The sequence below is a fragment of the Ceratotherium simum genome, chromosome 9 (genome assembly GCF_057802395.1).
Source record: "Ceratotherium simum simum isolate JZ-2026a chromosome 9, ASM5780239v1, whole genome shotgun sequence".
Lineage (NCBI taxonomy): Eukaryota > Metazoa > Chordata > Mammalia > Perissodactyla > Rhinocerotidae > Ceratotherium > Ceratotherium simum.
Window position 1 is genome coordinate 64,257,073 of NC_141908.1, and position 60,948 is coordinate 64,318,020.

Here is a 60,948-nt window from a genome sequence, read left to right on the forward strand (position 1 = left end):
AGGTGCCCCCGCTTTAGTATGTGCTAAGTAGGGTGACCCACCATTGCTTTTGCACTATCAGTGCAAATGTTAACACATGTAAAAAGCCAGTAAAGTTTCAACTTTATTATGAAAATAATTTTGACCTCGTGGACCCCTGAAAAGGTATTGGAGACTCTCCCCTCCCTAGTGTCTACGTGCCTCAATTTAAGAACCTCTGATCTACAACACTGGAGTGTCGAGAACCAAGGAATTGGCACAGTTCTCCCCTTATCTCCCGGCAGAAATGGGCAACTCAGTACTAAATAGCTGTAATTTTATGTATTAGTCCCAAACTAGAAACAGACTTCCAGACTAAGCAGGATGCAAAGATCAAGTTGTCATAGAAGAGATTAGAAGATGAAAACCAGTGGGAGGGCATTTGCAATCATTTAAAAATAAAGTAAAAAGAACTTGAACCTAGGGTGACAAAAACCTAGGGTAGAAACAAGGAAAGATATCAACCAATTTAAGAGGCTTTGGAAAAGTAAATATGTCAATAATGCCCTAGCTTTGGGGAAACATGGCAAAGGTGGAGTAAAAGATGATTTCTCAAGCCTGAGATTGGTGCTGCTAATAGGAGAAAAATAGAATCAGGAGGAATCATTGGAAAAGAAGAATAGAAATAATAATGATAACAATAATAATATCTAACATCTACTGAACTTTTGCTACTGTACTAAGCAGTATTCTAAGCACTTTGGTTTTAGACACTTTTTTGATTTTAGATTTGGGCTTTGTTTTAAAATGAGAGAGGATGCTAATAAACCAAGAAATTATAGAATTTCTGTCCCACCTCTTTGCTAGTGTCTTTTTCTTCTTTCTCTATTACCTTATTACCCCCTCAGTATCTGGCAACTGTGTTATAAAGAATACCAGGAACAAGTCAAAGGATAACACTAAAATCTTAGCATTTTTAATCTTGGTTAATGTGTAAAAACAAAAGTACATGCTGATTTAGTAGAGAGGAATGTCAGTCAGTCCACAATTAGTCTGTGAAATTATTGCTGTTAAATTAATCAGTGCAGATTGTGTGGTAGGTACTTTCTAAAATGACCTTCAATGACCCTAGGATCCCTGTCCTGATAATCCTGCCCTTATGTAATCCCCTCTCCTTAAGTGTGGGTTAAAGCAAAAACTTAGTGATTTGCTTTACAAATAGAACACAACAAAAACGGCAGGCTGTCACTTCCAAAATTAGGTTACAACAAGACTCTGGCATCCAACTTGCTCGCCCTTTCTTCCCCTCTCACTTGCTCACTCTGATAGAATCCAGCCTGCATGTTATGACTGTCCAACGGAGAGGCCCACCTTGTAAGGATACGAGGGAGATCTCCAGCTCACCGTCTGCGAGAAACTTAGGCACTGAGTTGAACAACCCAAAAGGATATGAATCCTGTCAACCACTTGAGTGAGCCTGGAAGTAGATCCTTCTCTATTCCAGCCTTTGGACAAGATCACAGCCCTGGCTAGAGCTTGATTGCAGCGAGAGGACCCAGATTTCTGATAAACAGAAAGTCTGAGATGATAGATATTTGTTGTGTGAAGCCACAAAGTTTTGGGGTGCAGTAGTCCCCCCTTATTCTTGAGGATGCATTTCGAGACCCCCAGTGGATGCCTGAAACCACAGACAGTACCGAACCCTATATACACTATGTTTTTTCCTATATATACATACCAATGATAAAGCTTAATTTATAAATTAGGCACAATAACAGACTAACAACAATAACCAATAATAAAATAGAACAATTATAACAATATATTGTAATAAAAGTCACCATAGATCTTAGCAACCTGAGCATACAATTTTTTTCTTTCCTCATTAAATCGAGAACTTTCACCTTTTCACTTACAGGAAGCACTTTACAGCTTCTCTTTGGTGTATCCAAATTGCCAGCATCACTGCTCTTGCGCTTTGGGGCCATTATTAAGTAAAATAAGGGTTACTTGAACACAAGCACTGCCATACTGCAACAGTTGATCTGATAACTGAGATGGTTACTAAGTGACTAACGAGCGAGAGTGTATATAGTGTGGATACACTGGACAAAAGGATGATTCAGGACCCAGGCAGGATGGGGTGGGACAGAGCAGAACAGCCAGAGATTTCATCACACTACTCAGTACGGCACACAACTTAAAACTTATGAATTGTTTATTTCTGGAATTTTCCATTTAATATTTTCGGGCCACAATTGACCATGGATAACTGAAACTGTGGAAAGTGAAACCATGATAAGGGGGGACTTCTGTAATTCATTGCACTGCCATTGAGAACTAATACAGTTGGGAAAAGTTGTTCAACATTCATTTATTTATTCAGTGACTATATATTGGATATATTTGTGCCAGTCACTGTGCCAAGGAGAGGAGAAGCAGATGTGACTATGAAATGTGCCCTGCCCTTGAGAACACCAGTCTGGTGAGGGAGAAACATAGGTAAATAGATAGTATACAATATCTATAGTGGAGATACAAGAAAAAATTATATGGGAATTTAAAAAAGAAAATAGCTAACACTATTTGAGTGGCTTCACTGAGTAACTGCCATTTGAGCTAGAGCATAAAGTTTGTGCACATTAAGACTCTGGCACATGGCACTGATTCAGTTAAAGCTGCTACTTCCAGAAACCAAACCAAGGAGTCTGCATGTGATCATTTTCAAGCCACCTACATGCACTTATTAGATAAAGCCATGAGAGAGAATAAGATCTCTTCAGAGAAAAAAAGCATATGGAGAAAAGCAAAGATTTAAGACACATGTAGGTAAAATAAGGGAAGACAGTGTTTGATTGATAGGATGAATAAATACGAGGTCATAAGGTGCTTATCAGAGACGACTTTGGACAACAAACAGTCCCATAATTAGAAAAAGCTTGCTGAGGGAAGCAATAATTTTAGGAACTGTTTAAATCATGTAATAAAGATTTGGGGCCATACAAATAAGAAGGAAAAATACTCCTCAACCCCTTTGGTAAAATGGTGAATCACAGTTTCCACATAGTAAAAGTGATCATTTTTTCAATATTAAGAAGTTTAATACCTGAAATCAGAAAAATTGACGACCAATTTAATAGTACAAAAACAAGAGTTTTTGTAAAAAACTAAACTATGAACAGAGAGACACATAATTCCCTAAGTTAGTTTCAAACTACAAAATGAAAATTTGAGCAGTTATAATTTAATCACATTTTAAAAAACCAATTTCACCAAGATAAATAAAAGCACAGTACCAAGAAGACAATAAATACTGATTGAACTGAAAACAGAACAGTAGTAAAGTCTGCGCTACCTAATTACTTAAAAGCCTGGACTTTGAAGTAAGAGGCTTCTGGGATCTTCTACTTAATAAGTGACTCTAGACAATTAATGTGTTTTATATAAGCCTAAGTTTTCTTATTTGAAAACTGGAGATTATCATAACCATATCTTTAAAAGGAGATTTTTTAGTGAGCTCATATTAAGTAACATACGTGAAAGGACCGTGCAAATGTTTAAGCCATTATACAATTCTTGTAGCTGGTCAAGCAAGGCTTTCAGACCACAATCACTAAGACTCACTTTCAGATTACAGCAATTTAAAAACTTACTTTCTATTTAACTGACAAAAAAAGTGAATTTTGATTTTTAGCCTTGACATATGGCAATGCAACATGAATTACACATTGGATTCACACATAAATGTCAGAAAAAAATCCTTGATGTTTTTATATGAAATTTATTCCATTTGGAGGATCTGTTGCATTTCCATAGGAAATTAATAACTTGATCAGGGGTTGGCCCGGTGGCACAAGTGGTTAAGTGTGCGCGCTCCGCTGTGGCGGCCTGGGGTTCACTGGTTCGGATTCCAGGCGCGCACTGACGCACCGCATGTCAAGCCATGCTGTGGTGGCGTCCCATATAAAGTAGAGGAAGAGGGGCATGGATGTTAGCCCAGGACCAGTTTTCCTCAGCAAAAAAAGAGGAGGATTGGCAGATGTTAGCTCAGGGCCGATCTTCCTCACAAAAATAAATAAATAAATAAATAACTTGATCAAAGCCATGAAATAAGGTTTGCTACATTTACTTTGCCTTGTTTTACACAATGGCTTTTTCGAACCTGTGTGTGCTACTTTTGTCTCCCAATATGAAAAGGGGACCATTTACTGAAGGATACCATTTACTTTGTATATCTTTGAGTTTTGTTTGCACTTGCCATTTGAATTAATATATCCCAATTCTCCCTCCAATTTACTTGTGAGTTTATTCTGGTTGGTTAAAAAAAAAAAAACCTACCGGTGAGTCAGATAATAAACAGTGATTTACTAGGCCATTAATCTTCTGTAATAAGTAGGAGTCAGAAAGCTATATAGACAATTGAGCTATAGCATTCAATAAGACAACTAATAGTGAATCAACATGTCATTTCCTCCACCCTATTCTGTAGGTCTCAGTGAAGCAACTGATATTTTCTTCCTCTAATAGAAGTTAGCATATTCCTTTAAAGAAAAAAAATTCTTTCCCCACAAGAACACATATGAAAGAATATATTTTAAATACATTAAAAACACCAATTAGCATAACTTTCTCCAGCAGTAGTCAAGAGCAGATGAACTGGAGAGAAAAGGTGGATTGTGGAAAGACAGCCATATCAAGGGGAGATCTCTCTACCTCCAAATACCTATATTTGTGTCCAATCACACTCCATTTCCTCTTATTTCATAAAGACTGATGCTTTCTCCACCTTTCCAAGGAAAGCATCTCTTCCTATTTTCTCTAACTGTATTCAGCCTCCTTGAGTTTGCTTCATCAATTCACCTATAATTTCTGCATCTAGGATGTCTTTGGCCTCTCATTCTATAAGCATGTTCAAGCTTCCCCACTATCTGGAACATACCTTATTTTTGTCATTGCCTCAATCGACTTTCCTTTCTTTTACTGCCAATATCCTTAAGAGTCATTTATATTTACCGTTCCCACTTTCTCATTTTTCTACACATTATAATGTGGCTTGCATCACTATCAATTCTAATAAAATTGATCTCATTTAGATCCCTAATGCCCTCCTAACCATAAGCAACAGCCTTTTCAATTGTGGTACTACTATCTTCTACCTATAGCATTTGACACAACTCCTCCTAAATACTCTCCTCTCTTGGTTTTTCCAACACTACTTTTTCCTTGTTTCCTGTCTACCTCTCTGATAACTCTTTGTCTTTTTTTCTTCAATGTCTTTGTGTTAGTTATCCATTACTATGTAACAAATTACCCTAAATCTTAGTGGCTCGAAACAACAAACATTAATTGTCTCAAAGTGTCTGTTGGCCAGGAACTCAGGAGCAGCTTGGGGTGGAAGGATGGGGGCATTCTGGCTCAGGGTCTCTGATAAAGTTGCAGTCAAGACATTGCCTGGAGCTACAGTCATTTAAAGGCTTGAACGGGGCTGGAGGATCCACTTCCATGATGGTTCACCCACATGGCTTTTAGCAGAAGGCCTCAGTTCCTCTCTAGCTTTTTACAGATGTCTCAGTTCCTCACTGGCTGTTTGCTAGGAGCCTCAGTTCCTAACCATAAGGGTCTCTCCATAGGCTGCCCGAGTGTCTTCATGACGTGGCAGGTTAACTTCCCCCAGATCAAGCAAAGAGAGACAGAGACTGACAGATAGACAGATAGAAAACTGCAGTACTTTTTATGCCCTAGTCACTGCCACTTCTACTTTAATTCTATTTGTTGGAAGTAAGGCACTAAGTTCAGCCCAAGACTCAAGAAGAGAGGAACTTGGGCCGGCCCCGTGGCTTAGCAGTTAAGTGCACGCGTTCCGCTGCTGGCGGCCTAGGGTTCGGATCCTCGGCATGCACCGACGCACCGCTTCTCTGGCCATGCTGAGGCCGCGTCCCACATACAGCAACTGGAAGGATGTGCAGCTATGACATACAACTATCTACTGGGGCTTTGGGGGAAAAATAAATAAATAAAATTAAAAAAAAAGAAGAGAGGAACTGGCTCTACCTCTTGAAGAGTATCAATTAACTTGTGGACATATTTTTATATACCGCAGACTTCTACATTCATTCCTTGAATGTTACTGTTGCTTAGGGGTCTTACCTCAGTCCTCTTACCATCTGACTTTATTCACTATCCCTGGTGATCTCAACTACTCTCATGGTTTCAAGTGCCATCTATATTGTTGAAAATATTCGTCCATAGTGAATCTTAAATCACTATTGGAGATTCGTTATTCTAGTCCTGACCCCTCTTCCAAAACCCATATTTGCATTTTCAACTGCCTATCATACATCATCTAGAAAGCCAGCTCAGCCTAACCAAAACCAAAATCCTGTTTTACTCGCCTTGCTCCCAATCTGGCTCTTTCTTCTATATCTTACACCCAGTCACCCAAGATAGAAAATATGAAATTATCCTCAATTCCTACCTATCCTCCCCTCTCATATTCTTTGATATAGATTTACCCTTATTGTTTATACCTCCTAAATAATTCTCAATTTATTTACTCTCTCCATCATCTATCTTTGTACAGGTTGTCATCTTTTCTCTCTAAGACTACTGCAGGAGCTTAATAAATGATCTCTATGTCTAGTCTCTCCTCTTTCTAATTTATCTTTTGTCAGATTTATCTTGGCTAAAATATATATCTGAGATCATATATCTCTATAAAAACCTTGAATGGCTCACTAATAACTTTAGTTTAAAGCCCCCGTCCTTTAAAATGATATATAAGGCCCTTTAAAATCTGATCCTACTATGTATTTAGCTTCATCTCTTATCACTGTCTCAACACATCTTCACCAAATCGTCATTCTCCTAAAATGTCATGTACTTTCACACATTCATATATTTGCACTTGCTACTTTCTCTGCCTGGAATACCCACTACTCTTCACTCTGCTAGGTAAACTCCTATAGTATTCAGAGTTCAAAGAGCACCTCCTCTAAGCTCCTCTCCCTGACTTCCCTAGATGAGAAGTTATTTTTATCTACTCTGGTTCTACATCACTTTGCATACACTGATGACATACCTTTGTCACCTATACATCGTGGATGTTTTTAGGACTATTTCAATTTCAAATGTCCTGTCTCTAGGTCCTTATAAGAACATGAATAAATTTGTCAGACTATGTTTCCCATTTTTTAATTCAGAAAATATTCTTGCTAGTGATGCTACTTGTCCCCTCCAGGAATTCCAGAATAACCTATTGCAGGAAGAGACTTATCTGTCTCTTCAGAATTTTTGGAATCTTTTCTGATTTTATGTTGCAAACATGCATCATTGAAGAAAGTAAAGTGTCGTTTCAAGCCCAGAGCACAAGTAAATATTTTACCAATGTTTATACCCTTTTCCACATTGCCCATTCCCCATTCCCTACAACCCTCAACACACCATCACAAACCCACATTCCATAATACACAGCTGAGGTGTCATCTGGCGAACCGGAAGAAAGGAAGCCTATAAATGTACACCTAGTTAAAGATGTTTCTCCTCAGAAGTCTCATCTATTAATTTTGTCATCTTCTTGTGGAATCTTGACATTTAGAGACACATAACACATCCCAATTATTACTGGAAAATTCCCCAGATGGATCTGGGTGCTCATAACATCCTGGCACAAAAGCTTTTATTAAATTCATCTTCAATAGATAAGATAAATACCAAAAATAAATACACACTGACAGAGCAAATGGGAAAGAACTCGCAGCGCTCACCTTAGTTGTCGGTCATTATTCATTGTTTAAACACATTTGTTGAGTTCCTTCTGAGAGACAGGTTGTGTTACATGTTACTAACGCAGTGGTAAACACGAGAGTCAGGATCCCTACTCCCATGAAGCTTACATGCTGGGGCAAGAGACACTCAATTAAGAAATAAAGAAATAGAAACACAAAATAATTACAAATTGTGATAAATGCTATTAAAGAAACAAAGAGAGGGCCAGCCTGGTGGCGCAGTGGTTAAATGCGTGCACTCCACTGCGGCGGCCCAGGGTTCGGATCCCAGGAGTGCACTGATGCCCCGCTTGTCCAGCCATGCTGTGGCTGCATCTCATATAAAGTGGAGGAAGATGGGCACAGATGTCAGCCCAGGGCCAGTCTTCCTCAGCAAAAAGAGGAGGATTGGCAGATGTTAGCTCAGGGCTGATCTTCCTCACAAAAAAAAAAAAAAAAGAAATGAAGAGAGTGATGAGATAGAGATTAACTGGGAGTGGATATAATGGTCAGGGATAACCATTTGGAGGAAGAGACATTTCAGCTGAGACCTCTGGGATGAAAATGAGCTGGCCATGTGGACATCCAGGAGAAGAATATATCCCAAAGAGGGAACAAGGGTAACCATACCCTAAATACAGTACCTTAATCACAAAAAAAAGACCCCACAAAAATGCAGGTTACCAGCAGATGGCGGTATCCATACATACACACAAGAAAAGAAATACTGTGCCAAGACCGTTTGAAATATCTACTTATTTCAGACTTCTAGGTCTTGAATTGCATGCCCAGAATGATTTATCTTAATTCTGAATGAGTAGCCACATTTTTAAGCCAACTCCAGAGTCAAAATTACCCTGACAACCTCCTACCTGAAAGATTCTTCTCCCTAAGCATCCCTCTCATGGTTGCCTCTTCTCACCTTCCTCCCTAAGCTGCTTTTTCTATAACTGTCTTTTAAATGTTGTCCCCCCACATTTCTATTCTTTTTTTGCTTTGTGTAATCCCCTTCAAAGTTGTCCATTCCCATTGACATCCATATGTTCCAAAGTCTCTTCTAAGTTTCCAAGTCCAAATCCATATGCCATTGGATTTCTCCACATGGATGTCCTGCTAATGCCCTAAATTCAACAGAGCCCAAACTGGATACATTACTCCCTGCCCTGCCCACACACTCTGTACATTGCCAGTATATAACCTACCTAGCACCATCATTTGCCCATGTTTGACACCTGGAAGTCCTCTCCTACTTTCTGACTTCTTCCCCCTCAGCTCCCACATCTAGTCAATCTCCCAATTTTACATTCTTTTCTTTTCTTTTCTTTCCTTTTTTTTTTGTTGTTGCTGAGGAAGAATCACCCTGAGCTAACATCCGTTGCCAATCTTCCTTTTTTTTCCCTTTTCATGTGAGCAATCACTACAGAATGGCTGCTAACAGATGAGTGGTGTAGGTCCACGCCCAGGAACTGAACCCGGGCCACTAAAGTGGAGCACATTGAACTTAACCACTAGGTCACCAGGGCTGGCCCCCAATTTTATATTCTTAATATTTCTTGGAGTTCCCTTAGAAATTAATAAGTCTACACTGAATTCTTTACTTCTTTACACTATGAACTGGATTATATAGTAATATAAACTAATTATGCACTTACCTTGTGCCAGGCACTCTGAGTGATTCACATGCATTATATTATGTTATCCTCCCAATAGCCCCATGAGCTACGAACAGTATAATTATTTCTCTTTTATATATAAGGAAACTGAAGCTTAGAGGTGTTCAGCAATTTGCCTAAAGTCACTTATAGAAGTGGAAGGAATGAGATTTAACCCATATATTTCTGACTCTAAAATCTGATCTTTTAAACACTATATCATAGAAAAGTAGAAAATTAGCTTTCATAACAGAAAAATTAATCATTTAACTTCATAGTTCTTTCTAGGAACAAACTTACCACTTCAAATATTTTAAGATTCTGGGATAAGTGGCACTAAATCCAGCTACATAGGCAACATGGTGTGTTCAACTAATTAAATCAGTTATTCTGTCAGGTAGCAGACATCTGAAAGTTGTAGTGTTATTTGGGTAATAAAAAAATTGATACACTTAACTTCACCAGAAACCTGGATATAATGTTTCTAAAAGAAAATAAGACTATGTTTTACATAAATATCCCACACTATTTGGAATGAATATAAAACATTTTTTAGTCACAGGAAATGTTTTATTCATTACTGCTTGTTTCTTCTTTGTTCATTTGTTTGATGATCTGCTAGCTAAAAAGTGCTAGAAACCTACAAAGTTTTTAAGAACAAATGTGAGCTGGAAAGCTTGAAATGGAGAATAAGAGGTTCTTGCAATAGCCCAAGCAAGAGATGTGTCCCTGAAATAAGGTAGTGAGGTAGGAAAGGCATAATTTGAAAGATACTTAGGAGGTAGAGTCATTAGGACTTGACTGGATTCGGAGGTTGAAGAAAGAATCAAAGATGACTCACCAAAGTTTCTATTTATGTTACCTAGATGGAAGGTAGACAGTAGTTTTTGTCTGGGGTTATATACATAAGACTATGAAAAACTCTAAGGCAATAGAGAGTAGTAGGTGGGGTGTGGAAGCGGGGTACAGGAAAAATTGGCCTAAAATGGGGAGTATATACTGAAATCACAGAAGATAAAAAGCAGACATTATTTGGCTGATGAAAGCATAAAATCCCCTGTACTGAATTCAAAGGGACATGGGAAACCATCAGAAAGCTATCAGTAGGGAAATTATATGATTGATGGGAATCATGGGAAATGGTTTTAGCTGCAATGAAGCAAAAAATCTTTGGAAATTGTACATCTTAATTTCTTGACAAATGCCACAATAACTATTATCATAACGGCACAAAGAAATATTTCAAATAGCAACAGATAAGTCCTCCATGTAAGCCATCCTTTTAAGAAAACTTTATGTCAGTGTACGTTGAAGTAAAGGTTTACGGAATTGAAACTCAAACTGACAAGCTAAAAGAGATTTTACATGCTTTACTGAAACACTAGCAAATCTTTTAAGAAAACTTTATGTCAGTGTACGTTGAAGTAAAGGTTTACGGAATTGAAACTCAAACTGACAAGCTAAAAGAGATTTTACATGCTCTATTGAAACACTGGCAAATAGCTTCTTATTCTGGAGAGAAAAAAAATTTTTTTTTTTTTTTGTGAGGAAGATCAGCCTTGAGCTAACATCCACGCTAATCCTCATCTTTTTTGCTGAGGAAGACGGGCTCTGAGCTAACATCTATTGCCAATCCTCCTCTTTTTCCCCAAAGCCCCAGTAGATAGTTACACGTCACAGTTGCACATCTGTCTAGTTGCTGTATGTGGGACGTGGCCTCAGCGTGGCCCGAGAAGCGGTGCGTTGGTGCACGGCCGGGATCCGAACCCGGGCCGCCAGTAGCGGAGCATGTGCACTTAACCACTAAGCCACAGGGCCAGCCCAAAAAAATTTTCTTAAAAGAAACTACCTACATGTCAGGAGCATTTTGAAGCATTCAATATTTAAATCAAAGCACTTTCTATTATGTACTGCCTCAACCCATAAAATGGATCAGCAACTTACATGGCCAAATTAGTCTTATCTTTATGACAAGAATTTATTTAGATAAATTAGTAGCCTTTCCTCTGCTCACCAGAATAGCAACACCCACAGCCTAGTTTGTCCTTTATTAGTCAGGGTCTATATTAGTTTGCTAGGGCTGCTGTAACAAAATATCACACCTGGTGGCTTAAACAACAGAAATTTATATTCTTATAGTTCTGGAGGCTAGAGGTCCAAGTGAAGGTGTCGGCAGGGCTGGTTTCTTCTGATGCCTCTCTCCTTGGCTTGCAGATGGCTGTTTTCTTGCTGTGTCCTCATGTGGCAGGCACTTCTACTGTCTCTTTGTGTGTCCAAATTTCTTCTTATAAGGTCACCAGCTGGATTGGATTATAGCCAACTCTGACAGCCTAATTTTAACTTAATCACATTCTGAGGTACCAGAGATTAGTGCTTCCACATATGAATTTGGGGGAAGAAGGGACAAAATTTATCCCATAACAGAGCCCTCAGTTGCGAACAATTAATATCAAGCCTAACTTAAGTAAAAAAGGAATTTATTAGAAATATTGCTCACAGTATCTAAGGCATCCTGGAAATCTTAGGAAATTCAGAATCTTGGAAGCCTGGAAAACCAGGCTAGAAAAACAAAAGCAGCAAAAGATAACGGTAAAGAACGTAATTGAAGTCTAGTGCAGACGCTGCCACTATTCTACCACTGCTGCACTTGTAATCCGTGTATTCTTCTAATGCCCAGAAGAACTCCTGAAGTCTTCCTAAATCTTTGTCTCATTGCCTTGAGATTAAAAACTTTAGACATAGGGAGGAGATGGCAGGAAGAATCTGCCTGCCAAACCCTAAGTTATGTACCTAGGATCTGGTTCTGTGGGATAAAGGAAAGGGAGAAACTCCCTCCTTTAATTCTAAAGTGGGGATTTTAACATAATGGGTAAACTCTCCCACACACACAGTAAGGGCCTTTGTTTTTTTGTTTTGTTTTGGATCTTCGATCTCCATTGTTTTTTCCCCCCAGCTTTATTGACACACAATTAACATATAACATTCTGTAACTTTAAAGTGTGCAATGTGATGATTTGATTACATATATACAGCAAAATGATTACAATAAAGTTAACACGTCCATCATCTCACATAATTACGTGTGTGTGTGAACTTTAAAGATCTACTGTCTTAGCAACTTTCAAGTATACAATTCAGTGCTGTTAAATATAGTCAGGAAGGACTTTCTGATGCTGGGTAGCAAACAAATAATTGCTACCTTAGTACCAAATCTCCTACTGCCTAGAGACTCAGGTCTAAGAAATATGTTCTGATGTCTTCTAAAGATGTACAGCTATGGTAACGGACTTTCAAGGTAGTAAATCCACAGTCTGTCTACCAAATTAACCAGGCAGGTTTGGCAGTTTTTTTTTTTTTTGAGCTCTTTTATGGTGGGCATTTACCTCAGATTTGACTCTCGTCCTTAATGTATTTCAGGATGAGCCTGATGCCCACGTTTATACTCCTGCTTCCTGGGTCATTTGAATTTGTAAACCCTGGACTACACCTTTAAACTCTGTTTTGTGGAAGCTTAGTTTGAATCATAAAGCAGTAGAGTAGAAGGTATAGAATTCCTAATACTGCTTCTATTTATACTGGAGACCACAAACAAGCAATTACCTTATTTTAGACAACAGTGAATTCAATGAGTTAAACATTTACAATCTACAAAAAAAAATGACTATGAGGGGAGAGGGCTATCAGAGCAGGCACTACATTTAGAAAAGTAGGGGCCCGCCCAGTGGTGCAAGCGGTTAAGTGCTCATGCTCCGATGCGGCGGCCTGGGGTTCACTGGTTCGGATCCTGGGTGCGCGCTGACACACTGCTTGTCAAGCCATGCTGTGGCAGCGTCCCATATAAAGTAGAGGAAGATGGGCACAGATGTTAGCCCAGGGCCAGTCTTCCTCAGCAAAAAAAAGAGGAGGATTGGCAGATGTTAGCTCAGGGCTGATCTTCCTCACACACACACAAAAAAAAGTATATTTTTCACGTGAGGCAAGGAAAAGATCTTTTTTCTCTACCAACATCACAACTTCAGAGCAGAAACAAAAGCAAAGGTCAGAGGTAGTGTTACCAAGCCCTAAGGGACTGGTGACCGACAAGTGAGTCCTTTTCCCCAGAGGGCCCCCCACACGATAGAAGGAGAGGGATTTGGAATAGCACAGCAGAACACTATTCATTGATCAAGAATGGAGGACACGCAGAGCTCGTGCTCTAGAACACCTTCTCCCCAAAGGGAAGGTGAGCAGGGTTCTTATGTGACGTGAAGAGGGAGGGGTCTCCACATCATCACTCTGGGCAGGGGCATTTGGGGCACAAGCAGATCTTCCCTTCTTGCACAGGGCACCTCTTGCACACATTTCCTTTTGCGCATGGCACCCCATCGCCATCTTGGACCTTTCTGGTTTGGACTGGTTCTGCCACCTGGCCACCGGTCATTGTTCTGCCTTGATTCCTATAAGTAAGCACAACTTAAAGACAAAGCATTAGAGGGACCAGCCCAGGGGTAGAGCGGTTAAGTTCTCAAGCTCCGCTTCAGCAGCCCAAGGTTCACAGCTTCAGATTCTGGGCGCAGACCTACTCACCACTCGTTAAGCCATGCTGAGGCAGCATCCCACATGGAAGGACTAGAAGGACCTACAACTAAGATATACAACTGGGACTTTGGGGAGATAAAGAATAAAAAAATAAATAAAACAAAACAACAACAAGAAAAATAAAACAAAGCATTAGACATGGAAAATTTTTAGGGACTTCCCTGGGTGATAGTAGAAGGGTGCTAAGAACTACAAACCTTTGGGCACTATTATAACTTATGAGATTCTAGATTCCTTATAATTTCCCCATATTTGTTACTTATAATTCATTGGTTTCATAAGAATGATTACCAATAAAATTCTTCAAAAAAACAAACCACCTTGCTGCTGGCCTGGTGGCACAGCAATTAAGTCCATGCACTCTGCTTTGGCGGCTAGGGGTTCACAGGTTCAGCTCCTAAGCACAGCCTACACACTGCTCATTAAGCCATGCTGTGGCAGGCACCCCACATACAAAAAATAGAGCTGTGCCTGGTGGCACAGCAGTTAAGTCCATGCACTCTGCTTTGGCGGCTAGGGGTTCACAGGTTCAGCTCCTAAGCACAGCCTACACACTGCTCATTAAGCCATGCTGTGGCAGGCACCCCACATACAAAAAATAGAGCAAGACTGGCACAGATGTTAGCTCAGGGACAATCTTCCTCACCAAAAAAAAAAAAAAAGGCCCAAAGCCCCCCTCTGGGTGCACTATAAAGAAGAAGTTAAGGCAACTACGTTCCACCCCCACAGTAAAGGAGAGGATCCTCAAAGAATCAAACAGACTTAACACTGAGTAAGGAGGGAAGCAGGCTGGGTCCCTCAGTTCTCTGACAAGAACAACTACAAAATAACAAAAGATAGGGCCAGCCCCGGTGGCCTACTGGTTAAGTTCTGCGCCCTCTGCTTCGGTGGCCGAGGTTCAGTTCCCAGGCGTGGACCTACACCACTCAACTGTCAGTGGCCATGCTATGGCAGTGGCTCACATACAAAAAGAGGAAGACTGGCAGCAGACGTTAGCTTAGGGCAAATCTTCCACAGCAAAAAAATAAATAAATAAAATAACAAAAGATAAACAAGGAAGTAAATAAGTAAGCAAAAGACAGGGGAGTCCATCAACCTGGGATAGGAGCCCAGATGAAGCATATACATACACACATACATACTTGGGATTCTTTGGCATTATCATATGTAGAAAGTTACCAAGCAAATAATCAATTGCACTAATTAAGGTGACTTGCAGTTTTCTCCTTATGCAAATTAATGAAAAAGATTTAAAACTCATCTAGAAAGATGCTTCTTGGCTCCACAATCCTTCCTAACAGAAACAGTTTAAACAATAATCATGGAACAAAAGTAACAGCCAAGCATTGTACATTTTTACATTTGGTTTGTACAAACATTAATGGGCCCCATTCATTCCTTCATCAAGTACCTTCTCAAACAAGATCTACTTTTGTAAGGTTAGTGATGGGCATTTAGACTTGAAAGTCAGACTGCCAAAGCTGGAAGCCCTGGCTCAGCCTTTAACATAACCTTGGGCACATTTCTTCCTTTCTGTGTTTCATTCATAAAATGTTAACAGTAACAACTCCTACCTCCATGTCCCATCTTAGTTGTGTAACTAAATGAAATAATGTGTGCAATGTGCCAAGTCGTTTCTGGACTTATTAAGCACTTAACAAAAGCTGTGGAGATGTGCTCTCCACCCTCAAACTAGGTTTGGTTCATTTCACATCACAAAACAGTTTCTAGGAATCACCTAGACACTTTCCTAAAATTTGAAAATGACTTGATAAATACAGTACGCCAAAGGAGTTCCAGTGCCTTCTTCTCTGGGACGCCATCCCTGGCGCTCCTCAAACGAAATTTTTTCCGTTTCTTCATATACCCTCGCAGGAACCTAAAGCACACTGCACTCGCCGGCCGGCCAAGCCCTGCCCTACCAGGGCACGGGAAGAAGGTACCTGGATACCCTGCCCTCCAAGCAGCCTTGAGTTGCTGCGGCTGCTCAGCTGTCACTCAGGATGGGGATGGGACAGGAAGGACGGGAAGGACAAGCCTCCACCCGAGACGAAAACAGACAAAAGGACCCGCCCATCCTCCGCGAAAGAGGACGCGTAGGAAAGACACGAGCGCAGTAGGCTCCCAGCCGCTCCCCCACGTTCATCCTCTGGCCTGCCGCGACCTACAAAACGCCAGGTGAACATCACGTGTGACGCACACTCACTTTCCCACGTCCCGTCCCTGCCCCCTCCTGGCCGGCCGCGGCAGACGCGCACACGCAGCTCCGCTTCCGGGCGCCGCTCCTCGCTACCCACAATGCTCTGCGGCAGCGACCTGTCGCAAAGGCCGCGTTTGGGCGGCGAGTGAGCGACTAGCTTTCCGTGCGGTGCGGGGTGACGGCGGCCCGCGTCTTCCTCCTCCTGCCGCGGGGTCGGATCGCCTGACGGTGTCCAGCTGCGCTTAAGTCTGGCAGGTGCCACCTGTCTCCGCAATGCCCCCGAAGAAACAGGCTCAGGCCGGGGGCAGCAAAAAGGCGGAGCAGAAAAAGAAGGAAAAGATTATCGAAGTGAGTAGCCGCCCCCTCCCCCACTCACGCCGCGAGCCCTTAGGGGAGCAGCCTCCCGGTTCCGCGGTTCCTGCTCGCGTTTTCCGGGGCCACGTGTCTCTCCCTTTGGCTCTGGGTGGCCCACTGCCCCTTCTCCAGTCCCCTGATGATGCTCGCTGCCACTCATCGCTACAGTGACGCTGCTGGCGCCCCCGCACCCAGCCTTTGCTTCTCCGCCCGCACGCCCGCTTTCACCGACCACCCGGTGCCCGCCACAGGGTTCTGTCCTCCGTTAGTCCTCAAAATTGAAGACGTTTCTAGGCTTGTGTTTAAGAAAACGCTGCACGGGCTCAGGCCAGACTCTCTGGAAGGCCTGCTTATGACGAACCTTTGTGTTGCTTTTTTTTTTTTTTTTTACCCCATCACCTGGGAGTAGTAGTTACTTCTTTCAAGCCAACATATTACTGCTTCTTGGCTTTTTCGATCCATCTCTAAACTGTTTCAAGTTCCGTAAAGAGTGCAGGTTTCTTGCAGGTTGCAGCCCACCGTCTTGTACAAAGCGCTTGATACGTATATTCTGAATTAATAACGCTTTAAGAGAGATTAGATTTCGGTGCCGCTACCTGTGTTAATTGCCGTGTCCGAATCTGTTATATATATATGTGTTTCTGTGTGTCTTTATACGTATGTACATACGTTTAGTGTTTGAGCCTGTAACCCTTTAATGGCCGAGAAACGCTATTGACGTTCTTAAATGTTTTATATTTGTCTTCCAACGAGTGTCAATGAGTTTCTTTAAGAGAGTGATCCATATCTGAGAATACATAAATGTATCGTATAGCCCCCAATGATATATTTCTTCCCTCGATTCCTGCTATTAATCCTTCTCATAATTAAATAGTTTTTCGTGTGCTCTGGATGTAATTGGAAAAAGCCATGACCATTTTCCTGCAAAAGGTATATCTGAATAATGGACAGTCTTTTGCGGAATAGTTACTTTTCATTAGAACGGGACCAGAATGCCTGTTGGGTGTTTTGAAATGAGATGTATGTTTATAAATTATTATTGTTTTTAATATTTGGTATTTATAGCCTTGAAAAATAGCAATGAAAGCCCTCAGGGCTTCGTTGTATAAAGCTAATCCGATCTTGTCTTTGTCAGTTTTCACGTAATTTTTAAAGTTGCTGATTTGACTTAACTAACATGCTTATGAAGAATTCTAGTAGCCTTGGCCAAGTTCCAACTCTGAAGCAGAACCTGTATTCTTTTTTTTTTTTATAATTTTTTTAATAATTTTATTTATTTATTTTTTCCCCCAAAGCCCCAGTAGATAGTTGTATGTCATAGCTGCACATCCTTCTAGTTGCTGCATGTGGGACGTGGCCTCAGCATGGCTGGAGAAGCGGTGCGTCGGCGCGTGCCCAGGATCGAACCGGGGCCGCCAGCATCGGAGCGCACGCACTTAACCACTAAGCCACGGGGCCGGCCAGAACCTGTATTCTTAGTGCCAATTTGCACTGGTTAGAACTGTCATGAAGTAGCATAGCTAGAAATTTAAAAACAGAATGATTGTTGTCTTCACACTTGTGTCTGCTGTCACCTTTTTGAACAGTCTGGACTCTTGGCACTTGGGTAGATCCCTGGGGATGGTAATCTGATGGCATTCAGTGCTGTGTAAACCAAGGGCATTTTAGGGATGACATTTTACTTGTCAGTTTCCTTTACTGACAGTGAATTAATGTGGTAGACCTGATGCAAAGTAAAACTCTGATATATATGTGAAATTAAATGTTATATGACAATTTAAAGTACAGTTTATGCATTATTGAGCTTTAACTGTATGCAATTGTTTTATTTTTAATTAGTAGGACTGATATTTTAGTTTTAGTGAATTGTACTTGCAAGTTATTTATGACTTGGTATATAATGATAGGTATATTATGGCTCCATTCATCTTGTTACAAGGTAATTTTTAAGATAAAAAGAAAGCAATTTTAGTTTCTTTAATGAAGACTTTGCCAAAGAAAAATGCAAAATAAGACAACTGCATTCTTTAACTGAGAAAAAATGTCCTAACAGAGTGGTGAAATTAAGCCTGTTTTTTCCCCTCACATTTAACATATATGGTGTGTGCTTTTTTTTTTAATGGTGGTAAGGTTTTGCAGCCTCAAGTGTGCTGCATGGATACTTGGTACCACTGGAGAGGTACAACAATATTGTGAATTACGGTGTTATATCGTTTCTTCTGAAACTAGATTTATAGAGAATATTCTGTTATCCAGCCTGGTTAGGAAACAGTGTATTCCACTTTATTCAATACTATAGGTGACTTTTTGTTTTTTTAATCCTCCTAAAGCCATAGCATGTCTCAGTGGCTATTGCAAGGAGTTAAGGAGAGGTACAGCAGGCTTAGCTCCCAGCTCCTGAGTCAAGTTTGATCCAGAACAGCACTTTCATCAATTTTTGTATAAATTTGTACAATTTCAGTTACTAGAAAGGATTTTTTTACCAAAGCATTTAAAAGCCATAGTTAAATATATTTTATGACAAACTCACAATGAATGTAATTGAATCATGGTTCATACTGGTTACTGATCTCTATGACACACAATTTTTGTAGGAAAATATTTCTTTATAATCTATTTTTACATGTAAAGACTAATATTTATTTCAGAGTCTGGTTAATTTTGGAAGGTTTAATAGAAATATGACCTGAAATTGCAAGTTGGTCAAAAATTGATAGTTAAGTAGAATATATACTTTTAAGCAGCACTTTTGGACAAGCTAAAATAAGGGATTGCCCTACCTACCTGTCCCCTCTTCTGTACCTCTGTTGCTCACACTGCCACCACCATAGGCACTTACTATAGGAAAACAACAGTAACATGTAGCTTTTGAGAACTCTAAGGAAAGGGAGTAAAAAGAGGCATGAGAGGCTGTCTAATTTAATGAAAGAAGCACCAGCTTTGGGGTCAGATGGACCTGAGTTTGCATCCCATGTTTCAAATTAAAATTTCGAAATGTAGTTTTAGGCAAGTTACAGAACCTACCTGAACCACAGTTTCTCATCAGCAAAATGGAGCCAATTCCTATATTACAGAGCTGTGGGTTAAATGAGATAACATATAAAATTCTTGACACATATATTCAATAAATGGTAGCTGTTATTAATATTCTAAGTAAGAACTAGTTAGGAAAAATAATCTAACTGAACTGCACTGTCTATACAGTGCTTACTTTCTACTTGAAATAATTTCATTATATTGCCTGCATTTTTTTCTTTCCCTCTTTGAACTCCCCAAAATGTCATGAATTCATTTGCATTAAGTATTTTCTTTCTAAAGTGAGTATATCAAAAAGGGTTATAATTCTATTAGACACAAATGTCCCAAATGGCATATACTATTTGCTTTCTTATAGCTAAAATTTAATAAACTGAAATCAGTTTTGAGAAATAGAAAGTTTGATTATGGAAAGGGGGAAATAATCTTTGGGTTTAGGGCAAGCAAATAAAGGATGTCTTGCTAAGACTTGTAGCAGCAAGGAAGTAGTAATAGAGACGGGATCTGGGTGTGTAAAGGATGGAGCCAGAGAAATGATTGATTGCCAATGAAAAACTTCAGCCAAGGTCAGGTGTTGATTACTTGAAGCTGCATTAACCAGCTGAAGAATATCCATTGCATGGATGGACAACAAAAATATATTAGACAGTGCATGTGAGGGGAAAGTGATGAGGTACAACAGTGCCAACCTCTGTTTACCCTAGTGTCCCAAAAGATAGACCCTGGTTATCTTGGAGCACTATTGATTATTGACCTGTCCCCTCTCCTCCTTCCTTTTTTCAGACATCTTATTTAAGGAGTGGAGGCTGGCCTATAAAAAAAGCATGATTTCTTAAGGGTGGCAGGGGGAGAAAGGATCTCTTAAGGGTGGCAGGGGGAGAAAGGATCAGTTTTAAGTGATGTCTGGAATTCACTGAGTGCACGGCACTTGGAGCCTCAGGGAGCCATCCTTTTCTTAGAGTTACTGCCTGTTTTCTAAACTCCTTTGGTATTCAGTTTCCCAAGTCTGAAACACACACACACACACAGTTCCTTTCTTATAACCTAACCTTATTAATCCAATTAGGGTCAGTATTTCCCTAGTTTTATTTTTAACCACGATTTGGGGTTGATTATAGCCTCCAGTCTTCCTGCCTCATAACCCCCCCACCCCGAAATCCAGGTCAATTTTTAGGTAAGGGTCTATCTTAAATTCCAGAAAAAGGGAAGAAGACCTTTTTGAAGTATTCCAAATTGCAAACCATCCTATTTTCAAGAGGCACTGTTGGTATCCCAGATCCACAATGTGGTATTCAGAAAGCTTTTTGTGTACCAGCTGGCCCAATAACCTGACTAGATTTCTCTCGGAAGTAGTTTTTCATGGTGGAAAGAATAAGGACTTTCCTTGGAGTCAAATATACTTGGTACAAGTATTATCTCTGTCACTTAATAGTTAGCACTTACTGGGCCAGACACAGTTCTCAGTGTTTGGGGAAATGATAAATTTACACAGCTCCTTTAATTCTCTCAGTGAGATAACTATTATTACCCTTTTGACAATTGAGGAAAGAGGCACAGTGGTTAAATAACTTGCTCAAGATTACTAAACTGGCAAGTGGCAGAGCCAGAATTCAAACCCAGAAAGCCTGGCTCCAAAGTCTTTGCTATTAACCACTGTCTTTCTGTAGTAAATCTTTTAACTTTCACAACAACCCTAAGAGGTTAGAGTGAATCCCAGTTTACAAATAAGAAAACTGTGGCAAAGAAGGTAATTTTCCCAGTTCTGTTGGGGATTACAATTTGAGCAGTCTGACTCCAGAGCTTATATTCTTAAATTTTTACACTTTATTAGCAATGTTACTTCAAAAGAATTGTTGAACATTTCTTGGTTTCTATATCCACATTTACAGAGTGAGATAATAGTATATTATAGGATTGTTAAGAGGATTCAATAAAGTATATAGTTAGAAGTTTGTGTTTAGTGAATGCTAGATAAATAAGTATCCCCATCTCTGTGGAAAAAATAATTTCTGAGCTTTAACCTAATTAGAGACTTGCAAAACATAACTCATTCATTATCTCTTTAGACTGGGTAGTTATGTGCTAAAGCAGTGTAATTAAACCTGAAAAACTGTTTTTCTTCTGGGATCTGGAGCTTATACACCTTTATCAGAAGCTGTTGTCATGAGTACTTTTTTTCTAGCTGGCCAGGTTCTCTTAGAGGACCTTTCTCTTTCCTGAGTCTTCATATATCAGTATCTACCTTGCTATTTGGCCTTGTTTATTCATAGGTTGCTTCTTCTCTATGGTTCCATAGGGGGCATACTCGTCTCTGGCGAGGCATATGTAGATGCTGTTGCACTTTGATCCTAATAATATTTTTTGTCTAGAGTTTTCCATCCCTCCCGTGAAAGCTCACATTTTGTAAAAGGAAAGTACAGTTGGCCCTCCATGTCCGCAGGTCGAAAGGCCTGTAAAGGCCTGTGATGGTTGCATCTGCACTGAACCTGTACATTTTTTTCTTCTCATTATTCCCTAAACAATACAGTATAACAACTATTTACATATCATTTACATTGTATTAGGTGTTATAAGTAATCTAGAGATGATTTAAAGTATACGGGAGGATGTCTGTAGGTTATATGCAAATAGTATGCCATTTTATGTAAGGGACTTGAGCATTCATGGATTTTGATTTTGGTGTCTGCAGGAGTCCTGGAACCATCCCCTGAGGATACCAAGGGACGACTGTATAGCATTTCACACCTGGTTGCTACATATGATCATTTCTCTCCATATGTCACATTTCCCTTGACCCTCTTTTTTCCTAATTGGATTGAGTGTTAGACTCTCTTCTCTTTAAAAACGAGGGAAGCCAACCATAAAAAAACTCAGTGCAGAGAATTTCAGCTTGTATGTGCCTCTTACTACCTTTTTTTAATATGCATAAGCTATAGAAACTTCATGTAGAATTTTTTAATATGATGGGATATTAAAATGTGAGATAGGCATTTAAGTAGGAGAAAGTGAAGTTTTGGTATATGGATGGATATAGATGCAGTGAATAAAGAGATAGTTCCCAATGAGAAATAATCTTTTAGAACTAAACTTTCTTGAACCTTGCAATCTTAAGAACATTGAAAGTTCTATTTTATTGGTTTGAGATACTGTAAAATTATGTTGTGTTAGATGTTTTCGAATACACATCCTATCAATACTGTTTTCCATTTCCACATAGGTATATAAGTATTCTGTACCTATAATATTCTTCCCATTACTTTGTCCCTTCCCTTAGAAATAGTACCAAAACAAAGACTTTAAAATGGCCACTTATTTCAGACTAAATGCCTCTCAGAGGGTCTCAGGCGACTTTAGAAAGTTGTGTAAATTAGGAGACATCTATAATGTTGAACTTCAATAAATGAAGATTGATAGTGGCTGGATGACTTGGTAACTGGCTTAGTAGAGCAAAGCAGTCAGGCCTGAGTTGCCCCAAGGAGTCTGCTATTAAGAAGCAAGTCGATTTGCTCTGCAAAATTCTGGAAAAGCTCAAATATGGGAGGCACTAGTGCAGAAGGAGAGGTAGTGCAGAAGGAGAGAGGCTGAAAACTGGGGGCTTAACAGTGTAGAAGTAGCTGATAGTTCTTATCTACTACCACTCAGCCAGATGATTACCCCTGCAAAAAACAGGAGGGGGGAAGAATAAATCAAGAGGCGTCTCTACTTTTGGAACTCTATGCACAAAGGAGGTGGGAAGGCGGTTAAAATGCGTGCCTGAAAATGGCCATTAAGGAGCCTGTGCAGTAACTAAGGAGCACCCTCTTCCAACTGCTCTCTTCTCGAGTCCTTTAGCCAGGCTTATTGCTCTCCCAGCTAAAGGATCCTTCTCCAGAGAAACAGAAAAGACAGAAAGAAAAACTTCATACACCAGTATTTGGTGCTTTCCTGACAGCTTTCCCACCCATTCACCTTAGGGTGAAGCCCACTAGTCAAGCCTCCTGTATTAATATTCTAGGGATGCCGTAGCAAATTACGACAAACTGGGTGACTTAAAACAACAGACATTTATTCTCTCACAGGTGTGGAGGCTAGAAGTCTGAAATCAAGGTATTTAGGTGGGGCCATGCTCCCTCTAAAGGCTCTAGGGAAGAATCCTTCCGTGCCTCTTCCTGCTTTCTGGTGGCTTCCAGCAGTCTTTGGCATTCCTTGGCTTCGTAGCTGCATCACTCTAATCTCTGCCTGTTTCTTCACGTTGCCTTCTCTGTGTCTGTGTGTCCTTTCGTCTCTTCTTATAAAGATACCAGTCATTGGATTTAGGGCCTACCCTAATCCGACGTGACCTCATCATAACTTATTACATCTGCAAAGATCTGTTTCCAAATAAAGTCACATTCTGAGTTTCCAAGTAGACATGAATTTTGGGGGCATGCTAGTCAACCCACTACGGACCCCCCTCACACATACACACACACGTGCAAAAAACCAGTCCAGAACTTAATGTATCTTCTTACGCAGTATTCCCCAGAATGTGTTCAATAGTACGTAATCCCTCAGGATACCCCAAGGAAAATGTGTTCTGAGGTAAGATAAGATTTGGAATTGTTGCATACTGTATCCCCTCTGGTCAAGGCTCTAGGATATCTGGAGCTTAAGAATAAAAAGCCCTGTTAACCAAGCGTTTTCCCAAACTTATTTAGCTATGGGACTTCTTATCCTAGTATAACAACTCTGCATATCCTGTAGAACTGATGTTTCAAAATACACTTTGGAAAAAAGCATCATAGAGTAACAGGTTTAATGATGATAGTTGTATGTATTGAATTGTAAAGAGTCCTGAGTGATGTTTTGGGGTTATTTGTTGCCTTGACTTGATGTTTAGTGTATAGATGGCTAGATGCATGCTGTATAGCATAAGAAAGAATGATTTTTAGATATTTTAAAAAAAATAGGTGAGAAATTAAGTTAGTAATATATTTCTATACTCTTTCTCCTTTAGGACAAAACTTTTGGTCTAAAGAATAAGAAAGGAGCAAAGCAACAGAAGTTTATCAAGGCTGTCACTCATCAAGTCAAATTTGGTCAACAAAATCCACGTCAGGTAAGTAACTTAAATTTCTGCATTTTCTTCATATGGATGTAATACAGCATCTGTTAACAGATAAAAATATTTGGTATTATAATTGTATTTCAAAATGGAATCCTACTCTGTAACTTTTCTGCATCTTGCCATGGTTACTCAGCAGTACCTCTTAGATATTCCTCCAAGCCATTTTATATAGCTCTAGTTTATTCTAATGGCTGCATACTGTTCTATAATGTCGAGGTACTGTATACCTCCATTTCACTATTTGTAAATGATTACTTTGTTTCCAGCTTTCTAACACTAAGAACATTTCTACAAAAAATATCCTTGTACATATGTTCTTACATGTGTTTGTGCTTTTATTTCTGTGGCATAAATTATCTGGTGTCACATTTCTAGATCAAGGGAAATGGATTTCTGATTTTAATAAATTTGCCCAGTCATTTTCCCAAGAGATTGTAATACTTCACATTTTCATTTGCAGTGCATGAGTTATAGATACTAAAGTTCTGTTTAATGTTCTTCCATCTGATAAGTATTAAGTAATACCTCATTTTTATTTTGTTTCCCTTACTACTAGTGACTTTGAGTATCTTTTCATATGCTTGTTGGCTGTTTGGGTTTGTTCTTCTCTGACTTGCCTATTCAAATCCTTTGCTTTTTTGGTTATTTGTCTTTTTATTGTCAGCTTGTGAAAGACACCTTTTGTCTGCATTACAGATAATTTGTGATGTTTCTGTTATACTTTGCTGTACAACAATATTTAGTTTTTGTCGTGTCAGATATATCTGGCTTTTCTTTTATGTGGTTAACAGGTATCCCCTGCCACTAGACTATGCATGTTTTTCCTAGATTTTTTTTCTAATTATTTCATTTTCAGTCATTAATTTGTCATATAAATTTATTTTATATGTCACTAAGTTTATTTTCTTGCAAGTGAATAACCACTTATACCAGCATTGTTTTATCCTACTGAATTGAAATACCACTATTGACATATATTAAAGTCCCAAATATGTTAAGATCTATTTCTGGATTCTCTTTTCTATTCTATTTATTGTCCGTCCCTAGACCAGTATCACATTGATCTTGGTTATAGTGGCCTAGTAACATGTTCTGTTAGCTACTAAGGCAAGTCCTTTCCCTGAAATGTTACTCTTTTGCTGTTTTTCTTGGCTGTTCTTAGGCATTTATTCTTCCATATGAATTTTGAAATTATTTTATCCATTGGCAAGTCATCCCAAAAAAATCAGCCCCATTTTCTTCAGGTTCTATAGATCTTTCACTTTCTTAAGTTTAAGATTTTATAGACATGGATAAAAGTACTTTAAAAAGTACTTTTTTCACCACCTTATCTGCTTTTCCTTAACTTTTGGAAACTTTTTTTCCATCTGATATTATCAGAAATATTATATATTCGTGAGATAGTTAACCCCTATCTGAAAGAAATTTCTCTCACTCATGCTGTCTGCAAATTAGAGCTTCCAGCACTTTCTTTTTCTTAGACGCAGCTTGATTCTAGAGCCAAAAACTATTCATCTTCCATGCTGCTAACTTAGTAGCCTGGTTTAATAAAAATGCACGCTCAGGCCTTGCAGTCAGATCAACTTAGGTATGAGTCCCCCTATCTTATTTGTTGCATGATCCTAAATTATTTAGCAACACTGGTCTTTATCTGTATAGTGGAAGGGCAGTTAACCCTTGTGGGGTTCCTATGGTGATTAAATGAGAAGATAATGTAATCTTCTGGGGTAATACAAGGTGTGTAAGAAGAATTCACGTTCTTCCATTATCTCCTTTTCCAATCCTCTACCTCCTCCCTTTACTTTTTCTTCTAGTGGGAAGTATATTGACTGGTAGTTTCAGATTTTATAGACTTAAGAAAGCCATAAGATTTGTGGTGGTAGTTAGGTTTGACAGTATATTCAGTATTATATTTTTGATAATTCCTTGGGTACCTGGGCTTTTATCTGCGAACATGAGGTGCCTAACCACCATACTTAACATTGGAAATGAGCAGCAGTCCTACTGTTAGATCTGGGCAAGAGGTGCCCCACCCTAGGCCTTGTGCTGTGGAGGGCGACCCTACTCTGTTTTCTCCTCCAGACATAGCTCTCCCCACAGGCAAGGAGTCAGTGAGGCCAAGGGGATGTGCCCACCCAGAGTGTGCACCACCCCGCCACTCAACAGCTCAGGCCCTGCAAAAGTCATGTTTCCCCATGTCCATGTTAGGGTATACTGCGCTGCCAATATGCCTGAAGTAGTCAAAGGGAGGATGTATGCTAGGAGTGTGGACAGAGCCTGGATCCATATTGTGTCCTCCCCCGCACCTTCCACTTCCTTGCACACACATGGTGGGATGAAACTCAGGGTGGGAAGAGGAGGAGTCAGGATTGACTCTTGCTTTACTGCCTTGCTCCAGAGTGGAACTCCATGGAACTTGAGCATTTTAAATTTGAACCTGTCCTTCCAGATCATAAGGTGTATTTGTCAAGTAGAGATACAAGCCATATTTTATTTAACATTAATTTGATTTCTAACTTATAAACATTTATAAAAATGATTTGTGGGCCTCCATTGTACTCTTGCTCTGGGCCCCACACATGTATGAGTCAGGCCTAATGAGCAAAGAATACTTTTATTAAAAATAAAGTGACTTAAGTTTTTTCTTTTTAAAAATTTTTTCTCATTTTTCTGTTTAAACATATCCACCACATGATCAGAGCCAGGATTTGGAATGTCTTTAACCTTAACATAGCATTGGGCTATTCCCTTCCTAAAATTGCCTCTTCCTTGAATACTTTTTTGTCCTAGATTTCTATCTATTTGTTTGATGTTTCTTGGTCCCTTTAGTGGGCTTTTTAGATTCTGTTGGCTCCTTTCATTTTGGTATTCTTCAGAGGACTGTGCTCTGCTCTTGTCACAACCTTTTTTTGCTGTTCTTGAGTAATCACATATATACCCGAAGTTTTAATCAATTATAATCTGTAAGCTGCTATTTCTAAAATCTTTATCTCCAAACAGACCCTCTCGGGCCGGCCTGGTGGTATAGCGGTTAAGTTCGTGTTCTCCGCTTTGGCGGCCTGGGGTTTGCAGGTTTGGATCCCGGGCGCAGACCTACGTACTGATTATCAAGCCATGCTGTGGCGGTGTCCCATATAAAGTAGAGGAAGATGGGCACGGATGTTAACCCAGGGCTAATCTTCTTCAGCAAAAAAGAGGAGGATTGGCAACAGATGTTAGCTCAGGGATAACCTTCCTCAAAAAAGAGAAACAGACTCTCTCTCTAGGAATCAAGATCCATGTCCAGCTGCCTTCTAAGTAGCTCCACCCAGATGCTCTGTAAAGCATCTTGTACTCAGTACAGTCGTGCACCACATAACGATGTTTCAGTCATTGACAGACCGCATATACAATGGTGATCCCACAAGATTAGTACCATATAGCCCAAGTGTGTAGTAGGCTGTACCATCTAGGTTTGTGTAAGTACACTCTATGATGTTTGCACAACGATGAAATCTTCTAGCAGCACATTTCTCAGAACATATTCCCATCGCTAAGCAACACATGACTGTATGTCTAAAATTGAGCTCATCTCCACCTCCTACCCTGAAACCTGTTCCTCCTGTATTCCCTGTCTTGTTTAACAGCACTAACCATACATATGATAGTCCTAGATTGTTCCCTCTCCCTTATACTTCATGCCCAGTCAGTCACAATTCTATCTCCTTAACAGCTCTCTCTCCCCTTTTCTCCATCCTTGCTACTAATACGTCTTTTAAGCTTTTGTATTTTCTTGCCTGCAGCAATGGCATTAGCCTCCTAATTTTCCTTGCCTTCATTCTTGGGCTCCTACTAGTCCACCCTTTACAAAGTTGCCGTCGTGATCTTTGTAGAGTACAATCTGATTGTGTCCCAGGCTTATTTTAAACCCTTGAGTCTTATCCTGTCACCTACTGATACATACCAAACTTCTCGTTGGTGTTTTTCATACCTTTTTCCTTTTGGTCCCTGTATCTTTGCGGTGGCTGGCTCTCTCTGCATTCCTTTTCTTGCCCGTCAGAAGGATTCATCCATAAAGTATTAATTAGCTCAGTCAAATTTTCTTAGGCATATAGGCATTCCTTGTTCCCAGAGCACCATGTATTATATTATAGTTGTTGACATGTCTGTCTTCCCACTAGATTCTGAGTTTCTTTAAATAAGCATCTTTGTCTTTTCATCTTTGTATTCCCTGTCATCTAACATAGGACCTGACATATAAATGTTTGGATGAATCCTCTAATCATATTAGGTATGTAAATCATATGCTTGGAACTATGTCATATGTCATGTTTGTTTTGTTTTGTTGTATTGCTTAATCTCCCACATTCACCTAGCCCAGTGTTTTTCCACAAGGGTACTGTAGGTATTTTGGGTGGTACAGTTCTTTATTGTGTGGGACTGCACATTTCAGGATGTTTGCATCTCTGACCTTCAGAACACACCCACGTGTTTCTGGGGAGTAGGTTGTTGTCACAAGAAGAAAATCCCAGGTGAGAACCATTTGCTAAAAACGCTGGGCATGTAGCAAGTGCTTGATAAATGCTTCTCACTGTATGCTTTTGAATATACTTTTAACTTGGCGTGGTACCATTTATAGATTTTTTTAAAAAATCAGCTGCTACAAGATTTAGCAATTCTGTTTAATAGTTTAACCACACCATTTATTATATACTGATAGGCGATTGTACCACTGATATTAAGAGGTAAGGACTATATACATGTAAATATGCAGATATCTTTGTTATGTTAGTGATATTATATATATTACTATATAGTGAAAACTATTATGTGACATCAAATTTACGTATTATACCTGGGAATATTATAGGTAGCACAAAGTGAAGCTGAAAAGAAATTGAAGAAAGATGATAAGAAGAAAGAATTGCAAGAGCTAAATGAACTGTTCAAACCTGTAGTTGCTGCTCAAAAAATAAGTAAAGGTAAACTTTAAATTTCAAAAGTGTTGTTTTTATCAAATGTTATTCATGTTTAAAAACTCTTAATTTGTTTCAATGTATATCTTCTTCAGATTATAAGCCAACTGTGTCTGCTATGAAAATGATACTCCCTTTGTCAAAATTATCTATATTAACGACTTTTCTTATGGTCCCTCTGTATATGTGCACAGCTATGTCATTGTACACCTGTAACTCCAGCCATTAGCCCCCCACTTAAGGTAAAATTAAGAATTTAGCCTACTAGTTGATTATAATAACCAATCTTTGGTGGTAGCCAAGGCAGACCTATGGTTGTATAAACTGTATGTATGAAACTCTTGGCACTGTACCTCTGTTTGTGTTTCTCTTTTGCCTCCTGCCTCATTTACTCCAGCTAGACAAGAAACTGTGGAATAACCTATGTGTTTGTTTGATTTCCCACCCCCGCCCCCTTTTTGGGTAAGAATAAAAGAAACAAAAATAGATATAAAGTGCTATAGAAAGAACTTAAAGAAATGTCTTACTAATCACCTATAAGTGGTATTTTCCTCTCATGTTAGTGAATGGAAAATAACAAATTAACCAAAAGTGATTACATCTCAGATAGAAGCTATACTTTATGATCTGGCAGATTGTAATATGAATACCAAATGCCATTTAACATAGGTGCAGATCCCAAATCTGTGGTATGTGCATTCTTCAAGCAAGGACAGTGTACTAAAGGAGACAAGTGTAAGTTCTCTCATGACTTGACTCTGGAGAGAAAGTGTGAAAAGCGAAGCGTTTACATTGATGCAAGAGATGAGGAACTTGAAAAAGGTATCTTTTTAAAAGTAAATATCTACTACTTTTGGTGTGTGGTTATGAAGATATTTAGTAGCTTGAAGAATATTTCAATCTTAGTAGGACAAACCTTAGTAGTTTGTAAAGAATAATTGTTATTTTTCATAAAATGTGAACTTAACCACGTTATGCCCTTTAATTCAGTAAATGAAGATGTTTTAAAACCAGTGACTTATTTCAGATTTCTCTCTCATCCATTCTTCCAGTATTACCCTTCTTTTTTTTGTTTGTTTTTGTTTTGTTTTTTGTTTTTTGTTTTTTGTGGCTGTTTTTTGGTGAGGAAGATTAGCCCTGAGCTAACATCGGTTGCCAGTCCTCCTCTTTTAGCTGAGGAAGATTGGCCCTGGACTAACATCTGTGACCATCTTCCTCTATTTTATATGTGGGATGCCTGCCACAGCATGGCTTGTTAAGCAGTGCATAGGTCCACACCCAGGATCCAAACCTGAGAACCCTGGGCCGCTGAAGCAGAGCATGTGAACTTAACCACTACACCACTGGGCCAGCTCCCAGTAGTGTTACCTTCTTATTTGCCTAAACTACTGAGGAATTTAGTGAATAATCTTATAACAATGTTTATCTCTACCTTTGATATATTAAAGAAAATGTGTTAGGTCATAAGTCTTATAATACAGCTTTCTTGTCTAAGGAGATATGCAATTTGTTTTGGGAACCGTAGAAAAAAATTACAGTATCTAGTCTTCATATCTCTTTTTATTTAGATACTATGGATAATTGGGATGAAAAAAAACTGGAGGAAGTAGTGAACAAGAAGCACGGTGAGGCGGAAAAGAAAAAACCAAAAACTCAAATAGTATGTCCTTTTCTTGAATTGAGTTGCTGTGATATTTATCATTAGGGAGAATTATGTGGCAAGGTATTTGCTGGTATTTTCTACTGGATTATTCTTTAAGTTATTGGATCTTTTTATAAAGATAAGGAGCATCGAGCTTTGTTTTTGGAATTTAGGAGTGTAAGTGGTACAAAATTAGATTCTTGTTCAGAAGTAGCCTTTGAAAACCTGAAGTCCTTCAGACGCTGTTTTCTGAAATGATCTTACTTTCTCAAATATGAACACAATCACATATTCAAATAAGAATTCTTTCCTTATTTTTTGTGCAAAATGAATCGAAGGAGAAGTGTGAAACTAACCCTCTTAATTTAAGAACTTATTCTATTTTAATGGTAGACTTTTTAAATCACAAAGGTGAAAATATTGTTACATATGAATTGCAAAATGAGTTTTTGGTAGATAAGGCCCTTAGTATTTCAGGAAATGTACTTTTAAAACTTGGTCCCTTATTTCTCAGACCCTGCATTCATGTCCACATATTTCTCTGTAGTGTAGTTACAGGGAAGAACCTTGCTATGCTAGAATAATTCTAAATACTAGTTTTACTTACATCTATTGTATTTTTTTCAGGAAAAGAATATTGTTTATTAGTTAATTTTTCTTTCTTATTTGCAAAGTTTATTACCTCAGGCTTCAATACAGTTGTATCTTGCACGCATTCATGTTTTGAATACATGTTTTGTATTTCTTTTGGACCTTGCTCCCTTTTTAGATGCAAGAAATTGTCTGTAATTTCAGGTAATTCAAATAGTGTTTATTATCATTACTGCGTGTGATTAGTTTTTATGAAAGATCCAACCAAAACAAAATCATTGGTTTTATTTTTTATAACCATTTATATTTTCTCTTATTTAAAAATCAGACTTTCAGATTACATTTACAAAGGTTAAACTGAAGCAAGTTCTTTTTGTATAATTCGGAATTTAGAACAATGTCGAAAATAGAAATTTTATATAGATCCTCTCTTAAGGGAATTTACCGTTGTATTAAGTATTTTAAGATTAATTTATGTGTGCATTTCTGTACAAACAGTGCTCTGTACATAAGTGGTTAGCCTCGGATGTGAATAAGAATGTACTGTTCAGTATACATAAGAATTTACTGTGGAAGTGAAGTACGCTGAGCTAGTACTTGTGAATAATATTTTCTCTGTAGGTGTGCAAGCATTTCCTTGAAGCTATTGAAAACAATAAATATGGCTGGTTTTGGGTATGCCCTGGAGGAGGTGATGTTTGCATGTATCGTCATGCACTTCCTCCTGGATTTGTATTGAAAAAAGATAAAAAGAAAGAAGAGAAAGAAGATGAAATTTCATTAGAAGATCTAATTGAAAGAGAGGTAACTAGTTATCTTTTTCCTGCCATAAAAAAAACTAAGCAGTATTTATTGTGAAATTCTAGTATTTACCACTTGGGGGCAATAGCATGTTGTTATGAAAGGAAAAATAAGACCTTTTCCCAAAGTTTCCTTACTCTTTAATTATTCTTGTATGTCTAAAGTGTAAACCTAGCCATAATCATAACATTAATTTTAGAATTGTGAAATAATTTTTAAGTACTAACCACTGGCTTATCAAATAAATTGTTTCCATAAGGTTGATATACTAGTATATCAGTTCATTAAAATGCTTAGTCAGTTTTCAGATTGAACTTGAAGTTTTAGATGTTTTCCCGGATATCTTATTTTTTCACAGTTTTACTAATCATTAACATATATGGAAGGAGACAACTCCGCTACAGTTTTTCAGTTATGTGTTGTATTATCATCCGTGGACTCAAAACAGTTGATCTGCTGATAGAGGGGAATGAGTCTCATTGAAGAGAATCTTCAGCTACTCAGTGCTGGCTTAGCACAAGAGTTTTATTCTATGAGTTAGCAAATAGGGTTGCTGAGTTAGCAGATATGGCTCTTGGGAGTGACACAAAAATGTTGAGATTATTGGAAATACTAGTTTTAGGATTATGTATTTCAAACTGTATGCATTTTGCCTTGTCTTGGATAATCTAAATGTAAATGTCTAATGGGATTATAAATATTCTTAAATGGACATATTGTTTGGTGTCTCAGACAGGAGGCAATATAGTATAATAGAAAATGTAGGCTTTGGAATCAGGTATATTTAGGATTATTTGTATCCTGGTTCTACCACATATTAGTTGTTAATCTTTGGTAAATTTTCCATCACCGTCTGTTTGCTTATTTGTGGAGATCGATGTGTTAGCATATGTGTGTAAAGCATTTAACACAGACTACCTGGCAGAAGTTCAGTACATATTTTTTCTATATGTTTATTACTTGATTATTGGCCCTAAGAAGCAGGTAGTGTTTTTTGCTTAGTTTTTTGCTCATCTCTTGAGGAACACAAATGAAACTTGGATATTGTCATGGTGCTTTTCATATTTACTGTTTTCAGCAATTGACTTAAGTTAAAACAATTTCTCATGATAAGTTTTACTCACCTTCAATTTTGAAAAGAAATCTAGCTCAGAATAATATATTTTATAATGTTTGTATCTCTGGACACTCATTTTGCTCATTGCCGTGTAAAATAAAAATAAATCAGTTTATTCTGCCTTTAATGTCTTTATAACAGTCATAGGCAAGGACTTAATTGCATTAAGAGAAAACTGTTAAATGCTATTATAGGTGACTGAGGAGGGAAGAGTTAACTCTTTTATCTTTACAGCGTTCTGCCCTAGGTCCAAATGTTACCAAAATCACTCTAGAATCTTTTCTTGCTTGGAAGAAAAGGAAAAGACAAGAAAAGATTGATAAACTTGAGCAAGATATGGAAAGAAGGAAAGCAGACTTCAAAGCAGGGAAAGCATTAGTGGTATGTCCCAAACTCACCCAAATAGATTCCTGTGTGCTTTCTTTCATTTTATAATTTCTGTGTCAAGCAAGATTTTATCCTTATTTAATCATGTGTATGTCTAAAATCTGTGACCAAAAAATGTTGAAATTTTCTTCTGAGTTTATATATTTGTGTATCTGAATAGATCAGTGGTCGTGAGGTGTTTGAATTTCGTCCTGAACTGGTTAATGATGATGATGAGGAAGCAGATGATACCCGTTACACCCAGGGAACAGGTGGTGATGAGGTAAGAGGAGGCTTTGGAACCTCATCTCCTCGTATTGATTGAGAGAAACAATAGAGTCACAACAGAGCAGCAAGGTTGAGAGTACCAACTCTGGGACCTCAATTCAAATCCTGACTGTAACCCAGGACATTACCTACACTCTAGGCCTCCACCCTCGTCCATAATACAGAGATAGTGATAATCCCTACATCACAGGGTACTTGTGAGAATTAAATTAGTTAATAATTTGTATTTATTTATAGTTCTTTATAGAACTTAGGTCAGTGCCTGGTATATAATTAAGTACTTATATATGTTAGCTGTAAAAAGTATGTGTTTTATTCTCCCTCTGAAAGAAAAAAGATTTTTTTGTTTAATATTTTATACTAAAAAAAAATCATAGGACAGAGACACTAAATAGTACAGAGTAGGGAGCAGGAGACAACAGCAGATAGCAATCATTTGGTTGTAGGCAAATTTAGTAATAGCGGATAGCTGACTCTTCATTTTTTGTTTGGTTATCATAAAATTCTGACTTCTTTGAGTTGAAAGATAAAAATATCATACTCTATATGTAAAAGTGTGATGTCAGAGGAAGAAACTTCAAATATACCATTGCTATTCTTTTTTCAAGAAGTTTAGAAAAAGAAGTAAATTTTGGCAATAGTCAATCATTTGTTTTCACTTGGCATCAGTAGTAATTTTGTTTCATTAAACGTCAAAAGTAAAAGGCAAGTAATTTATGAAAACTGTTTTTGTTAGTAACAACTTTCTTTTTTGTATGTTTTTAAAGGTTGATGATTCAGTGAGCGTAAATGACATAGATTTAAGCCTGTACATCCCAAGAGATGTAGATGAGACAGGTATTACTGTAGCCAGTCTTGAAAGATTCAGCACATATACTTCAGAAAAAGATGGTAAGTATGATAACTTTTGTGTAATTCTAGAACTAGGAAGCTGTCCAAAGGAGTTAGACCAGGCTTGGCAAACTTAGATGCCTGCACATACCACACTGGCAACATAAATGTGTAGTTTGGCTGTTTATAAAAGTAGTGAGTAGTGGAAGCTGTAGAAATGGGTGGCTGGGTGAATATTGAAGTCATTAACTGAAACTAGAAGGGGACGAAAAGGAGTTTGGGGACATAGCTACTGAATTCAGTTTGGGATCTCATGACTTTGAGATATTTTGGTTATCAAAAGTGGCATTGTCTAGGATACTGTGTAGACATTCGCAAGAGAAAAAGGTTTGAAAGTCATCTGCATTGGTAGCTGAGTGAATGAACTCACCCAGGCACAATACGTAGGATGAGAACATTCTAGAACACACTGCAAAACATCAGTGTTTTTAGTCAAAAGAGGAAAAGCTTGGGAAAGACACTGAGAAGGACAGAGAAAAATTAAGAAAGAAGAGTTTCAAAAAAATCAAGTAGGCTGAGAATTAGAAATAATTTTTTAGTTGCAGTTAGGAAAAGAGTTGTAGGTATAGGGTACCAGTTTTCCTTGGGACTGCAGTGATATGAAGAATGAGGAGAAAAATGAGTACAGACCACTCAGTCTTATGACCTTTGAGGGGGAGAAACGGTCATAGGAAGGGCTTTTTAGGATATGGGAAATCTAAATATATCTGTAGGCTAGAATAAAAGGATCTGGGAGAGGAGCAAAAATTGAAGATGAAAGGATATTAGTTATAGAAGCAAGATCTGGAAGTATAAATAATGAGTTCAGTTAAGAGTGAGAATGGAGGGAGGGCTGGCTGGTTGTATTTGGGAAATAAGGGTCGTTGATATAGTTATATCTAATTGTGCCTTGAGTGAGGAATTTGAACAGAGAAGTAAAAGTTTGGCTTGGTTGCCGTGAGAAGAAAAGGTAGAAAGTGCACTAATCAAGGCAAAAGTTGAGAGAGAAAAAGCTACACCTTATTTTTACAATAAAGGAATACAAGTTATAACTTGAAAAACTGGCCTGCCCTCCTGAGATCTGAGAATGCTCAGACTTTTATCTTAACGCCAATCTGCAGACTAATTTACTCCTTTTCAAAGTAGGGCTTTGGTGACAGTAGGCATAACTAAGTACTTCAGAGGTTGTAATCCCCAAGACTTGTCATCAGAAATGTTTGAAATAGCAAAAATCTAAATTAGGCTTTTAAAAATTGTCTTTGTGGACAGACACCGCATGATTTCACTCATATGTGGAAGATAAACTATAACACACGGACAGAGAGAACAGTTTGTTGGTTACCGCGGGAAGGAGTTTGGGAGGTGGGCACAAGGGGTGAAGGGATACATTTATATGGTGACTGACAAACAATAATGTACAACTAAAATTTCACAATGTTATAAACTATTATGACAAAGAAAATTGTGTAAATATCGGTGTCATTGAACAAGGAAAGGCAGCGTTTTATTTCCTCAGTAGCTTATATCCTGTAAGGAAAAGTAGCTGCGTAGCCCTAGGTTCTTTTTTCACAATTTGATGACAAGATGAAATGTTTCTGGGTTGACGCTCATTTACAGCATTACGACTGTGTGATTTAACTACTATTTGCAAAACCAAAAGCTGAGTAGCTGCTTAATCATAAGCATTTTTAGATTCCCTAACCATTCATTCAGACAAAATATGTGGAGTTGACTGTTTAAAAACGTAATTGCTAGATCATGTAGGGAACACAAGGTTGTATGAGAGAAATCTTGCCCTCAAATGTGTCAGCCATTAAGCGTCAGATGTCTGCAGTAAAAGACATGCTTTATACTAGGTATAGGAAATTGGTACAAATCAGCTCAGAAAAAGAAAGATCAGTCCTTGTTGGAGTAATCTTAGGGGAGATTTTCATGAAAAAAGGAAAAGAGGAAGTGTAGTATCAGTCTGTGACTGTCAGTCATTAATGGAATAGTGTTTTGTGTTTCTAGGCCTTATTGATTTCATTTTTATTTTTAGAAAACAAATTAAGTGAAGCTTCTGGAGGTAGGGCTGAAAATGGTGAAAGAAGTGATTTGGAAGAGGACATTGAAGGGGAGGGACAGGAAAATGGAGCCATCGATGCTGTTCCTGTTGATGAAAATCTTTTTACTGGGGAAGATTTGGATGAACTAGAAGAAGAATTAAACACACTTGATTTAGAAGAATGACACCAAACAAGTCAATGAAAAAGTTAAGCTGGCTCAGCATGAGTTGAAATAGACTACATTAATTTTTTTTCCACCTAGAATTCTTCAGCAGGATGTTTATTTCCCTTGCTGATTCTGGAGGGCTTACTCTCCTCCAAAAAAGGAATATTCTCCCTACATCTTGTCTTCTGACTTTGGCTGCATCTCATAGTAAGTTCAGAGTAGTTCATGATAAGTTGAAAATATAATGGTCATTGCAGAAGATGATTGATTGCTGTAACTGTCCACTCAAGTAGGAAGTGTAACTGCTTTTCCAACTTTTGATTTTCATTGGGCATGTGTTATTACAAGGACAACATAAATTTAAGTTTAAAATATCCTTCATTTAATGCAGTTTTTAATGAGTGATTTCATTTCCTTTGTATTCATATGTTTAAAAGACTGCCTAAAATATGAGCACTGTCCTTCATAAAGGAAACTGCATATGCAGATTCAGTATTGTTTGTCTTTGGACAATTAGATGGACATATAAAATGAAACTTCTTTAATCTGACAGGATCAGCTGCAATGCCCTGTGTTAAACTGTTTTAAACTTTTTCACCTTCTTTTTTGCCAATAAAGTTGTAAATAAAGACCATCATACATTAAAATCCAAATATGGGCCTTTTTTTTTTTTTTTAAGTTTTTCTATGAAAGTTTTCTTAGCATTTCTAGCTTGAGGATTTTAACTAAATATCTGTTATAGTTAATGATCACAGAAGGCACAGACATTTAGAGGGTTCTCTTAATACTGATTACAGAACTCTGTTGAGTACTGACAGTACTATTGTGAGTTTAATAACGCTAATACCTTGAAAAGAGACTATAAGTGATGTTATGTGAAAGGGTAATTCATGAACTGATAGATCATCAACCTCATTAAATATCAACTACAGTTGAACCAAATACTACTTAGGCATCGTTGTGGAGATCCATGATGTTATAATAGTACATACTAGGGCCGGCCCTGTGGCTTGGTGGTTGAGTGCGCGCGCTGCGATGCTGGCGGCCCGGGTTCGGATCCCGGGTGCGCATCGAGGCACCACTTCTCCGTCCATCCTGAGGCTGAGTCCCACATGCAGCAACTAGAAGGGTGTGCAGCTATGACATGCAACTATCTACTGGGGCTTTGGGGAAAAAATAAAATAAATAAAATCTAAAAAAAAAAAAAAAAAAAAAAAAAAAATAGTACATACTAAAGTTTGATTACTCTGAAAGAGTGTAAACAAATCCACCTTTGACATTGTGATACATTTAAAATGGACATAACTTGCTAATGACATGTTTAGTACTAGTTATACTTTTTATCATTTTTATGTAAGTATATTTTCAAATATTAATACAGAAATCTCATTTCTGCCTCAGATAAGTTGTATGATTTTCAAATCTCTGAATCTTAGTTTCTTCGTCTGCAAATAGAAGTTAAAGTGCTTCTGAATTGTAAAACCTAAGAAAACATGATTGTAAATCATGTCAAATGGTAACATCAATGTTGGTAAAGAAATTGACTACCTAGCTGTTCAGTACTAGTACTATAATTGACATTTTTCAAATGTAGATTATCACGAGCCAAGTGTATTTCCCATCTGCAATGAAAGTGTACTTGAATACTTTGTATGTAAAAAAGACTGCTTGAGTTTTGAAGTTTATAACTATCTATGAAACATTTATTCTATTCTTTTTATTAAAAAGTTTTAAATGTTACTTAATGCATTATTTAGTAATGAAACATTTCCAGAATAATCTAAAGAATTTAAATCTTTGGGGCTGGCGCTGTGGTGTAGCGGGTAAGTTTGGTGTGTTCCACTTCAGTGGCCCAGGTTCATAGGTTCAGATCCCAGGTGCAGACCTACACTACTCGTTAGCCATGCTTTAGTGGCAACCCACATATAGAGTAGAGGAAGATTGGCACAGATGTTAGCTCAGGGCTAATCTTCCTCAGCAAAGAAAAAAAAGAATTTAAATTTTTCTAAAGCTATAACCCAAGCAATCTTTTTTTTCTCATTTTTAAAACCATCTAAAACTTTGCTAAGAATTATCTGTTAAAAATTAGAATCTATTTACTTTAGACCCTAAGTCATTTTCTTTTAAATGTATATAAGGTAGGCCTACGTAAACAAAAGTAAGCTAATAAAGGCTTTTTGTTGTTTAATTTAAATTTAAAATATTACTGCCTTACAGCAAATGTGATTTTGAAAACAAATTTTCTTCAATAAGTAAATCAAAGGGGAAACGCTACAGTGTGGAGGTAATTTTTGGTACCTACGATTCTTTAAACCTAGGAAGGCTTTCATTTATCTTACCCTTAGGTTTCTTCCATATAAATGCAATATGTTGTGCTCAGAGAAATGCAATATATGCTCAGAGAATGCAAAACCATTTTAATATGAGAAAATCAAAATGCAAAATTAAATCTGCTTCTAAAATAACATGGTACATTTAGAGGCCAGTAGATATAATTTTTGTATTGTTCACAGTACAGTTACCCTATATTAGTACAGTAAATCTGAACTTGGCTCTTTTTCAAATCCATTTACACATAACTTTAATTTTAATTAGTTTTTTGTTATAAATTGTTCCTTTATATAATTTCCATTGCTAACATAGATCTCTATAATCTAATTTCGGTTATGTGACTTAGCTTCATTATTAAAGATTTGTGGTTTAGAAATTCAGAAATGAATAAGTCTCCTGCAGGAGGGGAACTATTGCTTTGCACTTATTTCCTTATAGTCTGTAAAATGACATAATTTTACCAAATGTAAGAACTTTTCTTTCTTTTTTTTTTCCTTTTTTTTTTTTGTTTTTTGTGTGTGTGTGTATGAGGAAGACCAGCCCTGGGCTAACATCTGATGCCAATCTTCCTCTTTTTTGCTGAGGAAGATTGGCCCTGGGCTAACATCCGTGCCCATCTTCCTCTACTTTATATGGGACACTGCCACAGCACAGCTTGACAAGCGTGCATCGGTGCGTGCCCAGGATCCAAACTGGTGAAGCCTGGGCTGCCGAAGCAGAGTGCACGTACTTAACTGCTGCGCCACTGGGCTGGCCCCAAAAGTAAGAACTTTTCATTTTCTCCTTAATGTCTAGGAGATTACATCAGCCTACATTCTTTTTATCCTATACTTAATAACGATTACAGCCTATAATGATCCCATGTTTGCCAAAATCTAATTCAAAATAGTTAAATTATGAATTTGACCTTTTTTTTGCACAAATGACTTATATGATACTGTAAGCCCACCATGGATGGACTGATATAAAATTGTATAATTGTATTATATATTTTTAATATTTAAATTAGTCAACTCTGACCATTAGTGTGATAGGAATTAAATTACAGGCTCAGACATTTAGGTGTAGCAGATCATTAAGAAAGCATTACATCAGGGCCGGTGCCATGGCATATTGGTTAAGTGTGCGTGCTCCGCTGTCGGCGGCCCGGGTTCAGATCCCGGCCGCGCACCAATGCACAGCTTGTCAGGCCATGCTGTGACAGCATCCCATATAAAGTGGAGGAAGATGGGCACAGATGTTAGCCCAGGGCCAGTCTTCCTCAGCAAAAAAAAAACAGGATGATTGGCATGGATGTTAGCTCAGGGCTGATCTTCCTCACAAAAAAAAAAAAAGCATTGCATCAATCCTCAGGTTTCAACACACAAAGTGGACAGAGGGAGTGTGACAGAAGTTCATATTGATAATGGTATTATGAGTTCCATTCATATTCAGGGTAGTGAACTTTGTATAAAGAGCTTTCAGGATCACAGACTACCCCTTACTCTGTATATTAAGTTCAGGACTGATTCTGATACATAGACTATTATGTTAATGCCTCCAGGTACTTAACACACTGTGTTCATATTGTATGAACTCATATACATGTTGCACTGAATGTATCTCAAGAAATACCAGATGAGAGGATGGACTACCAACATCTTATGTTTTGGGTTTTTGTGTTTTTTTAAGTGTATATTCTACTGGTAATAGTAGTGTTTTCTGAGTAAAGATAACACCTTGTTTCTCAATAAATAAAAGTTACAGAGGTAGAAATTCGTAAAAGCCCACAGCATTTGAACTCTTAAACTAGAATTCAGTGACATCTGCAAATTTCATGACATCTTCAGAAACAAACCTGAATGAAACATTAGTATAAAATGCATTTTCATATCCCCCCATTTTAATGTATGTTTACCCTTTTATTGATAATTGCTTTTTGTTGATGTGCAAAGAAGAGACACAATGACTAGTTTTCATTCATTCAGTTAACAGATATTTTTGTGCCTTTTTACAAATAGGACACTTGTATTAGGCACTATAGATAGCATGAACTGTGACTTAAGATTTGGTCTGTGTCTTATTTGAGTATACATTTTAGAAGGGGACAATCAAAACTACGTAAGGCTATGAAATATGAAACTGGAATATTAAGCACCTAACCATTAATAGGAATGCCTTCTCAGTCAGGCTGTAGGCAAACTTTTCAGTCATTTTGTAATCAAACTTCACTGAGTATTTAGATTTTTTATATATATATAAAAATGTCCTTTGTGAAAATATCGTGATGGACATTGTTCAGGCAAAGGTGGTTATTTTATACTTGGTCCCCAGAGACAGTTCTGTGACAGCCAATGTGGTTTTCACACAGATGTATGTAAAAATTAACTGGTCCTTAGAGACTCAGTACCAGGACTTAGTTTCCTTAGCCCTGTCTAGTTAGCCTTATGCTGTAATTCAAAAGACAATGAATACTTACCACTTTTTTGGCAGTTAATCTTTAGGGTATACCAGTGTTTTCAAAGGAACATACATCAGTTTCATCCCATATGTGCAGCTGTTTCTTCCTATGAATCCTTTAAACTGTATTTTTATTCAAGTCTTAGAGTACTGTGTTTCAGTGGCAAAGGTCATCAGTACTGCGTTACTGCTGTACATATTTTAAGAATCTTGTGATGATGATATATTTAATTGTTATTTATTTTGAGTAGTGTTGCTAATAACTTGACAGCATGTATAGAAATGTAGTATCGAAGAATGTATCTTTGAAAGTATTTGAGTACCTGAAACCTCTCGAGTTAGAAGTGTAGTGTGTAATAATACACTAATTGTGTGGATCACTTCATGATTATGCATTATTGTATATATTGTATATATTTCACTTAAAATTAGAAAAGTTCAGTGTGGGAGAAGTAGAATCCGCTGCATTAGTAGGAATGTTCATCTTTGAATTTTTACTCAGTATTAAATTGATAATGAAAGTAAACTAAATCAGTAACTAAATCATTTTGATAATTTTTTGAATTAATATATGATTGAGAAACCAGTTAATTTGGGAAGATATGCATAACTAAAACAATTGTCACCCATTCATTTGTATGCAAGCTAGCTAGCTAACCTCATTGGTGGCTCACTCCACGGATCGTTTTCTTCTAATATGCTGATTATTAGGTATTCCTACACCTCTTGCACTGATTACCCACCATAGAAGGAAAAGTAAATGTTTAACTTTTATACTTGAGACCTATCTTCCACCCTTGTAGGCAGGAAAATTAATCACTAATAGCTTTAGCCTATTTATCTTCAATAAAGGGTAGGACTAAAAAGAATTATAGAATAATCTAGTTTGAGCTAATCATTGCCATTTTTTTTTCTTTATTTTTTTCCCCCCAAAGCCCCAGTAGATAGTTGTATGTTATAGCTGCACATTCTTCTAGTTGCTGTATGTGGGACACGGCCTCAGCATGGCCGGAGAAGCGGTGTGTCAATGCGCGCCCGGGATCCGAACCCAGGCTGCCAGCATTGGAGCGCACGCACTCAACCGCTAAGCCACGGGGCCGGCCCTGCCATTTTTTAATTACTTTATAGGTTTTTAAAATTTTTTTCCCGAGAGCAGTCTTCTAATGGGAAGGGTAAAACCTCAGCTATCTGATAGCCTTCAAGAACCCTTAGATATATGGAATGGCTTATATACAGGAGACCCCATCCCTCCCTTGACACCTGCCTCATCCCTGTTCTCTTCCAGGAAGATTTTTGGAAGCAAAGAATTATTCTTAATTATTAATCATTTCAACATTTGACATAACTAAAAAGATTATTTAATTTGTAGGTTTATTACACAGGTGGTTTCTGATATCTATAAAAGTGAAAACTGTATGAAGGACGAAAGTTGACACCTTTTATTAAAACCAGCAGAATTATTAGAGGTGACAGAAGTGTCAACACAGATGAGTTGTCTATAAGAAGACAATGTTTAGAAGGCTGGGAAGGCATTCACAGATACCATAGTCGTATAACATGCTAATCATAGACCTCTATGTCTATATACAGCATGCTACTGTGCAAAAATAATACTCTTTAAAAATACAGGAATGCAAGGACAAATGAAACAGTTTTAGGATCAATTCCCTTGATTCATTTGCACAAAATCAAAAGGTTCCATCTGGGCAAGAATGTAAATGTACTTTTCAGCCCTTTACATGTGAGTGTCATGTAAATTGGAAGAAAGGAAGAAATCTCTTTTAAAGAAGAGTTCTTAAACTAGATACGAAACAGTCTTACTTGATTAATATAAGCATGTTGAATTCCATCTAATAAATTCTCTTTAAAAGAAATGCATTATTGCAAGCTGTAACACTTTGAAAAGAAAGCACAATTCCCTGCCCCCCATATTTCAAATTTGGGGAATGTCACTAGAGACATTTGGCAGTTTCAATCAGCTGTCTCTACTGAAGGATAAACTGATAAAGAAAATTCTCAAAATTGAAAGAACCAAGTGTACCTTGTTGAGATGTCTTTGTTTCTCCCCTCCTTCCCACACACAGTTTGATTATGTAAACACAATTATTTAAAGAAATGCAAGATGAAATAAGGTGAACATTTGTTTCAGAGAGAATACTGGATAGTATTCTATTGCTGTTTGGAAATAATTGAGTTTGAGTTTTCAAAGGAATGAATTTCAGGATAGTAAAACAGTCATACCAAAATGCTTTAGTTTTGGCAAGCACCCTGAAATTTTTCATGGAAAACTGGAAGTGCTATGAAAGTGCACTATAGAGTATTTTTTTATTATGTTCAGAAAAAGTATCTACCTTTTCTTCAAATCAGTATTTTTTAAATGTTTGCTGAGTATTTAAATCTTCAAAAGATAGTTTCCAGATCATTTCTGGAAATTTTAATTAATTTTAATTAAAAGATAGTATGAGGCAGAGAGAGAGACCACTCTCCTCACCCCCAAAAATGCCATTCAGGGAGTAGAAACAGCAAAATTGGAATTTCAGTTTTCCCAAATGGATTTAGCCAATTAGCTTTTTAAACTTAAGAGGTATAATTGACACAATAAAGCCAATCATCTTAAGCTTCATTAAGTCTTTATTTTGTCTACTTTTACGTAGTTTTTATTAGAAATAGCACCTATTCAAGTTTAATAGGAGCTTTATATGTTGCCTAGAACTCTTAGCAGTCTATTTGAAGTCAAATGAAAATACAGATTTTTTGAGGTTTCAATAAGATTCTTAAGTACGTAATGTGAGGTATCACTGCTCATTCTTCCTGAACAGAATTGCATGGTGCTAACAGTTTACAGAAACCTGTCCATCTTTTTCATCTTCTCTTCCCTTTGATCAGAAGACCAAATGCAAAATTAACTGTCAGAACTTGTACAGATGCAAACAATGAAAGCATAAGAAAAAAAGTGAGCCAATAGGGATTTCAGAGGCTTTGACAAACTTAGCCTGCTAACAGGTTTATTCTTGTACTTACATTTTTATATCTGATTTAATTGCATACATAAATAAGAGTCATCATACTTGCCTGTAGAACTGAGAATGAGCCCTTCTCTGAGAACTAGAACAATATTTTGGAATTTTTTTGTGCAATGACTTTAACTTGGAGATTTTTGCCACAGTTTTAAATGAAATTTGTTTTTTATTTTTCAAAACATGAACTTATATAGTGAGTTATTAACATTTAAAAGTGTAAAATAAGCCAGATTTCAAAGAGGTAAATTGGTAGACATGTCTGAATTAATTCCTCTGATAAATGGCTTTTTATAGATCTTTACTAACTTTTTTAAACAGCTTTATTGAGGTATAATTGACACAATAAACTACACATACTTAAAGTATACAATTTGATGTTGACAGATGTGTATACCTGTGAAATCATAATCACAATCAAGATACAAGTATTCATCCCCACTGAGATTCCTCAGGCCCTTTGTAATCCTTCCCTCGCCAAGCAAGCACTCATCACTGTAGATTACTTTGCATTTTTTATAATTTTATTTAAATGGGATCATACTAGATGTATGTATTATTAATTTTTTTTTTGCTTTCACTCAGCATAATTATTTGGAGATTTGTCCATGTTGTTGCACGTATCAACAGTGCATTCTTTTTTGTTGCTAAGTAGTATTCCTTTGTATGGATATAACAATTTGTTTATCCATTCACCTGCTGATGGACTTTGGAGTTAGTTCCAGTTTGGGGCTATTATAAATAAAGCAACTGAGCATTCATGTACATGTCGTTGTATGTACATATGGTTTCATTTCTTTTGGGTAAATACATAAAAGTGGAGTGTCTGGTTTATATTTAACTTCCTAAGAAGTTTCCACAATGTTTTCCCAAGTGGTTGTACCATTTTACATTCCCACCAGCAGTTTATAAGGGTTTTAGTTGCTCCACATCCTAACACTTGATGTGGTCAGTTTTTTTTTTTTTTTTTTAAAGATTTTATTTATTTTATTTTTTCCCGCCAAAGCCCCAGTAGATAGTTGTATGTCATAGCTGCACATCCTTCTAGTTGCTGTATGTGGGACTCGGCCTCAGGATGGACGGAGAAGTGGTGCCTCGATGCACACCCGGGATCCGAACCCGGGCCACCAGCATTGCAGCACGCGCACTTACCACCAAGCCACAGGGCCGGCCGATGTGGTCAGTTTTAATTTAGGTTTATTATCTATCCATTTTGGGTTAATTTTTTTTATATTGTCCAAAGTATGGATAAAAGTTCATTTTTTTGCACATGGTGAAAATCTAATTGTTGCAGCACCATTTATTGGAAGGACTAATCTACATTGACTTACCTTTGCACCTTTGTCAAAAATCAGCTGACCATCAATCAACAACTGTTTTTTTTTTAACTCTATTCTGATTCATTTATCTCTTTTTCTTTACATCAATACCATACTTTCTTGATGACTGTAGCTTTATACTAATAAAGTCTTGAAGTCAGGTAGAATAAATCCTCCAACTTTGTTAATTTTTTACAAAGTTGCTTTGGCTATTCTAGATTCTTTGCATTTCCATGTGCATTTTAGAATGAGCTTGTTGGTTTTTACCAAAAAAAAAAAAAAAACAAAACTGCTAGAATTTCTTTTTTTTTTTAATTTTTATTTATTTATTTTTCCCCCAAAGCCCCAGTAGATAGTTGTATATCATAGCTGCACATCCTTCTAGTTGCTGTATGTGGGACACGGCCTCAGCATGGCCGGAGAAGCAGTGCGTCGGTGCACGCCCGGGATCCGAACCCGGGCTGCCAGTAGCGGAGCGCGCGCACTTAACCGCTAAGCCATGGGGCCGGCCCACAACTGCTAGAATTTCTATTGGGCTTGCATTAAATCTGTAGATCAGATTTGCAAAGACTTGACATCTCAATACTGAGTCTTCTGATCTGTGAATGTGGTATAGCTCTCCATTGATTTAGGTCTCTTTGAATTTCAGCAGTTTTGTAGTTTTCAGTATACAAGTCTTACACATCTTGTGTCGTATTTATCCTTAAGTAGTTCATTTTTTTTTATTCTGTTGTAAATGGTATTTTTAAAAATTTCAGTTTACAATTGTTCATCCCCATATATAGAAAAACAATTGATTTTTGCATTTTGATTGTATTCTCCAACCTTGCTGAACTCACTTATTCTAGTAACTGTTGTAAATTTCATAGTCTTCCACATAGACAATCATCTGATAGTCATCTATGCATAGACAGTTTTCTTCCTTTCCAGTCTGGATATGTTTTATTTCTTTTTCTTGCAATAGTGCATGACTCAACAAACCTGTTTTTGTAAATAAAGTTTTATTTAAACACATTTGTTTATGTATTATCTTACCTGTTTTCATGGTACAATGGCAGGGTTGACTAGTTGCCACAAAGACCAAATGGCCCCACAAAGTCTGATTTATTTACTGTCTGTCCCTTTACCAAAAAAAAATTGGTCAAACTCTGCCTTATTGCACTGGCTAGGACCTTTAGTAAGATAAAGAATAGAAGTAGTAAGAGCAAACATTCTTGCCTTGTTCATGATCTTAGGTGAAAAGCATTCAGTTGTTGACCATTAAGTAATGATGTTAGCTGTAGATTTTTCAAAGATTCTTATATAAGATTAAGTTCCCTTCTATTCCTAGTTTACTGAGAGTTGGGGGGTTTGTTTTTTTTTTTTGTAATCAAGAATGAATGTTGAGGGCCAGCCTTGGTGACCTAGTGGTTAAATTCAGCATGCTCCGCTTCAACGGCCCAGTGCGGTTCCCAGGCGTGGACCTACACCGCTCTATTAATGGCCATGCTGTGCTGGTGGCCCACATACTAAAAAATAGAGGAAGATTGGCACAGATGTTAGCTCAGGGTGAATCGTCCTCAGCAAAAAAAGAAAAGAATGAATGTTGAATTTTGTCAAATGTTTTTCTGCACCTATTGAAGTGCTCACACAGCTTTTTTCTTTTTTTAAACATGTTAAGATGGTGAAGCCAGCTTTGAATTCCTGGGATAAACCCTACTTGATCCTGATGTATTTTTTTTATGTATTGTTAAACTTGATTTGATAAAACTTTATTTAGAATTTGTATGCTCATAATTGATGAATGGGTCTGTAGTTTTCTTGTAATGTCTTTGGTTTTTGGATCAGCATAATATAGTCCTCATAAAATGAGTTGGGAAGTACTTCCTTCTTTTCAATTTTTTGGAAGATGTTGTATACAGTATTATATCTTTCTTGATTATTTGGTAGAATTCACCAGTGAAACCATCTGGACCTGTAGTTCCCTTTATGGGAAGGTTTTTAATTACAAATTCAATATCTTTAGTAGATATAGGACTATTTAGATTATTCTTGTGTGGGTTTTGTTAGTTTGAGTCAGGGAATTTGTCCATTTCATGTAATTTTTCCAAGTATTAGCATAAAGTTCATAATTTTCCTTTATTATTATTTTAGTATACTCCTATAGAATATGTAGCAATGTTAACTCTCTCGTTCCTGATGTTAGTAGTTTGCATCTTCTCTTTTTCCTGATCAGTCTTGTCTAGAGGCTTATCAACTTTTGATCATCTCAGAGAACCAGGTTTTGGTTTCATTGATTTTTCTCTGTAATTTTACTGTTTTCTGTTTCATTGATTTGCACTGTGATCTTTATTATTTTTTTCTTTTGCTTAGGGTTTAATTTGCTATCTTTTAGTTTCTTAACATGGCGACTGAGGTTACTGATTTTTGATACATTTCTGATAAAGGCGTTGAGTGCTATAAATTTCCCTCTAATTACTGCCTTAACCACATCTCAAGTTTTGATATGTTATAGCCATAGATTTTATTTTTATTCAGCTCAAAATACTTTCTAGTTTCCCTTTGACCAGTGGGTTATTTAGAAATGTGTTATTTCACAAATATTTGGAAATTTTCCAAGAATCTTTATTTTATTGATTTCTAATTCTATTGTGGCCAGAGAATATACTTTCTATGACTTAGATCCTTTTAAAATTATTGAGACTTGTTTTATGCCTCAGAGTATGGTTCATCTTGGTGAATGTCCCATGTATATTTCTGCTGTTGTTGGTTGGTATGTTTATTAGGTCAAGTTGGTCAATAGTGTTTTTCAATCTTTTGTATCCTTACTGATAAGTGCTAGTTAACCCTTATTTGTGTCTTTACATTTAAAGTGAGTTTCTTTTAGGCAGCATATAGTTGAGTCTTGCTTTTTTTATCTAGTCTAATAATCTCTGCCTTTAAATGGGTGCTTAGACCATTTACATGTTATGCGATTATTTATATGATTGGGTTAAAGTCTATGACCTTGCTATTATTTTTTATTCTATTTGTTGTGTCCCTTTTTTTCATTTACTATCTTGTTTTTAGATTGAATATTTTGTATGATTTCATTTCCTTTCACTTATTAGCTATAATCTGTGTCAGTTTTGATTGAATTTTCTTCTCATTATAGATTGCATTTTCCTGCTTTTGCCTGATAATTTCTGATCGGATGATAGACATTTTGAACTTTACCTTGTTGAGTGCTGGATATTTTTGTATTTCTGTAAATATTCTTGAGTTTTGTTTTGTATGCAGTTAAGTTACTTGGGAACAGATTTAGTCGAGGTCTAATTTTCCTCACAAGTGAGGCAAAACCCTTCTGAGTACTGTCCCAGATGCCCCTGAATTACCAGATTTTCTCTCTGTGAGAACAGGAACTGTTGTGGCCCTGTGTGAGCTTCAAATATTATTCTCTCTAAAACTTTTGGGTGTTTTTTCCTCCAGCCTTGGGTAGTTTCCTGATAATGCGTGCATGGGCTGGTCAGTAGTACTCAGTTGAAGACACAAGGGGGACCCTCTGTATATCTCCAGAGTTCTCTTTGTGTGTGGCTCTCTTCTCTCTGGCACTCTGCCTTGCAAATTCCAGCTGCCTTGGCCTCCCTAGACTCCATCTCCTCCTGGGTTTCCCCTTCCTGCCTTATGGCCTGGAAACTCCGGACTGTAAGCTGGGAGCAACCATGGGGCTCACCTGTTTCTCTTCTCTTAGGGATCATTGCCTATTGCCTGATGTTCAGTGTCTTGAAAACCATTGTTTATATATTACATCTGATTTTTCAATTGTTTCAAGCAGGAGGTAAATCTGATTCATTGTGCCATCTTGGAATGAAGATGAAATGAAGTGGAAATAAAGTCTAAATTTAGATTTGCACTACATCTTTGATACAAGAAGTATTTGAATGAACCCTGCTGATGAATTTTCTCTACAAATCTGGTAGCAATATGGGGGTTCACAAAGTACCAAACCCCCAGTTAATTCTTCACCACAGATCCTTACGTTTACTGGTAGCTTATGTTTTTAGTCAATACTACTCATAAAAATCTACTTGACAGAAATGGCTTTGCTAATGTTAGGAGTGTTCATATGCAAAAAATAATAATGTGATTTTCCCTATTAAGATTCTTTTTTAATGGTTAAGCATTTGAGTAGAAATTCTGTATATGGGAATTTAGTATGAAATATTAAAATCTGGGCCGGCCCTGTGGCTTGGTGGTTAAGTGCGCGCACTGCGATGCTGGTGGCCCGGGTTCGGATCCCGGGTGCGCATCGAGGCACCACTTCTCCATTCATCCTGAGGCCGAGTCCCGCATACAGCAACTAGAAGGATGTGCAGCTATGACATACAACTATCCACTGGGGCTTTGGGGGGAAAAATAAAATAAATAAAATCTTTAAAAAATAAATAAATAAAATAAAATCTCATGAAAACAACTCGTGTAATATAAACAAATGTTAAAAAACTTCAGGGGAAATTAATATAGGAGTCTATTGAGTGGCTGAAAGAGTGATCTTGTTATAGTACATAGTTCCTTTGAATTCACTACTAAAAAGATGTATCTGTATTTAAAGTGAGTCTATGAAACGAAAAAGATTCCCCCAAATTACTGCTTTCCCTTTCCCAAGGCTTTTTATGTAAAAGCTACGATAACTACAAACAAATTATTTAAAACAATAAAACTTTATAGAAGCTAAAATATTCAGTAGGTGACCTTCTCAGAGAAGATACAAATATATCTTATGTCTTGTTTTAATTTCCATATGTTTAGATTTGAAGCGATTGCTTTAAATTGGATCTTACAGCTCAAGAAACATTTGGACACATTTGACCACTTTTGTTTCTTTGTTCATTTACTCGCCCATATATTGATGATGAAGATTGAAGTTAACACCACCCTAAAAATGGGGAAAACATTTGAAGTGATAACAACAACCTGTTTAAGATTTCAACTGTAGAAATTAGTCTCTAGAAATTCAGAGAACATACAAGATGACAGTTTATTTGCCTCAACCTCTGAACATATCATTGACATAATCATTTGGCTGTATAATCATCCTGGGAAAGAGAAAACTGCTTGGCATCTGCATAGGCTATTCTTTACTAAACATATTGCCAAAAATGGTTTGCAGATTTTTTTTTTAATGACATGAATATTGCAATCCATTTTCAAAAAACAAAGATGAGACCATTAATAATGTCAAACAACATAGTGTCTAGCTAGATTCCAGCCAGTCATTTACTGACTGTAAGTTATTACTGAATGTGCTTCACCATCAGGAACAAGCTTCCCATGGTGACCGTATTAAAAATTATCAGTTTTACATTTAAAAGACCCAATGCCAACCTGGAAAAATTGATTGCATTGACGAGTAATAAACTTTGCATATTGCAGATTCCCCTACTGCCTGAATTCATTTCACAATATTGGCCAAGAATCTGAATTCCTAACTGGATGCATATATGTTTCTCTTCCAAGCAGGTATTAAAAACACATTGTCTACTTTGCAGAGAGTCATAGCAGAATTGCTGCACTGTCTTTTTGACAGTAGTTTAAGATTTGGAATGTATTGAAATTGCTTGAAAAGATTCATTATCCTGCTCTATTTGCTCTTCCATAAATTTAATATAATTCCAGTGGGCTATACCATTTGTTTTTAGATATATGGAGAGATATGTGGTCTACTTTAAAATTTTTTCCTCCAAAAAGTGAATTTTTTTAAGTGAAGGAAAAAGATAGTTAAATAATTTCAAAGTCACTGTTTTCAGTTAGACTTGTAAATTATATGTTATTGGTACTTACTGAAACATCGAAGTTTTTTTAAAAAAGAGACAAGCTGGTACTTAAAAAGCTAGCCAGTACTCTTGCTGTTTAATTTCATCTTCCTGGACAGTTAAATGAAGTTTTTTGCATTTGAAGTCCTTTCATATGGCTTTGTTTTAAGGACAAAGGAATATGAATTTGCCTTGTAAAATGTAAAAAAAAATTTTTTTTTGGTGAGGAAGATTAGCCCTGAGCTAACATCTGTTGCCAATCTTCCTCTTTTTATTTTGCTGAGGAAAATTGGCCCCTGAGCTGACGTCTGTACCCATCTTCCTCTATTTCGTACATGGGATGCCGCCACAGCATGGCTTGATGAGTGGTGCATAGGTCTGCACCGAGGATTTGAACCTGCGAACCCTCGGCCACCAAAGCAGAGCACACGAACTTAACCACTACGCCACCAGGCTGGCCCCAAAATGTAAAAATTTTAAATGCATTTTTTTCTCATCAAAGCAGCCTTAAAATTAAGTTTAAATGCCTTGTTATATATGTTTATCAATTTCATATAGTAATTTTAAGGTGTGCCTGGTCTTTTCCTGGGTGAGATTTACGTCTCCATATCAATGAAACGGTAAGTCATGGGCTTTCAACTGTGAACACTAAGTAACTTGTCAATATACCATGTAGTTCTGAATGCACTGATAATACAGAGCTTAATTCTGTTCTATAGTCTTCATGTCATCGCTGATAATTGTGGAAGAACCCTCAGCTTGACAGTCTTTAGCAAGTTATATAGGAAACAATAACATTATTATTCTTATACATATATTAATGTACAGGAAAATGAGTGACAGAGAATGTAGACACTTGAGTGGCCCACATCACTTACTGCTATGTTTTCCTTCTTGTATAAATCACTCTAGTCCTGGGCTAACATAACATAACACTCAGGAGTTCACATTCATAAGAAAAAAGTTGATGAAAATGTCATGAAATGAAAACAAGCAGGAAACAGTTTGTGAAGTTGCCCTTTGGTTTCTTGACCAGCTACTTTCAAACTCAGCATTCCACGTGGGCAATTGGCAATTTTGACTGGGCGCAAGGTGATCAAGTAATTATAGAACCATCTATTAACCTCATTTAGTATTTACAATTTGAGAGTTTTTCTAAATAGGTCTTCCTTGAAGTCCTCCAGTCCTCTTGGCCATCTTTGATGATTCTCTATTTCTTGGCCATCTCATTCACTTTCATGATTTCAATAATCACTTCCATATGGGCAACTGTATCTCCAGCCTCACGTTTCCAATAAGCTACTGCACAGCTCGACATGAGTATCCTGCCAGTACATCAGATTCCAAATTAAAGTCATCATTTTCTCTCCTAAATCTTTTTTTTTTCCTTTTTTTCCTTTCTTTTTTTCCCGTTATTGAGATTTTATTATCCAGCCACTTGAACTAAAAAGTATCTATTGATTATTCTACCACACTAAGACTTCTCTCACATCCTTCCTCCTTGAATTCTATTCACACTGCCACTATCCTGTATTATTCAGGTTCTCATCTCCCTTCGTATTTCATCACATATTGAGTCCGGGACATTTCTGAGTGTGGAAGGGACATTATGGAGAGTGAAGTTGGCTCTTTTAAATCTTGTAAGACAACTGGTATAAGTTGAGACTTTCCCTTGCAAACCTAGGCATATAGTCACTGTATTCTAATTAATCTAATTTATTTCCTGTAACTAATCCATCCAAAGCACTACCAGACTTATCTTCTTAAAGCATTGTTTAATTATGAGGTTTCCATGTTCATAATTCTTCGATGGCTCTAAATTACCTACCAAATAGAATCTAAACATTCAGGCACGGTCTTCAAGGTCTTCTTTGGTCTGATCCCAGCTTCCCTCTCCTACATTATCATTTTTTTTCTAGCTTTATTGAAATATAATTGACATACAGCACTGTATAAGTTTAAGGTATACAGCATGATGACTTGACTTAAATATATTGTGAAATGATTGCCACAGTAGGTTTAGTTAACCTCCATCATCTCATATAGATAGAAAAAAAAAAAGTTTTTTCCATGTGATGAAAACTCTTAGGATTTACTCTCTTAACAACTTTCAAATATACCATACGGCAGTGTTAACTATAGTCATCATGCTATACATTACATCCCCAGTACTTATACCTGGAAGTTGGTATCTTTTGACCACTTTCTTCCAGTTTCCCCAACCCCCACACCCCACCTTTGGTAACCAAAACTCTGATCTCTTTTTCTATGTTTGTTTGTTTGTTTGTTTTAGATTATACATGTAAGTGAGATCATACAGTGTTTGTCTTTCACTGTCTGACTTACTTCACTTAGCATAATACCCTCAAGGTCCATCCATGTTGTCACATTATCGTTTCTTTAGTCAAGTAATTCACAATGTTAATTCTTAACGTTCCTGATCCTGAGTTACCTCATTAGTAAATGGGAATTAAAATGTTTATTCCTCAATTGTGAGGCTGAAATGGAGTGTTATATGTAAAGAACGTAGCTTGGTACATAGGTACTTGGTACTTGCTGCCAAGTACTTAGTACATAGGCACTGAGGAACTGGTAGCTATTATATTATTACATACTGTAGTTTTGTATGTCTTATCTACCTGTTCCTACTTTGTGAAATATTCTCTTCCTCTTCTCTAGTCTCCCAATCTCCACATTCCTAAATCCTTCCTATTCTTGAATATTCTGAAGATGCATTCCCTTGAAACCAGCTTTGATTCCCTCCGAACTGGGGGTCCAAAATTCATATGGCAATTAATATGTATGTATGTCTTGCTACCCTATTTATATGTATATCTTTGCTTCCATAATAGAGTATTGTTTGCTTGAGGACAGGAACTCTGTCACTCATTGTAGTGCCCTCCCCCCCAGTCCCGTGCCTTTAGGCAATGAATATTTGTTAATTATTAAAATTTTTATCATTAAAGGATTCATTCCTTTGGAAATATGAAGGCTCTGAGACCTATGGTACTACATTTGCCAAATATGGTACATTCATACAGTGAAATACTATGCAGCTGTTTAAATGAATGAAGTAGATTTCTCCATATACTGACATGGAAAGATGACCATGATATTCTGTTGAGTATTAAAAAAGAAAAAAGGCAAGTATGAGAACTCTATTGAAAAGTATTTATGGGTGTATAGTGTGGGTGTGTCTGTATATTCCTTTAAAAAAAAAAAGCTTTGAAGCCATACACCTGTTAACAAGAGTAGTCTTTGTAGTATGGTGTTTGTGTAGTATGTGTGTAGTAGTTTGTAGTAGAAAGGGAGTGTAATTACAGAGACCCTTGACTTTCAGATTTTTTTGTGTGTGGCAGGAAAAAAACCTACATAACATTAAATTTACCATCTTAATAATTTTTAAGCATAACAGTTCAGTAGTGTTAAATATATTCACATTGTTGAGAAACAGATCTCTGGAACTTTTTCATCTTATAAAACTGAAATTCTGTACTCATTAAACACTGATTCCCCCTCCAGCTTCCCCCTTCCCCAAGTCCTGGGCAGCCACCTTTCTACCCTCTGTTTCTATGATTTTGACTACTTGAGATACTTCGTATGAGTGGAATCACACAGTATTTGTCTTTTTGTGTCTGGCTTACTTCTCTTAGCATAATGTCCTTGAGGTTCATTGATGTTGAACCATGTGACAGGATTTCTTTCTTTTTAAAGGCTGAAAATATTCCATTGTATGTATATACCACATTTTCTTTATCCATTCGTCTGTCAATGAACATCTGAGTTGCTTCCACCTCTTGGCTATTGTGAATAATGCTGCAATGAACATAGGTGTGCAAATATCTCTTTGAGATCATGCTTTGAATTCTTTTGGATATACACTCAGAAATGGGATTGCTGAATCATATAGTAATTCTATTTTTAATTTTTTTAAGGAAACTTCATACTGTTCCATAATGGCCACACCATTTTACATTCCCACCAACAGTGCACAAGGGTTCCAATTTCTCTGCATCCTTGTCAACACTTGTTATTTTCTGTTCTTTTGATAGTGGCCATCCTAATGGGTGTGAAGTGATATCTCATTGTAGTTTTGATTTATACTTCTCTTATGGTTAGTGATGTTGAGCATCTTTTCATATGCTTATTGGTCATCTGTATATCTTCTTTGGAGAATTGTCTATTCAAGTCCTTCACTGACTTTTTAATCAAGTTGTTCTTTTGTTGTTAAGTTATAGAAGTTCCTTATATATTCTGGATATTAATGCCTTATCAGATATATGATTTTCAAATATTTTCTCCCATTCCATAGGCTGCCTTTTCACTCGACTGTTTCTTTGATGTGCAGAATTATTAAGGTTGATATAGTCCCATTTGTCTATTTTTGCTTTTGTTGCCTGTGCTTTTGATGTCATATCCAAGAAATCATTGCCAACTCTAATGTCCTGAAGCTTTTCTCCTATGTTTTCTTCTAGGAGTTATAGTTTTAGGCCTTACGTTTAGGTCTTTCATCTATTTTGAGTTCATTTTTTTATATGGTGTAAGGTAAGCATCCAACTTCATTTTTGGCATATGGATAGCCAGTTTTCCCAACACCATTGTTGAAGAGACTGTCCTTTCCCCATAGTCTTGACAACCTTGTCAAAAATCATTTGGCCATATACACAAGGGTTTATTTCTGGACTCTCTATTCAGTTTCACAGGTCTATATATGTCTTTACACCTGTACCACACCATCTTGATTACTGTTGTTTTGTAGTATGTTTTGAAGTCAGGAGCTGTGAGGCCTCCAACTTTGTTCTTCTAGATTGTTTTGGCTACTCAGGATCCCTTGGGATTCCATATGAATTTCAGGAATTTTTTTCTATTTCTGCAAAGAATATCATTGGGATTTTGATAAGGATTTCCTGAATCTGTAGATTCTTTGGGTCATAAGAACATTTTAATAATATTAAGTCTTCCAATCCATGTACAAGTGTTTCACCTCCTTAGTTAAGTTTATTTCTAAGATTTAATTCTTTTTGATGCTCTAGTAAATGGGATTGTTTTCTTAATTTCCTCTTCAGATTGGTCATTATTAGTGTATCAGAATGCAATTGATTTTTGCATATTGATTTTCTATCCTGCAACTTTTCTGAAATTGTGTAGTAATATTAATAGTTTTTTTGTGGAATGTTTAGGGTTTTCTACATATAAGATCATGTCATCTGTAAACAGTTAATTTTACTTCTTCCCTTCCAATTTGGATACCTGTTATTTCTTTTTCACGTCTAATTGCTCTGGCTAGACTTTCAATACTATGTTAAACAGTAGTGGCAAGAATGGGCATCTATGCTTTGTTCTTGATCTTAGAGGAAAAACTTTCAGTCTTTCACCTTTGAGTATGATGTTAACTGTGAGTTTTTCATATATGGCTTTTATTACGTTGAGGTACTTTCCTTTTATTCTTCATTTGTTCAGTGGTTTTATCACGAAAGGGTGTTGAATTTTGTCAAATAAATTTTCTGCATCAATTGAGATGATAATGTGATTTTTGTACTTCATTCTGTAAATGTGATATATTGCATTGATTGGTTTTCTTATGTTGAGTTGACTTTCAGTTTTATGTCTGTTTTGTTCACATCATTTTTACAAGGATTGTGTATTCTAAAATCCAAAAAAACTATGTATATATGTGTATGTGTTTGTGTATATGCATATATATGAAAGACAAGATGAATATCTTTACCACCTAAAATGTCTTAAAAGTAGAATGTGTTTATTGTAGAAAATTTGGAAAATATAGAAAGTATAAAAAATAAAAACCATCCAAATCCTACAACTCATGCATAACCCAGTTAACTTTTTTTTCCATTATATTATTGGGATTATTTTTACTCAACATTATAGCATAAGTATTTTCTTGTCTTAAAACTATATTCACATCACTTTAATAGGTTGAGTGGCAGAAAGAAAGTTTCCTTTTCATGAGACTATGCCTAAATTTCTAAAATATTTACATAGCATGTCTATAAATAAATATTTAGATTTATATTTTATTATAAATACATTATAGTTATAAAAACTGAAGATACTAGAATTAATTACTGGATACTTAAAATGAAAGTACCTTGAAGGACTTTTATTTACCTATTTGGGTTTTGTTAATTACTAAATTTAGGTTTGATTTTCCTTTACTTGGGGTTCAAACCCTATAGAGTCGAGGAGGAATAACAATCACATGTAGAAGCAATAGTAGTGATGATGATGATGATGGTGGTGATGAGGATAGCACTTTATAACTATTGAGCACTTACTGTGTCCCAGGCATCATGCTAAATTCTTTACATGCTTATCTCTTCTATTCCTCACAACAACCCTGTGAACTGAGTACTATTATCCCCATGTTACATAAAAAGTAAGAGTCCCAGAGATGTTAAGAAAATATCTTAAAGTCAAATAGCCAGTAAGTGTCAGAAGCAGAATCAAATCTCAGTCAGTCTTAAGGGCATTATTTTATGAATAGTTCTTTATTCCTAACCTTAGCTAATATACTGTGGGGCTATTGTGATTACAAATATAAAAATCAACATTACTATGATTTAATTAGAAGAATATCTGAGTCTATTCAGCTACTCACTTCTGGGCAGTGAATCTGCAAAATGAATTAATTCAGCCAAGGCACAGCGGATCCATTCAGAATGAATACTGAACCCTAGGACCCAGAGGATTGTGCAGAGATAGCAGTGAACTCCTAAAGCATAAGCTTAGCCATTTATTGAATCCATTCATTCCATTCCTGGATCTACTCATCCCTTCCTTCTCCCTGTAACATTATCCTCACAACAGTCCCTATAACCAGAACTTTTTAATTAGAATGATCAAAATGCCCCCATTAGTAATGTGCTGTCATTATACATAGTGTTAAGTGTGTGAAGCTAATGTGCTTGCTTCCCATGGACAACTTGTTGCTACAGAGTAATTCACTTGAAATCAATATAGAAGGGATCAGTATAGAAACCAACCACTTAGGTGCTGTGTCTATTTAGCAACGACTTTAGTCAGACATGGAGGGAAAAAGGTAATCAAATCCCCACAGTTTTGTTCCTTTGTTAAGCATCTCAATTTTTTCATTTATTCAGAAAACACTTGTGTGGCTACTATGTGCAAGCACTATGCTAGGTATTGAGGATAACAGGTTAAATATTAAAAAAAGCAAAACCTTCACAAGGTCTTATGAGGCCCCAGTCTAATGAAGAAGACAGAAAAATAAATGGATAATTTTAATACAGTATAATAGAGATATGCCTGTGTGCTGAGAGCACGTGAGAGGAGCACGTAACTCAAACAGGGAGGATCCAGAAGGTATCTAACAGATACTTCCTTTCTTTTTTTTTTTTTTGTGAGGAAGATTAGCCCTGAGCTAACAGCCAATGCCAATCCTCCTCTTTTTGCTGAGGAAGACTGGTCCTGGGCTAACATCCGTGCCCATCTTCCTCCACTTTACATGGGATGCTGCCACAGCATGGCTTGATGAGCGGTGCATTGGTGCACGCCCGGGATCCCAACCTGCTAACCCCGGGCCACCCAAGCGGAGCGCGCACACTTAACCGCTACACCACTGGGCCGGCCCCAACAGATACCTTCTTATAATAGTACTTTAACTAAATCTTGACGTGCAGAGGTACAGAAGTGTGAGCAATTGTGGCTCATAGTTTAATACACTTGGAACATGAGGAAAGGAGCAGTCATGAGAGATTGCTGATTCCATGGCTGAAAACATTCTAGGCCTAAGGAAACCATAATTAAGATTCAGGATCTTAAAAATCCAAAAGCAAGCTTTCACAGTCAAATAACATTGCTAAAAGTAACAGAATTCTTTCCAAAAGGATCAAATTCTTGGTTTCTTCTAAGGCTTTTAATGACTCAAGTAAACTAGTACTTCTGGCCTTTAGATTAGGTGGCTTGTGCACGGGAATGAAGACTACAGTGAGGCTCCCTCCTGACATGGTTCGAGAAACAGCCCACACAGCAAAGAGCTAATCAGCTCCTGCTCTTAAAATGGCTGAAAAGCCCTTGCTGCCTACTGAGTCCTGAGTGTTCCCAGAGATGGTGATCCTCTTTAGTAGTCAATTTCATCAAACCCACGTAGTAGCCAAGTTAATTCTATTGACTATGTTATGCCATCAAAAAGGGCAAGATTTTGATCTGCAAAAGGTGAATTTTTCCCTTACTTGTATATCCCACCCACCCCAGCTTCCTCTGATTCTTAATGAATTACTCAGCAATAACTTTCAAGTATAGTTGTTATTAATATCTCAGTCTAATATGCATATAATTCGATAGACATTAGCCCATTTATAGAGCATAAATTAGATTTGATTTAACTACATTGACCAAGGTCTCTTATATTTATTGAATCAGATAACCCAGAAAAAAGAATTACACAATACTCTCTAATTAACTTGATAAATGAAAATTTTAAAACAATGGATTAAGTTATACATATCCAGTATTAATATACAAAATTTATTTTTGAATTATTTCATATATTCAACATTAAAATGAAAAAAGTCTTATTTCCAGAGTTTATCCCAATTTCAAATTAATGTCTATCAACTGTG

General features: G+C 37.1%; 1 protein-coding gene across 1 annotated transcript; it reads left to right on the plus strand.

The window, feature by feature from the left end:
- The first annotated feature begins 16,308 nt into the window (after positions 1-16,308).
- ZC3H15 (zinc finger CCCH-type containing 15) lies at positions 16,309-38,121 on the plus strand. The gene is made up of 10 exons (XM_004426710.3): positions 16,309-16,499; positions 24,517-24,618; positions 29,477-29,588; positions 30,252-30,404; positions 31,151-31,242; positions 32,437-32,619; positions 33,968-34,114; positions 34,281-34,382; positions 35,155-35,278; positions 37,296-38,121. Exons 1-10 carry the CDS (start codon positions 16,425-16,427, stop codon positions 37,484-37,486), a joined length of 1,281 nt encoding a protein of 426 aa, XP_004426767.1. The 5' UTR covers positions 16,309-16,424; the 3' UTR covers positions 37,487-38,121.
- The last annotated feature ends 22,827 nt before the right edge of the window (positions 38,122-60,948 follow it).

Excerpts from the sequence above, each read along its gene's own strand:
- ZC3H15 (XM_004426710.3), top strand. The coding sequence starts at position 16,425 with ATGCCCCCGAAGAAACAGGCTCAGGCCGGGGGCAGCAAAAAGGCGGAG. Across the intron at positions 24,619-29,476 it reads GTCAACAAAATCCACGTCAG|GTAGCACAAAGTGAAGCTGA; the intron begins GTAAGTAACTTA and ends GGAATATTATAG. Across the intron at positions 30,405-31,150 it reads AGATGAGGAACTTGAAAAAG|ATACTATGGATAATTGGGAT; the intron begins GTATCTTTTTAA and ends CTTTTTATTTAG.